At 43.4% G+C, this 56,718-nt stretch overlaps 1 protein-coding gene across 3 annotated transcripts; it reads left to right on the forward strand.

Moving 5' to 3' along the window:
- The first annotated feature begins 17,744 nt into the window (after positions 1–17,744).
- LOC309687444 (uncharacterized protein) lies at positions 17,745–55,959 on the forward strand. Of its 3 annotated transcripts, none has more exons than XM_082502429.1 (4): positions 17,745–17,953; positions 46,592–48,170; positions 50,383–50,907; positions 54,925–55,959. In XM_082502429.1, exons 2-4 carry the CDS (start codon positions 46,805–46,807, stop codon positions 54,945–54,947), a joined length of 1,914 nt encoding a protein of 637 aa, XP_082358555.1. In that variant the 5' UTR covers positions 17,745–17,953; positions 46,592–46,804; the 3' UTR covers positions 54,948–55,959. The 3 variants fall into 3 exon arrangements, with proteins under 3 accessions (XP_082358555.1, XP_082358556.1, XP_082358557.1); XM_082502430.1 differs by lacking the exon at positions 17,745–17,953 and adding an exon at positions 33,395–33,572; XM_082502431.1 differs by lacking the exon at positions 17,745–17,953 and adding an exon at positions 35,408–35,487.
- The last annotated feature ends 759 nt before the right edge of the window (positions 55,960–56,718 follow it).

Below are 56,718 nucleotides of genomic sequence, written 5' to 3' on the forward strand. Positions count from 1 at the left end.
ACTGATTGGTTATCACAGCTGAAAGAATTTGGACTGTTTTTAACTCTCAGGGGAGCCTGGACGTTTGTCTGAGGGAGCGTTTGGACCTGGTAATGGATAATGACGTCAGACTTAACGAGCAGATAGGTAGCGCATTGGTTTGTCATTATCATGTTAGCAAGGTGACATTAGTGTTCGACCCAGTGCAGCTTTGTAGAGCTGTGACTGCGGGCTTGTAGTCTTGTTCCTTGTTTCTATCCACCATGAATAATTAAACTCAGTCCTTCCAGGTTCTGTGTGAACGGGGCTCCAGAGATTTAGCCAGGAAAAAGAGAAGCTGGAGTTTGTCGAAAAGCGGAGGAAAAAGGAAGCGAATGATGCAGAAAGAAAAACAAGAGAAGATACAGAGAGGGAACGAATGAGTAGGAAAGGTAATGGAGTAAAATTAAGAGAGAAGAGGAGGAAATGTAGAGGAAGAAGAAAAGGAAACAGAAGAGGAAGGCCAAGGAAAAAGATAAGAGGAGGAAAGGAGGTAAAACAAGCTTCGAACCTAATTACACAGATTAATGTGGCGTGGAGAGAGCAGTTACCCAAATGGACTAAAAAGACAGAATGAGAGAGAGAGCGGGTGAGAGAGAGAGACTATTAGACTCCATGATGCTCCAGACTCTAATGTTAATAGATGACTTCCCAGCTCGCTCGCTCTCTCCGCTTCCTATACCTTTCACCCTCTCTCGCTCGTTCTCGTTAGACAGCATGTGTCAGCACTATACTTTATAATCTCCCTCACTTTTTCTAATTTCTCCTCTCCCTCTTTGTCACTTCACTTCAATTCGATGGGTTTAGTGAAATAAAGCGCAGTTCAGCGTGTGGCATGGCCGAACAAAATAACACCTCGTGGAAATGACTGAGCCCGTCCCGAGTGGGCAGATTTTCAGTGGCTTTTAAGGACAGATTAACACGTTTCCATTACACCGTTTCTGAAACAAATCACTGACATCACCAAGAATTGGAACTAATGAAATTCGAGATCCAGAGAGTCCCGTTTGATGGATTGATGTGTGAGTTTGAAGGCTGCACAGAAACAGTTTTACAACTCCGGAGAGTTATCACAGCGACGGCTGCTTTATCGTCTGTCTCACTGATTCTGAGGTAAACAGTAAATTTGGGAGGTTTCCGCCTCCACTGCTGCAATTTTCACCATTCTTTTACAATCCCTCAACTTTATGTTTATATAAAGTGCAACATTAAATCATTGCAGAACTTTCTGAAATAACTTTTTCCAGTATTTTCTTATTGTTGACAGACAGCAAACACTGGGGAGGGGCTCCACAGACAGAACAGCTGTTCTTTCAACATCAGTAAACTTACAACGTCTGCACAATATGATCATCTTATTAACCTGTTGGCCTGAACACATCATTTATAGTGCATCAACAGGTTATAGTGCAGAACTGGAAACTGCTTATTTTCTGGCACCTTTCCTAACTATATGGTTAAGGAAAGGTGAAGGCGGTTACCCAGGCAACTTATTTCAGGTAGTACATTTGGACTGGGCTAACACCTCGTAGAAATAGTCCTGAGTGGCCTGATTTATGGACAGATTAACTCACTTCTATTACCCTCTATATTAAACATTTTTTTCTGTTTAAGTTTATTTATATAATGCCAATTTACAACAATATTCACTTTTAAAAAAGGGCTTTATGGTGTGAGGTACAGTAAATGGACTGGTTCTTATATAGCGCTTTTCCACTCTTCTGAGCACTCAAAGCGCTTTACACAACTTGTGCATTCACCCATTCACACAACTGACATTCACACACATTCATACTCCAATGAATGCATCGGAGAGCAATTTCGGGTTAGTATCTTGCCCAAGGATATTTGGCATGCAGGCTAGGGGAAGCCGGGAATCGAACCACCAACCTTCCGATCAGTAGATGACCTGCTCTACCACCTGAGCTACAGCCACCCAATATTGGAGAAAACCTCCTTCCAACATTCAGACAACCCCCTGTGGGCAAGCACTTTTAGATGGTGGGAAGAGAAAACTCCCTTTTAACAGGAAGACACCTCTGATAGCACAAAGCTCAGGAGGGAGGAGCATCCATCTGTCATGACCAGCTGGACGTGAGGGGAAATTACAGACATTAAGAACTGGAACTAAAACCTCCTCGGTTATGTTTAAGTAACAAAACTATTTGATGAGCTTTAGATCAGTGATGGAATATTCCAGATTACTTTGGTTGTGATGATGTGAATTCGTGGTTCTAAAACATCAGGTGGAGTTGTGACCATCATAGCATAAAAAATGTAGCCTGATCTTTTTGAAATCCTATCCGATGAGTCAAAGCCAAACGTCAGGGTGAACCAGAGTGTCCTGGGTAAAACTCTTAACCAATGAGTTTCATTCTTTGTTTGGTGTTACTGTACACTTCCGTCATGGTGTTTTTCACTGTATGGTTGAGTTTAGGCACCAAAGCTGCAGAGTTAGTTTTACAATAGCAAGTGTTTCAAATCCTGGTCAACTAAATCCCAGAAAGATGATTCTGTTTGTCTAGATGGAGAAAAGACTCCGCTGGCTGAAGGGTTACCCAACCCTATGAAAGTACATCTGTATGATGACCTGCAATCCGTTTATAAGTGATGACGTATGAACAGTGTTGGGAAGGTTACTTTTAAAATGTATTCCACTACAGGTAACAGATTACATGCCCCAAAATGTATTTTGTAACGTATTCCGTTACGTTACTCAATGAGAGTAACGTATTCTGAATACTTTGGATTACTTAATATATTATCATGCTTTTTACAACTACATGAATGTGATTTATTACTATTACTGAAGGTCCGCGGCACAGAACCGTACTAAAGGGACCTCTGGCTAATACGTCGGGTTCGTGTTGGCTCGTAGCCGAAAATTAGCTTTACTTTGTTGTCTGGGTCAACTTTGAGACAGAGAGAGGCGTTGAAAGGCTGCTCCAACGGAACTTATTGTTTCAGAGGGAAACACGAACACTGTACAGTCGAGTCTTAATAGCTTACTTACAACTGGGCTCATCAGGCTCTCTTCTTGGCTGCAGTGGTTATTATTATGTTTAGACCTTAGTGCAGCATTCGATACTGTCGACCATAATATCCTATTAGAGCGATTAGAACATGCTGTAGGTATTACAGGTACTGCGCTGCAGTGGTTTGTATCATATCTATCTAATAGACTCCAATTTGTTCATGTAAATGGAGAGTCCTCTTCACACACTGAGGTTAATTATGGAGTTCCACAGGGTTCAGTGCTAGGACCAATTCTGTTTACATTATACATGCTTCCCTTAGGCAGCATCATTAGAAGACATAGCATACATTTACACTGCTATGCAGATGACACCCAGCTCTATCTGTCCATGAAGCCAGATAACACACACCAATGAGTTAAACTGCAGGAATGTCTTAAAGACATAAAGACCTGGATGGCCGCTAACTTTCTGCTTCTTAATTCAGATAAAACTGAGGTTATTGTACTCGGCCCTGAAGAGCCTAGAAATATGGTCTCTAACCAGATTCTTACTCTGGATGGCATTACCTTGGCCTCCAGTAACACTGTGAGGAACCTTGGAGTCATTTTTGACCAGGACATGTGCTTCAACGCACATATTAAAAAAATATGTAAGACTGCTTTCTTCCATTTGTGCAACATCTCTAAAGTTAGAAATATCCTGTCTCAGAGTGACGCTGAAAAACTAGTTCATGCATTTATTACTTCCAGGCTGGACGACTGTAATTCATTATTATCAGGAAGTCCTAAAAACTCCCTGAAAAGCCTTCAGCTAATCCAAAATGCTGCAGCAAGAGTCCTGACAGGGACTAGAAAGAGAGAGCAGATTTCTCCTGTTTTGGCTTCCCTTCATTGGCTTCCTGTTAAATCCAGAATTGAATTCAAAATCCTGCTCCTCACATACAAGGTCTTAAATAATCAGGCCCCATCTTATCTTAATGACCTTGTAGTACCATATCACCCTATTAGAGCACTTCGCTCTCGCTCTGCAGGCCTACTTGTTGTTCCTAGAGTATTTAAAGTAGAATGGGAGGCAGAGCCTTCAGTTTTCAGGCCCCTCTTCTGTGGAACCAGCTTCCAATTTGGATTCAGGAGACAGACACTATCTCTACTTTCAAGATTAGGCTTCAAACTTTCCTTTTTGCTAAAGCATATAGTTAGGGCTGGACCAGGTGACCCTGAACCCTCCCTTAGTTATGCTGCAATAGACGTAGGCTGCCGGGGGATTCCCATGATGCATTGAGTTTTTCCTTTCCAGTCACCTTTCTCGCTCACTATGTATTAACAGACCTCTCTGCATTGAATCATATCTGTTATTAACCTCTGTCTCTCTTCCACAGCATGTCTTTTATCCTGCCTTCCTTCTCTCACCCCAACCGGTCGCAGCAGATGGCCCCGCCCCTCCCTGAGCCTGGTTCTGCCGGAGGTTTCTTCCTGTTAAAAGGGAGTTTTTCCTTCCCACTGTTGCCAAAGTGCTTGCTCATAGGGGGTCATATGATTGTTGGGTTTTTCTCTGTATCTATGAAGCGCCTTGAGGCGACTTATGTTGTGATTTGGCGCTATATAAATAAAATTGAATTGAATTGAATTGAATTTACATGCTTCCAGTTCCCGTTTTTGCTCGATGACAGCTCGTACTTTTCCACTCTCATTTTTCTACCTCCTCGCGCTCACAGACACATAACGGGTATGGCAGTCCATTCTCCCTGCAGCACGGACTACACTGCCCATGAGGCTACATTCTTTAGTGTTATGCCTGTAGCATTCTGCCTATTAGCTTAGCACAACAACAACAACAAAAAGGCGCTCTCTCACCCAGGAAACACACAGTCGCAGTTTGTTCCGTTTACAGCATCCTGCCATACGACTGCATTTGTCCGTAACCATCAGGAACCCTCACGTTAACTTTTATCAAGTGGAAAAAAAGTTCGCGTTCATCCTCCAGCTTCACTGTGTTTATGCTACGCTAACATAGCTGTGTAGCTAGCCACCACATAGCACATCATTATATACCAGCTAGCCCAACTTCAGTAACCCTACAAACATCACTGCTGTTTAGTTTTCTGCTGTTTAGTTTTTCTGTCTTCATTTATGATTTATGATAGCAGAGCTGTACGTTTGAATTTTTCATGAATCCCTCAATCTTTAGATGGAAACTAGCAAGCTAACTTCCTGCTAACTTCTAATGCCGTTAAATTTAATAAATTCTGTTTTCATGGATGCCTGGATGTTAAACTTAATTGTTACACCTGGTAGAGCAGAACGCTGATCATTTTATTAAAGATGAAAGAATTTAGACAGTTTGTAGCTCTCAGACTTTGACTTTGGGACCTAAAGCGGAGTTTGGAACGGAAAACGGCTAATGACATCAGACTTAAAGAGCGGACGGTTGCAGCAATTCCCCAGCTCTCTGTGAATGCAGTCATGGTCATTGATGAGTCTTCACTACAGTTTGCATGTTAATGATCATGAAACTGACCTCACAGCTGAAGGTTACTCAGTGGTGCCAGTTTTGAATCAACTTTTTGAGACTTTCCTTACCTGGATCATTGAGTGTGATCAAAACACAGACCGACTAAACTTATTCCATGTTGTGCCGTGAGATGCGGTAAGTCTTAAGTGATAACTCTATAGTGCACGTTGTGTGGAGCTAACAGTTCAAAAACTGGTTTACTGCACTATCAGCAAAAACACTCACACTTTACATTTAGCACCTACACATTTGTGCACACAATTTCACACACAGTTAATGAAGCCTTGAGAAAAATGGTTTTATTTTTCACGGTTTTACTAATATCACAAGTTCACAAAGCCCTCTCCATCTGCTGTTCCAGCCCCCAGCCTCTCATTCATTTCATTTTGCTGCCATTACCTCACCTCTGTGTGAGCGTGTGTGTGTGATGAGTCATACTTTTATTTTGTGGCGGTCTTTAGTTCCAGCCGATGGCTTGGACCGCTCAGGGTGACAATGACACACACACACAGCCTTTAATTCATGTGAATGGGGGGGTTGTGGGATATTTGGGGGCGGAGGACGCTGACATGCATCAACGCACAGCCACTGAAAGGAGACCAGCTCCTCCTCATTTTCTTCCTTCGTACCCCCTTCTCTTCTACTCCCTTTCCCATGTCCTCCACCTCTTCCCCCTTCCTGCTTCCCTCTTCTTCTCACTGTTATGCTACCAGTCAACATTGATTAGATATTGAAGTTAATCTCGGCTAAACTCCTACACTTACAGCCTGCACGTTTCAACCAGTCAGAGACCAGCTTGCTGCTGACTGGAAATCTAAACTGCATCCGTATTGGTCCGCAACAGCTGCATCCTGCTGCACGTGCGCACCGCATATCTGAAAATAAGCGAGCATGATAAGCGAGCGGGAAATTAATTTGACGGGTAGCACAAAGAGCTTGATGACACACACACACCCCAACCCTCGACGTATACATGAGCTCACTGATGAGTGCACAGACATGTAGCCGAGCGTGAAGAGGCCATAGGTTTATAATGTACGCTCTCACCGACAGCTCGGTCTCACAGCTGAAAACCTGTTTGCTCATCTCCACAAACACAAATTAAGTGTAACAATGTTTCCGTTACTTTTTCTTAGGACGCATCACCACACCAAGCCAGAAAATACAAAGGTCTGAAAAAGTTTCTGTTATATTTTCACCTAAACTGTGATCTCTGTCTATCGCTGAACTTAGTTTTGATTGATTAACCTGACAGGGAAGTTTTTATTGTCTAAAGCTTCTTCTTCTTGTTTCGGCTGCTCCCTTTAGGGTTCACTACAGCGGATCATGCTCCTCCATTTCACCCTATCCTCTTTGGTCACATCGACCCTTTCCGTGTCCTCCTTCACTTTGAGGTCTTCCTCTTTTCCTCCTGCCTGGCAGCCCCTCTCCCTCCTCTGTCCAAACCATCTCAGCCTTGTCCTTCTAACTTTGTCTCCACACCGCTCAGCCTGAGCTGTTCCTCTGGTGTCCTCATCTCTAGTCCTGTCCATCACTCAGGGTAAAGATCTTCAGTTCAGCTTCCTCCCCTTTTGTTGGTTCCTGTTATGGAAATCTGAAATAGTAGTCCACGCATAGAAAATCCAGAAAGGGTCAACCCTCTTGTCTCTCAACGGTGTGAGATTAGAGGCTGGAAAGCCAGCCTTCCAGGACGATCAGTCACCACCATGTAACCTCTCTTCTACCTGCTTCCTGCTCTCACTGGTCAAGCAAATAGTTTATCTGCCTAAACTTAACTAAGTAGTTATTACCTAAAGCTAACCAATAGCTGGTATCTATTAATGCAACAAGAACCAGACTTTCTCATGAGGTCTCTGTGGTCTTCCTCTTAGTCCCAGTGTTTAAAGTTCCTCCTCTCACTTCCACACTCTGGTGTTCCTTCTCTCTCGTTGCCTCCTAACACACCTTCCTCTTCTCCTCTTCCTTTGTCTTTGGTCATCAGCAGCACAGTTTCCACCCTGCTGGCCACCAGTGAACCCGGGCGGGTGGTTCTGGAATGGAAATCTCACTCTTGATGATCCACATCATTGAACTGGCAAAGATTTTATGCATTTCGCCCTCTCTGACCCAATCCTAGGTTCACCTTGCTTCGTGCCCCCTCTTTTAGTTTGGGACGTGGCGTGTCAGTGCACCTTAAATCTTTTAGATAAACATCAGTGAACAAATCTTGAAACCAAATGTCACTGAAATCATGCCAAAGTGCAGAATTATATCCATCAAAAGATTTGAAGGTTTGCAAGATACTGCATAACTGTTGCTTTTTGCCACCAGTTCAGCTCCACCCACATGACGTGTCATCTCAGCTTGTAAACATAAAAAAGCTCTACGCCAGAACAGTGTGGTGGGAGGGGCTTATCCAATTACTTTTCCTAACAGTTTGCCATCCCTAGGACCACTGACCGTCCCTAACACCGTTTATCAAGCCTGTCTGTCTCTGTGTCTGTCTGTCTGTCTCTCTGCTGTATCCATTTCTTTCCTGACATCCCAATGACTGTTATTTATTACCCGGCAGTGTCGGCTTTACCCGAGCATGCCAAAGCTGGTCGCTCTGTCCTCAGGCAAACTCTCTCCCTCTTTCATTACCCATCTTTCTCACTTTATCGATGCCTCCCTCTCTCCCTCTCTCTCGTTTTATGCCACTGTCTGGCACATTCTGCATCTCATTTCTTCTTCCTCTGTCTTGCCGTCTGTCTGTTGTTATTCGCCTGTCGTGCTCCATCCTCTGTTTGTGTTTTTTCCCCCTCCATTGGCATCACTGTTTGCACACATACAGACACAGACTGCTGTCACCAGAGGCAGGAGGCTCTCTCCAGACACCTCTCTGTCTGGTGACATCCAGACGACATTGGATTGTGTGTGTTTGCTACGGGTGTGTGTTCACCCCCCTCTCTTTATTGAGATAGATAGATAGATAGATAGATAGATAGATAGATAGATAGATAGATAGATAGATAGATAGATAGATAGATAGATAGATAGATAGATAGATAGATAGATAGATAGAGATGGTATGTGGTGATGAAGAAATCAAAGAATGGAGTCAGGAGGTGGTGAGTGAGGGGAAGCGAGATGAAGTTCATGAAAGGGGGGATGAATGTGGAGGTGTGTGTAGAGGGGGGGATGAGGGCAAGTAAAAGAGAGAGAGAGAGACTTGAGATGGAATTAAAGATGAAACCATGTTGGCATGTTTGTCAACTTTACCCTAAAGCTGTGTATGAGTGTGTGTACAATTACAGCCACTTACAGCTGTGCAGCCCTAATTAGCCCTCAACACACACTCATTAGTCTACAGTGGAAGACCAAAAGAAGGATAATGTGGGCCAAAGTGGGATGGTCCCCTCACAATCACAAGGTCAAAGTGGGAAAGTCTATTCTCCTCTAGAGGGGAACATCCTAACGAATGTAGCTTCAATTAGGGAGACTTTCAGTTACGGTGTGCCAACCAATCCAGACACATCAAACATCATCCAGAGGCTTCAGGCTTGACCAAAGGGAAGCTGAATTATTAGGATAATAGGACACTTTTTCCTAAAATCATCTGTTACAACACCAAAATCAGACAACTGCTTGAGGATGACATGAAAAGGACCAAAAGCATCAGCCTTTCAGCCAAAAACCAAAAACTGGTTTCAGTCATTATGCAAATGTACTATTTATAAGGTTGAAACCTGCAGTCAGCTGAGACTGAAGACGTCACCTGGATGAGTGAAGAAACGTTTCTCTCACAAAACGCTACGTCCAGATGAACAGAATCAACTTTTGGAAAAACCGCAGTTCCTCTAATGTCCACATGAGGCTCCATAAATGTCATTCATCATTGCAAATATTCACCACAGTTTTAATCTTCGTTTGTAAGTTGTTCTCCTTCCAGCCCACAATAATACAAGCCTCAACAAACCAACTTCATTACAAATACATAAACACCTCGGGGACTTTCTTCGCCCTGAAGTCATTTTCTCAAACACAGTGGAGTGCCAGACTGTGTGTCTCCTCCAGCAAGTTCCAATTTAGCTCTCACCTTATTTACTTTTCTTACCGAACCCCTTTATCGATTGATTTGGCTTCTTGGGAGCCAAAGCATGAAACCACCCAAAAATGTTGATTATTTAAAGTCATTATTTAAGAAATAATCTAATTCTATTTTTTTTCTTTTGCTTTGACATACACTTGAAATCTTCCTGCCGCTACTATAATTGTAAGAACCTTACCTGCGCACCAGTGAGCTTGTTGTGATCATAGACATAATGTACTTTACACAGTAAAGGATTCCCTGTTTTTTTTTGTCTATTTAAACACTAATGGAGACCATAACTGAAAACAAAAACATCATGTTGTATTTAATAGGGCTTTAAAATATACACATACCCATGAAGGAAGTGTTTGCTAATGGAATAAATCAGATGAGTTGTTGGGTAATATTTTTTACAGGCTCCTATACATTTTTTTAAACAAGCAGAGGAGTCACCCCCTATTAAAACTCTTAAGAGTAGTTTTAGTTTACTAGTTTTAATACTTAAACTTAAAACCACAGTAGAACAAAAGGCAAAGTCAAAAACAAGAGCAATTAAAAATTCAAATAAGTAAAAAGAAGTGGTCCAGGTGAGAGCTTGAATTCATGCGATTGTGAATTCTTCCACCCAACTTATCTTTTAGTGCTGACACTTTTAGATTATTGTTGTTCCTCACAATTAAAAATCAGCGATGAAAAGACACAAACGCACTTTTTGAAACCAAAGAAGTCGTCCCCTGCTGACCATTACTGAGAAAGGATGTTAACGGTGCTTCTAGCTTGGCTGCATTTTTCAGACCAGAAGCCATCTTAGCCTTTGTACTCAGAGTTTGCTTTTAATGCATATTTTAATTATGAAGCGATGTTTTTTTAATTTTAGTGTCTAAATGTAACCAGACAGACAGAAAATGAAAAATGGTACGTTATAGCCAAAGGAAGATACGATAAAAGGTCATACAAAAAAGGTGATTAGTGATTAGTTTTACTTTGAAGGTTATGTGACACAACCAGCTCTTAACATGTAGATTTTGTTGTGGCTCACATGAGAAATTAATTAAATTCAATTTAATTTTATTTATATAGTGCCAAATCACAACAACAGTTGCCTCAATGTGCTTTGTATTGTAAGGTAAAGACAAGCTTAAGGCTCTGCCTCCAACTGTACTTTTAAAGACCCCAGGAACCACAAGTAAACCTGCAGTCTGAGAGCAGTGCTCTGTTGGGTGATCTATGAGGACTTTCAGATAAAAATGGCCCTGATTATTCAAGATGTTATGAGAAGGATTTTAAATTTGATTCTTGATTTAACAGGAAGCCAAAACAGGAGAAATCTGCTCTCTCTTTCTAGTCCCTGTCAGGACTCTTGCTGCAGCATTTTGGATCAGCTGAAGGCTTTTCAGTGAGTTTTTTGGACATCCTGATAATAATGAATTACAGTCGTCCAGCCTGGAAGTAATAAATGCATGAACTAGTTTTTCAGCGTCACTCTGAGACAGGATATTTCTAACTTTAGAGATGTTGCACACATGGAAGAAAGCAGTCTTACATATTTGTTTAATATGTGCGTTGAAGCACATGTCCTGGTCAAAAATGACTCCAAGGTTCCTCACAGTGTTACTGGAGGCCAAGGTAATGCCATCCAGAGTAAGAATCTGGTTAGATACCATATTTCTAGGCTCTTCAGGGCCGAGTACAATAACCTCAGTTTGATCTGAATTAAGAAGCAGAAAGTTAGCGGCCATCCAGGTCTTTATGTCTTTAAGACATTCCTGCAGTTTAACTCATTGGTGTGTGTTATCTGGCTTCATGGACAGATAGAGCTGGGTGTCATCAGCATAGCAGTGTAAATGTATGCTATGTCTTCTAATGATGCTGCCTAAGGGAAGTCAAAGGAGCTTGCAAAGAAAAGCGTCTGGACTTCTTTAAGTTGCTTGAAGACGTTTCACCTCTCATCCGAGAAGCTTCTTCAGTTCTAAGGTCAAATGGTGGAGAGTCCCAGATATAAACCTAGTGGGAGTTTCCCCCCACAGAGGGACAAAAGGACCCCCTGATGATCCTCTAATCGCCTGAGCCAAGGTGGGAAACTGGGCGTGGGTCCCAATCAGCCAGAGTTTCGGGTGAGTTCATTGTGAAACCTGGCCCCACCTTATCATGCGAATTCCTGAGGTCAGATGGCCCAGGATGTGAGTGGGCGTTAAGGCGTCTGGGAAGGATCTCAAAACTGGATTATAGATGGCAGAGAGTTGGTGTCGTAAACCCCCGCCTCTGTTCAAAGATGGTCGCTCACAGTGGACATAGATGGCTTCTTTCACTCCTCTTTCAAACCATCTGTCCTCTCTGTCCAAAATGTGAACATTGGCATCCTCGAAAGAGTGACCTTTATCCTTAAGATGCAGATGGACTGCTGAGTCTTGTCCTGTGGAGGTGGCTCTTCCAGACGCTTTTCTTTGCAAGCTCCTTTGACTACGATGACCTGGATGACTGAGAACCTTCACAGACATACTGCCTAAGGGAAGCATGTATAATGTAAACAGAATTGGTCCTAGCACTGAACCCTGTGGAACTCCATAATTAACCTCAGTGTGTGAAGAGGACTCTCCATTTACATGTACAAACTGGAGTCTGTAGCCACTTTTCCATAAGTACCTAGTCACAACACTCGAGTTGGATCGACTGGTTTTCCATTACAATCTGGTACTACCTAACATGTGTGGTTGTCATCATAGCAATGTGTCCAAGCATCATGCAACACGAACGCTACAAAACAGGTGGATGTCGAAGCAAGAATATACCTGCTGCTCGGTCTGTGGCTTTTCATTACACTCGGGGAAAACGGCGTTGTTTCTTGTTCGCCGGGTTTCGAAATGGCCGTTTTAATTTTCATGAATGAGAAACTCTCATGAGTAGTGAAGCTACTGACCAGCCAGTCGGTGGCATGCAGTCTGGCAACATCACATTTTAGTACCTGCTTGGATCGCCTGGAATCCTGGGCGGGTACTAAAAAAGTACCTGGTACCAGGAACTGTGACCTAATGGAAAACTGTGGCCAACTGTGCTGAGTCAATCCGAGTAGGTACTTATGGAAAAGGGGCTTGTTAGACAGATATAATTCTAACCACTGCAGGGCAGTGCCTTTGATACCTACAGGATGTTCAGATCACTGTAATAAAATATTATGGTCTGGTTGCCGTTAGACCGACTGCAGATTTCAGTTGCTTGCTTTGCGTTTTACTTCCCCAAACATAAGACACAAAATCTGTCAGCCCGACACACAGAATCAGACTCTCAGATTTTAAACCAGGTAGACATTTCTGCCATAAACTGTACACGTATAAGTAGGACCTCCACACGTGAAACGAAACGAGCCCATCCCTCTGCTCTGAGGAATCCCACGGAGCAGCTGTGAATGGAATTACACGCTTACCTGAAAGCATCAATGCATATTTATGTGTGTGTCAGTGCTCCTGGTCTCAAAGGCTCATTAGGTGAGCATATGGAGTGATGAGTGAAAAAGGTCTGCCGGTGATGGGGAACAGAAACAAGCCTGACTCAGCACTCCGGCTGCTGAATTACAGCTCGACGGTTTTACCTCTCTGCTTTTAATACACCGCGCTGAGTAGAACACACTAAAACTCGCACGACTTACCTTCGAATATCCGAGATTTGTTTTATTGGTCCGCAGAGATTTTATGCAGTCTTTAAAAAGGTAGAAAATGATTTTAATTTGCCTTTTAACCTTTTTTTTTAATATACAGACAGGAAGTGTCCTCTGAGAGGGACGGACCTGTTACTGCTGTGCAGGAGCAGTCAGGTGAAAATGATTTTTCCTCGGTTCAGTCGGGGATTTCAGCATGCTGTGACCCTGCAGGCAGTCTGAACCACTGGTAATAAAATGGAGACACATTAATTCCTGAAATGTTTCGAGATATCAGAGCGTGCAGTAGAACATCAATATATCATTACCACTTAAATGTCGAGACAGCAGTGTAATTACTGCAGACGAGAAAGCTGCCAGCCTCTATCAGTTCAGGAGATGTTTATATTCCCTCATGAAGATGCAGGATACTGAGAATGTGCTGCACATTTTAACCCCTTAAATCCAGCCACCGCTGATGATACTGAACCTGTTGTAGAGGTTCTGGACTCCAGATTTGATGCAACAAAAAACAACAATATTGCAAACGTTCCAGTCACAGCGGTGTTAGGTGGTAGAGTGTGCCTCACAGATTAGCTTTTTTGTTTCCTGTCAGGCTATTTGACCGGTAAACCAACATCACACTAATGACTTTCTCATCGGTACACACTAATAAGACAGTGTGTCACTTTGACTGCGAGGTTTATTTCTTGTTAGCCGACATATGAGCCAAAGGAAAAGGCAGCTAACATGATGAGTTGGCTAAACTTTAAAAATGTAAACCAAACTTGCCAATGTAGCTGCCATCACCAGTGTGTGAATGTGTGTGTGAATGGGTGGATGACTGAATATGTAAAGCGCTTTGGGGTCCTTAGGGACTAGTAAAGCGCTATATAAATACAGGACATTTACCTTTTTTTTTTTTACCAAACTTGCTACCTCAAAAAAGACTGACTGTGTAGGACTTCAAATGGATACGTTAAATACACTTAATATAATGATAATATAATATAATGAATACAAAACGTTACCTGATGAATCGTGATTTATGCTGAGACATTCAGAATTTGGTGATGTCATGTCAGTATGGACTAAAAAGTTTACTTTGTTAGTCTTTTTCTGAATAATTAAGAACACATCAGATACACTTCATCTCCATCTATCTATCTATCTATCTATCTATCTATCTATCTATCTATCTATCTACCTACCTACCTACCTACCTACCTACCTATCTATCTACCTACCTACCTACCTACCTATCTATCTATCTATCTATCTATCTATCTATCTATCTATCTATCTGTTAACTTATGTAACATTTTTTTAGTAAATAAACTCAGAAATTCAGATGATTAAATGTTTTCTATAAACCTAAGCCTGTGAGTCCACAGTATTTAAATTATGTTCTAACTCTCTATGATCTCACACTTTGCCTCATTCACATGCCCCATAACACCAGTTACAGAAACACTACTTTTAATTAACATTTAATCATTAACCCTGAACACGAGCACTGTTGCTGGTGGCCTGTTGCTGCTCTCGCTCCAAAAAACACTGGAAAGCACTTCTCATCCACTGGAATGACCAGTTAAACACATAAACATGACTAAACTAAGGCAGGTAAATATGAGTATTCTGTACTTTGAAAAACCAAGTACGAGTCACTGACTCAATATGAGTATAAATAAAGTTAAAGGCAGTCCACTGTGTGCATTTACAGTGTGAGGTCGTGTTTGCTCTGCCGGACTTTATATTGCTCACATTATGGCATGTTTGGCATCGTTAAAAAGACTGTCACGTTTTTTATGGTCAGAAGATGTTGTTGTGGGCTGAGACATCTGCAGTCATGTTTTAAGTCTCATTGCTGCCAACGTCCAAAAACTTGGAACATTTTTTAGAACATCTTATCAAAATGGCCAGATGTGCACCCCAGAAAACGGGGCTAGATCAGATTTTATGAGGGATACAATTCATGTGGAAATGTGCAGTCAAATAATACGTCTTCATCTGGTGACTTTTCTTAAACTATGAAAAAACAAGTTTGATTTCATCCACTAGGATCCTCTGTTGAATCTCCTTTGTTCTCTCCTTGGCTCTCCTCCTTTGCCCATCCACTCCTTCCCCATGTCTCCTCTCCTCAGAGGCACAGAGGGGGGATGAGGGCAGAGCAGAGGTAAAGGAGGAGCAGGAGAAAAGGAGGCTGCTGGCTGTCATGTCAAATCATCATCAGCATCAGACTGCAGAGTCAACGGCACGCTGAGTGACACATCCCTTTTCTGCTCGCTCACTCTCTCGTCTTCTTCGTGTCTCTTTTAAGATCCTTTAAGGGGTCGGCGTTGGACCGCGCTGTGTCTGTACGCGACAATTAACCCAGTCCCAGATGCTTTAGGCTTCAGAATAAAACAGCTACATTTCTTCTTTGCTCTTTAATGATCTGCAAACGAATGCACTGCAGTGTTGGGCAGTGGAGCAGACGTTTGTTTTTAAACTGGACTTATTTTTCTCATTTCCAGCTCCTCATTTCAGAGTAGCTTTGCATGATCTTCTGTGGAAAGCAACCCATGTGAAATCTTTTTAGAATGAGCATGAGCGTTTCTGGTGGGTCAATAGAAACTCTAAAAATTCATGCAGGGAAATTAAAAATCTTAACTGACACACAGCAGGGTCACTGAGTTGGGATAAATGGGATCAGTTGTAGTCAGTTCCAGCTCTATATTTTCATGCTCCTGCTAATAGATTTGCTTTGCATGATTCACAGTTCAAAATGATCCTTATTTGAATATACTGGGCCTTGGTGCAGCCCCTCAGTTTATCAGCTGTCTGAAATAAACCGTTTTAGCCCCTCCCACTTTAAGCCAACAGCTTTTTTAATTGGCTGTCCCGCATAAACAACAAGTTTAAACAACAGGTGGGTGGAGCTTTGTGAGATGATCAGATTATGGATGGTCTCACTTTGTGATATCATCCAGAGCTAAGAGCAAAAAAACAAATAAACATAAATCTGTGTTTAGAGCAATGTCCAACAATATTCAGTTATATCTGTTAAGATCCAATGAATGCAGCTTATTGAACAGTTGGCATGGAGTGAATGTTTAGCAGAGACTGTGATTTGGTTTGGTCTGTGCAGAAATTCAGAGTTGTGTTATCAGTTAAGTCTGTGAAGCAGCTTTCTTATGACTCTCCTACATAAAATAAAGCTGGTGTGTCACACTACTGCAGTAGTTACAAGGAGTAAAGTGCAGTTGCTGTTTATTGCTCTACAAACACACTTGAAATGCTGTAAAACCAACCGTATCATCCGTTGCTGCTGGACACTCCCCCAAAATGTCACATCAGGACAGCTTCTTCAGAAGCAGAGCGCAGTTAAAGGATGAAGATTATTAGACTGTGGTTGTGCCAAGTCTGTTCAGGTACATTAAAAACTAGAAATTTCGTGCCCAGAAACAGAAATGTGAATCTTTTGTCCTGTCTTGCTCCCCTAAACCCCAACTGCTGAGGATTCTTCCTGGTAAAGGGGAGTTTTTCCTTCCCACTGTCGCCAAGTTTTTGCTCATGGGGGTCATTTTTCAGTTTTCTACCTTTACTGCTGTTTACTGTAGATGCGATTAACCGCTATCTAAATAAAACTGAACTGCCTTGGATTAGTAAATTAACACTTGTGAATATTTTACAAACTGCTGTGAGACTGTTATTATCATAGTACAGCCAAATATTTTTGACACTGCCCCCTTATGACAGCAGATCCTCTCTGCAGTCCGTAGCTTCCAGCGAGCTACCAATGAGCTGCCTCCACTGAGCTATCATTTCCCCTTAAAGTGGACCTCAGAGCAACTGCAGTTCTGCAGGTTTCCAGTTGTGCTGAAAGAAAAACTGCAGCCATAATGTACACACAGTGAAGATGCAGTGTGGACACAAAAGGAGGAAATCCAGAGAAGATCTGAGCTTTTTGTGCATATTTCAAATTTAGGAGGAAGGGGCCACCTCGCCCTGCACCCTTCTCTCTTTTTCTTCTTTTCTTGCATTGATGCTTTGCCCCCATTGTTCTCCGGCCTACACACACACACACACACACACACACACACACACACACACACACACACACACAAAGATGGAAAACAATGCGTGAAGCGTGAATGGAGCAGCCACCACAGGGAGAGTTGTAAGCTGCTGGCGCACAGAGGAGCGCCGCTGACTATCTCACTCCATCTGCTCCCTTTGTCTCTCACTCATCTCTCTCTCTTTTAATTCAAAGTTTGCACGCGCATCCCTCGCACGAGGGATGGAGAGAAAAATCATTTTCACATTTTCTCAGAAACATTTTTTTTGGGCAGTCTAAGGAGGTGGAGTCGGGTGAAGTGATGGTGGTGAGGGTGGAGATGATGGGGCTCCTGGACAAGGGGCGCAGAAGGGGTGGTTGCTAGGGGCAACCAAATAACGTTGAGAGGTGAACGGTGCGTGTGTGTGTGTGTGTGTGTGTGTGTGAGAGAGAGAGAGAGAGAGAGAGAGAGAAGAACCTGCCAACGTCCCGCTGCTCAACCCCTCGCGCCAATTTCATCTCACACAATTGGCTGAGCGAGAGAGAGAGAGAGCGACGACGCAGGCAGACGCGCGAGCGAGCAACAGAGAGAGAGAGAGAGAGAGAGAGAGAGAGAGGATGGCTGGTAGGATTTAGCCCCGGCAGCGTCTTTTCCCGTCCAACACAACAAGCGTATTACCTTTCTGTCCACGCGCCTGGAAACGGATTTACGCACACGAAAGGAGGTTTGTTTGCCTCTTTTATTTCTGCATTTCTCCACTCTGACCATCACTCTGCCGAGTGGCACATCTCTGGCGTCTTATTCATGTTTTCCTGCTCACCTCTTAATGAGCGGAGGCTTTTATTTCGGCTGCAGTTGGAGGCTACAGGTCGCAGGAGTGTGTTTAATGGCGATTAGCCGGCGGGTAATTAGCCTTTAACGGTCATATTAACCTGGTAGTAGTAGTGGTGGAGGTGGTGGTGGTGGCGTGCGGGGCAGTGAGGGTGTGCTGATCTGGGGTCCTCGTGCGAGGGCTTGTTTTTGTCGGCGGTGACGGTTGCGGAGGGGGACAATGAGCGGGGGCTGTTGTTTGGCGACGTCGCGCGCGCTAGTGCCCAAAAAGCCTTTGATCCAATTGCGTCTGTTTGCAAAGAGACACGTTTATATATATTTATTTCCATAGATTTTTTTTTCTTTAATTGAGTTGGGGGGTGGAACACAGGATGGTTGCCGTGTTTTTGTGACGTTATGGAGCCTCACAGGAGCTGTGTGTGATAGGTGATGATACTCGCGCGGGGCTTGCGGTTGATACTTTGATGTCAGCTGTTAATGTCTCTCCGTGCTTCCACGCGGCTCCAAGGGGCGTTTGACGGACGGTTAGGTCGGTCCCTGTGGCTCTGACATGTGTATCTGTCATCACCTACTTGCGCGCGCGCGCGCGCCTGTGTGTGTTTCTGTTTTGAGCGCGTGCAGTCTGGAGAATATCCTACCACAAAAATAAAATCAGTGAATTAGAACAAATAATAATAATTTAAAAAACAACCCGTCGAGGCGCGTGAGGTTGTTTACGCGCCCGGGCAGCAGCGAGCGCAATAAACACAGAATCTCAGTCTGAATGCGCGCGCAGGAAGAAAAGAGACTGGAAAGGGGGCGGGGAGGGGAGAGGGCGCGTGAGGGTCTTTAAGCCATTTTCGATGAAGCGCGTGTTTAAAAAAAAAATGGTGCGCACATGGCGACAGACAGAATCACATCACAATCAGAGCCCAGCGTGCACGTGAGAAACGTAAACGAGGTCAGCGCGAGGAAAGCGGGAAAACTCGTGTATGTAGTGTCACTATCGGCTGTTTCCCGTCCTGTTGGCCCTGATGTGTCGAGGCTGGGGGTTAAAAGTGAGAAGTATGCCACTCTTTTCTTCCTCCAACAATAGACAACGACGTGCTTGTTGGGAATCTGGCGCTTCACTTGTTTTGCTCAGTGATGGATTCTCTGCGAGCCCCCCTCTCTCTGTTGTTGTTGATCGTAAAGCCATGAACCCCTCACTCATTTGCTGCTTATCTTGATTATGATTAAACTACCAGGTGGTGATTAATCGATCATTTAGCGGTTGTTTTGGGGGCCCATGTGCCGTCCATTGTTCCCTGTATAAAGCTTTTCATAAAGACACATTGAACTGTGTCGAGTTGGAGCTGAATGCGAATGTTTGCGCTGATATTTTTCTGTCCTTCTTGCATCGATGTGAAGTGTGTCTGCAGCAGGTGTAGTAAACACTGAAGTCTGCTGACCTTCTGCATCATCATGTTTTTATCGCTTTGTTCATATTTCTGCAGTGTTTCAGCTCTGATTTGGATTTTTTTACTACATAACTTACAGAATTATCCTTTAAAACTGCAACATGGTGGTAGGATTTTAAGCGTTTTCCCCTCCTTTGGTGTGTTTGGGAGGAAAGACGAAGGGGCACACGATTTAAAAACATGTCGCCATATTAGAAGCTTTTTTTGCCCCCCAAAATGGAGGGGGGAGGAGGCTCAGAGAGGAGCTCATTAGCAATGCAAATTAGTTTTTTTCCCCCTCTTCATCGGGGGCTCGGGCACCTGCTGTCTCGAGCATGCGCGCGGCTGGCTGGCTGGCTGGCTTCCTCCCCTCGTCGTCCTCCTCGGGCCTCGTGTGCGCGCCTCCCTCCCTCCTTCCCTCTGCCTCCTTCTCATTAGACTTATGTTCCATTTTCCACTGCGCGCACACGCTGCAGGAGCTTTGACGGATAAAGAATAAATAAATAAAATAAGAAGGAGGAGGAGAGCTCGTGCACTCCTCTCTCTCTCATGCAGCTTCTAGCAGAACATGGTGGAAATAAACGGAGGAAAAGAGGGGAAATAAAAATGTGGGAGGACGGTTAGGGTTCAAGTTAAACTAGAAAGGGAAGAAGGACACAGAGCTAGGAGAAAGGAAAAAAGGAAGGAAAAGTGAAGAATGAGAGGTCACCTTATTTTAACTCAAATTTCACATTCACACAGGATAAAATATAGATAGTTGTGGTCTAACGCACATGTAGGGTTGTTTTATCTGCTTGGAAAGTCTGACGTCATACATTTACAGGTCCAAACGCTCCTTCAGGTTCTAAAATCAAACCAACCCTGAGACAGCACTCCAAATCCTTTCAGCTCCCTCTGACTGAAAGATGCTAAAAAAGAAGAAATTAAAGCATACAGCTGTGCTACAACAGTATTTTTATGTGATATAACACTGTTGCCTATTGTTACACCCATTTTTATGTATTTTGGGGTGCCATCAGGTGGTCTGGTGCACTGCTCCTTGCTAAATGGCGCTAGGAGAGCCAAGCGTCTCCTCGTTCAGACGGCTCATGTCTGAAATGACTGATTTGTCACCGCAGCAGATTAAATTTAGAGTTTGGTGTTTAGACTCCGGGCTTGCTGTTTTTTAATGATGGATGTAAACATTGGTGCATGATGAGTAAACGTCTGCCTGGAGGCTACAGGTGGATGCTGGGGTGGTGGAGGGGTTGAAACAAGTCAGAGGAAACTTTCAGTGTGAGTGTTTTTGGAGTTGTGATCAAAGTGAAGTGTGTTGTGACACAGGGCAGTATTTTTTATGTATTTTGTACTAAATTTAGCTTCCATAAGTTTATTAAGTACATTCAGTTTTAGTTTAGTTTTTAATAGATTATTAGAATATATATTGGTATTTATCAGGGAAAAAAATGTAGTAGTTACTTTAGTCTGAATATTAGTCATAAACTGAATTCTCACATAGTTTCTCCTGTTTCTGTTATATTTTTCTTTATATTTCTTATTTAATTTAAATTATACTCTTCTTATGACACATTGTTTAGTTTTATTTTGTTCACCTTTAGTTTAGTTTCAGTTAAATAGATTAATCTTCCTCACACAAATGCGTCAGTATATCCGTCCAACATCTATAGATTTATTGATTTTAGCGCCTGATATTTACCTGATGTTGCCTGGATTTTGTGGCTTTATAATATTTGCACATTACATAAAGAAAGAAGTAGAAGTGGAAAAACTAGAAAACCAAAATAAACATTAAAAATAATCAGAACTCAACAGTCAAAGTTAAAATATCAGCATCCAACCCAAACTCACAGTGTTTACATTTTACAAACAGGTTTAGTTTGCTTTTGCCGATGGGAGGAAACTGTTGTACATACCAGTATGAATAAATCTGCAGAATATTTGTATGTTTGCTGATATGGTTAAAGAATAAAACTGATGTCAGAATCTGACATTTATCACATAAATTTTTCATGAGATAAATGTTTAAAGATCTGAAAAAGCTAAAAGGCTGCAGTTTTTACATAACGATCAAAGGGAGGAAAAATGTCGCCATTAGCTTTGGTTGTTTTAAACATCGATGCTGGGGCAGAATTCATAGTAAACACTGATTCATTGACGCACAGAAGATGGAAATCTGGACTAGAGCCCCGTGTTTTGATCGGTATTGGCCTTGTCCACTGACATCGGCACAGAATAAAACGGCATTTACTGAAGTCAGAGCCGATGTCAGTTGCGTTACATAAGTTTTTCACCAAATTAATGGCATTTAGTAAATATTTATGATTAAGATTTCTCTGTTTGTCTGCAGGAAAGGGGGATAAATAATAATCACTAATAGAGAGAGAGAGATGTCAGCTATTGGTCCAGTTGTGATGTCACACCCAGTTCTGATTTTTCTTACAAAAATCTGTGTATAACATGTCGAACGTTTAGTTTGACCTTTGACCCTCATCGTTGCACAGTCAGTATAACGTTTAAAAACATATTTCAAGTTTTGACTCAGTACCAAGACGATATGGTCACCTTCAGCACACACGCAGTCCCAGCTTGTGTCAGAAAGAAGACTAATTAGCTGATAAGCGAAGGTTAATGGGCTGAATGATGAATGGGAGATAAATGAACGAACGCAGGAGACGAGAAGACGGGACGACGAAGATGAACGATAGACAAAAATGACAAATTATTGTTGGGGTTAAAATGGCGAAAGTAAGAAGAGAAATGGGCAGGAAGCAATGACGAGGAGCACAAGGATGGATGATGGCTTATACGTGGAGGAACATGCATAAAGGAAAGGAGAGAGCGATGCAGAGGATGGCACGGCAAATTAAAGAGACAGAAAAAGAAGAAAAGGGTAAGAATGAGGAGAAGAAATGAGGTTAAGAAGGAGAAAGAAGGCACAAAAGGAAACAGGAAGATGTTAACAATGAAAGATGGAGCAGAAGGATATTAGGAGCCAAAGAGACAGTGAGGAAAGGAGTGAAGAAATAAGAGAAGGGTAATAAATGGAAGGAAGGGAGGAATGAGAAGTGGTGAAGGAGGTCTCATTTAGAGGAAGATTAAAGGAGACAAAATAGTTGAGGGTGATAAGGATCAATCAGTGAGTGAAATATAAATGACAGAAGTTTTGTGGGAACCCAGGACGCTGTGTTCAGCATCACGTATCGCAGCTAACCGCGAACAATCAGCGAGGAAAATGGATCTATAGATGCCGAACGCAGCGAGCGCAGAGGAGGGGATTGTTTCCTCTGGTCACGCGTGGATCATGTGGTTGTTTTAAATTCAGTGAAATGCACAACATGTGCAAAGTCTTCGCTTTACTGTCATGCAAGACTACGATGGATCCACGAGTTTCTCCGTATACGCTCATCTTTACCATTAAAAGGTCACCTGTTTAGCATCGATGGGAAATCATTGGGATACGGCTAAACCCTGATTTCTGATTAGCTTAGTCATGCTCATTTTTTAAACTTCTCACCTTACAGCGTATTCTTTTTCAGTATGTTTGATTTATGTAATGCTCTGCATGTCTGCAGCGATGTATCTGCAGCATCGCTCTGGTAGGTCAGGAACAGAGTTTAGGATGTGAAGTGTCTGACCAGCGCTGCGTTTCTGGGTCGGATGCTGATTGATTGATATATTAGCTTATGCATTGCTCATTTTTTGGTATTAGCATTGTGATTGCGAGCTAGTTGGCACATCACATACTCCCCCTGAAAGTGTGACATGATGACAGCTTTCGTCAGACATCACCTGTGGCTTAGCAAAGGTGCCAGCTGACACAGTAGCGTTGGATGCAGGGAGACCTGCAAGGTGCACACTGGAAAGCTGTAGTAGTGGTGAGGAAGTTTTGGCTCTAAAAACTGCCTGGTCAGGTGGAGGAAACAGTACTGGGTTAGATTGTAATGTTGTAGGCTGCATATAAGAATTGGACATAAACATTAGAGGACCTGCATTAGCTTCATTTTTCAGTCAAAAAGGTTGCTGTTTGATTCAGATCTGTCCCTTTGATGAAAAATGATGAGTTTGGAATGACCGCCCTGTCACCTTAACTCCCCAGAACGAGAACGGGCTGGTTAGCAACTTAAGGTGAAGACGCAGCTCGACTCACTGTCGTCTGAGCTGCAGATTCCAGCGTGTGCTGCAGATAAGTTAAAGAGTTAAAAACACTGAAGTGAATGGACGTGGATGTGACAGCGCCATTTCTAAAGCACCCCAGTCATAAGGGTTTTATATTGGCACATACTGGATGACACAGACACTCAGGTGTCTGGATTTGGGCTATAAATAAACTGGATTTTCAAAGCTGAAGAATATATGAGTAAGGAAATATTTAACTTAATTTAACTAAAGTCCAAACACGATGTCTTTAAGGAATGCTCTGCTGCATTTTGTTCACATTGCTCTGAGAATTTAACATTTTAAGAAGAGTTAAAATCTTTTGAAGAGATAACATTAGAAAAGGTGCAGAATTAACCAGAAACTCTCAAACTTTCTTTTAATAATCACCCCCTTGTTTCTTTGAATATTTGTGGTTGTTGAGACTGTTCATCCAACAAAACAAGTGATTTGGGGAAGTTTTGAGATGTTCCAGAACAAACTGGGAATAACTAAAAACAACAGCAACCTGCACCTCCGCAGCAGGTTTTGGCTCGTCGAGGTGGCTGTTTGTGTGTTGATGCTGAATGGCTGATATGAAGAGATTATTTGACCAGAAAATAAAATGTGGCGGAAAAAAAGAAAACCTCTGCTGGAAAGACTTAAGAGATAACATCAAATCGGTATTAAGCTACGCAGACAGATAGCGCTGCCATGGATAAAATATTTAGCTGGATTTCCAAATCAGCCTTTCCCCCCCACATTACTCTGAGAGTGTGTGTGTGTGTGTGTCTCCCCCCAAATCCTACCCAGCATGCCTGCGGAAAACAGGGTCAGGCCGGAGAAAAAAGAGAACGAGAGCGAGCACATGATGGGCAGATAAAGGCTCGTCTGTGTCAGAGGGAGAAGAGAGCAAGGAGGAGGAGGAGGGCAGGATGATGAAGGGGCCTCTCTGTTGAAGGAGGGAGTTCAGGCTCTATAGAAATCTCCCATGGCGGACAGAAACAAGGCATTTAGTCTGTGAGTCGGCCTCTGGAACGCCATAATAGGCTCTTATAATGATGCCACTATGGACAGGGACGAGAAAACACAGAATGTCCCTTTAAACTGAGCTTTTGGTGAGAAATGCCTGTAGTGTGAAGGAGGTGGATGAGCTGTTGGAGGGCCTGCAGTAACATGGACTCTCTGTTAAAGTCGACTTATCTTACTTTTCCTTACTTCATGGGCAAAGTTTTGAATACTGAGGTCAGAGTATGTACACGTAATCCCTGAAACCGAAGGTCAGACTTCTCTCTGCTCCCAGTGCTCAGTGTTTTACTCTTAGATGTCACAGACAGCAGATTTCCTCAATATGGTCATTCACGCAGAGAAGCCACGCCCACCTGCAGTATAGACTTGCTTACGAGGGGCAGCCAATGAAAGGAAAATATGACAGATTTTTCTCCCAGGATTCAAAGTTTAAAAAAATATGTGAGTTATTAATTATGGGTGCCTAATGAATGGGTTTTAAGAATGCATGGTGAGTAAAAAGTGGATTGAAAGAAATTGATTAAAATCCCCAAAGAGGATACAGTCTGAGGAAAAACATAAATCTACCCAGATTAAATTTATCTGTAAGTGTATCAAAGATTAATTTCATGAGTTGTGCTGAAATAACACTGAGCAAAGAAAAGAAAATCTTCCACTGTGACTATTAAATCATTAAATAGACCGAATATGCTTTTCTCTGTGATTTTTGTGAGGCACAGCCAATCAGAAGACAATCGGCTTAAAGGAGGAGGAGCTAAAACAGCTTGTTTTAAATAGAATGAACTGAGTTCCCTCAGAACTGAGAAGGATTATTTTGAGTTGTGAATCATGCAAAGCTACTCTATTAGGACTTCCAAGCATTGTTTGGGGAATTTGGTTAATGCTCACACGTGAGTTCTCGTATATTCACTTAATGAGCAACTGGTCTCTTTGGAAGAGAACTTAATTGGAAGTTAATAAGTGTTAACTGGAAATGTTATAGGTTTGCAAAAATTACATATTAAGTTTGGATTCCTGTGTTGAACCTTGAATATAAATCATTCTGTCGTTAAAGAAGAGAAGCAGGGCTGATGGTTGGAGAAACTTGCCTATTGTTCAGATAATGTGGGAAGTAGTTTCACAGTTGGAATTACAGTGGATGTTTTTCATTGTCCACGATGCATCTGTGCTTCCAGTCGCCCACGCTTCCTTCACGCCAAGCTTCAAACAGAAGATGCTGTCGTTTTGGTCTTTTCTGCAGCTTCGAATTTGAACGTAAAATAAAAGGCTGACTTCTGAGAGAACGTCACATCTGTACAGCCTGGATTTCATTTTGACTTCTATAAAGAAAAACCTTTATTCTTCTCAGACTGTCAACAAATATCTGACCAGATAGAGGAAAATTCCTTCTTCCCAACTAGTGAATGATATGTTTTATTAGGACGAGCAGACAGCAGCTTCAGATCCAGGTATCCATTTAAATGAAGTCAGGAAATATACCGACTTATTATCAGTCACGTATTTCATATGTGAAATATCGTCAACACTTTTCACAGGATTCTACATTAAATGTGTGTTTGTAACATGGTGAAAAGCTGTTTTCCTATTTAATTCAATTCAGTTCGGTTTAATTTACACGGCACCAAATCACAACAACAGTCGCCTCAAGGCACTTTACATTGTGAGGTAGACCCTACAATAACACATACAGAGAAAAACCCAACAATCATATGACCCCCTATGAGCAAGCACTTCCAGGTGTGCCTCAAGATTTTATGACATATTCATTATAATGCATTTTAAAGATAATGATATATGTATAGAAAACATTGTTTAAATCACTTCTGTCAGAGGGAAGTTTGGTCTGTTGGTTCACTGGTGGATGGTGGGAATTATGGGAGGGTAACACACATGCTCTGAACCACAAATAAGGTGCAGATGATCCACTGCCTAAAGAATAGAAAGGAAGTAAGTCCACTAAAGTGGAATATTAATGCTTTGATTGGACATTTGAATGGGATATCAGTCCGATCCTGTCTTAAAAAGTTGGTTCAATTGACATTATTTGATTTCGTCACCTCGGATCAGCTCCACAACGTGTCTGTGAGGAGCAGTAAAGGAAGATAAACTCCGAGTCAGAGGAGGAAAGTCAATAACAGCAGTTTCCTAATGACTCTCAAAGTTGAAATCAAACTATCAAATTTGTTGAATAACATTAAAATATTTTTGTTCCTAGTCTCTGCTTGACAGTCGGGGTTACAGCTTTTTAATTTGACACCATTATTACAGAACCCAGCATGAGCAGATACCAGAAGCAAAGGTATCAGTATTGGACCTGGAAAAAAATTGGATTGGTGCATCCCTAACTTGGACACCAAACACCCTTTCTATTCATAGGAGGGCTGAATCTGAACCAGACACAGGAAGATTGTTAATTAGACTGTGTCAGAGTGTGAGGTGATGCAGGCAAAGAGGAAGGCATCAAATCTGAATTTTGCATATGTGAGTACTGGTGTGATATGGTCAGAAAAGGTTTCACCTTTGTTGTGTTTAAAATATTGACAAATGATTAACAGCAAAGACGGAAAACACCAGGTCCAAATTCCAAGAGGGTCCATGCAGAGTGTTTGAGTCGGCCTTTCAGCTCTCCTGTGAAGGACTTCATCAGCTTCTAAAGCTGAAGATGCCGTTCAGATGAAACTTTTGCAGAGGACATAAGTTTGTCCAGTTTGTCTTGAGTCAAGCATATTAGCCCATCGTGACCTGCATGGACCTACACACATATGTCTACAAGGAGAACCTCACACAGCTCTAACAGATCAATACAAACAATGAGCCGACAGCTCTGTTTCTTTTTGTCTCCCAGATTGTGTGTTCATACTCTCCGGGTGTGGTGCAGATAAAATAAAACTCCTGATTTCAGCTTGTAAGAGAACCAGGAAGTAAAAACAGACCTTAAACTCTGACTTCACTGTGCATGGACAGTTTGGCCTCTGAGACTTCCTCCACTTGGCTAAATTAATGAATAACTTTCTCAAACAGAAACCGTCACTGTAGTTCTTCAGTTAAAATGTAAACCGTGCTGTTAATCAAGCTGCAAGTGAAACAGCAGAGTCCAAAGTTACAGCAGTGCCCCGGAGATATAAATTAATCTTAAATACTGTCCTTACTCCTTGCTTGGCATCAGCCCAAATTAGTCTGGATTAGGACTGCTGTCTCCATCCTTCTTAAGATGGTGTGACAGAGACTTCCCCCTTTTAGGTTTTACTGGCTGTCAGAAGATTTTAGTGAGTTCAGACTCTAATGTCTGTGCCGTCTCCAAAAACTGCATTTTTCTTTTAGTGGGTGCATAACAGTAAAGGTAATTATTCAGTTAGCTTTACTGGTATTCAGTTATTCAATTCCATATTTTTATTCATGTACTGTATCAGAGCAGCTTTGCATTATTCACTGTTCAAAATAATCCTTGTGTGTCTTGTACTCGGTCTAAGTGCAACCACTCAATTCATCTTCTGTCTGACAGAAGTTGTTCTAGTCCCTCCCCCTTTTGGGATAACTTTTTTTCTGATGGGCGGTTCCATTCATATCTACATACCTGCCAGTCCAGACGATAGAGTGGTTGAGCTGATGTATCAGTATGTCCCGACAGCTAACATACAACAAAAAGTCATTATGTCCGCTTTTCTTCATCGAGTTCTTCGCCTTTCTCAACAGAACTCCATCTGGAACTGATTTAAACACAGAATGACTACAAGTTGCAGCTTTTTAACCTCTAGTGTCGAATCACTGCAAAACGTAAACGCAGCACGACACAGATTTCTGTGCCATGGGTCTGAGTCTGGACACTGGTGACATTAGTTTGACTCCACTGTGGCCTTTTCTGCTGCTACCAGGGTCACAGCTGCCACAGAGGACTTCACGTTCGTGTCCTCTGAAAGTTTCTGGCAAAGCGAAAATGATCCATCGAGGTTTTTAAAGATGGTGAAACACGATTAAACAAAAGGCATTTTAGTGTTGTCCGCTTTGAAGATGAGCCCCTTCTCACCAACTTTTAACCAACCTGCAGGCCCGAAAAAGCCAACACTGAAGTGCAGTTTCTCTAATGACCACTAGAGGCTGCCTCCAAATCTTCAAAATGCTACCCTTCAGCCTTCTAGTAGTTGCACCTGTGGTATCAATTGAAAGTCCTTGGTAACCTTAACACAGCTGAAGTGCTAAAGTTCAAAGTAATCCTTATTTACTGTCACATTAAAGGCTTTAATGGACCTTCATGAACTGCTGTGAGAGTTTGTTGGAATGAACCTGCTGCACAAATGTTCAAGAAAGCTGAGCAAGGGTCACATGTCAGATGATTTTCGGATACATTTTGGATCAATTGTGTTTGTTAGACTTGATTTTGATTAAACCAGCAGAAACTGCTGGTTCTGCTGCAAATCCATTTAAACAAGTTTTTATGTCAACACTGAAGATGTGTGAGGGAAGTCCTTCACAGGCAAACCCGTGTGAGGACACTGTGTGGTCTCTGCTGCTCCTGCAGATGGATCTAACATGCTTAAAGCATGTGCCGTGTCATTTGAAACTTTATGGCTCAGCGAAATCGTCCTGTCTCTTGACCCTCTGCACTCTGTGGTCAGAGATGAAGGTTAGTGTCAGAGCCAGACACCTGCCTGGAGTTGAACTGTTTTACCTTCGGCAGACAGGGTGAAGGTGACGGTGGTCCCGCGGCCCCACCGTGCATCAGGGTAGCATTTTAGATCAGAGAGCTTGTTTCATGGTTTTAATTTTAACGGCAATAAGGTCTGCGCTCAGTGGCTGTAAGGCCGGTGGTGGGGTATAAGAATAAGTCTGTCCTTTCTACTTCAGGTTCACCGGAGGCTTTAAAAAAGATGGTGGTCTGGGTTAAAACAAACCCCGTGTCACAAACCAAATCGTCCATCTGTATACGTGTGGTTACACATGTGCAAAACAGCACTAGTGTAGCTTTTTAAGAGCCAGTGTGCTTCATAGACGTTTCAGTTCAGTTTTATTTACATAGCACCAAATCACAGCAGCAGTCACCTCACGGTGCTTTACACTGTAAGGTAAAGAACCTGCGATAATGCAGAGAAAGCCCCAACAATAAAAAAGGGGCTTCCATTGAGCAAGGCGACAGCGGGACAGAAAAACTCCCTTTTAACGGGATACACCTCTGACTGAACCAGGCTCAGGGACTCATCTGCTGCGGGACAAAGGACACTAAACATATTCTCTCATATCTTCATTTTCTTTGGTAAAACGTTGGCTCTGCTGTGCAAAACTGGCCCTGCCTTCCTGGATTTGATTATTTCTCACTGAGAGGCGTTGCTATCAAATCCAACAACCTTGAGTTTCAGGGCAAACTGTTTAACATGTCAGCATTCGGGGGATATTTACCCTCTTTTGTGGGCTCTTTTAAACTGAAGGATGAATCAGGAGGACAGCGGTGTCTTGTCTTTCTCTGCTCTTGTAGTGGTTGAATGGGTTGCTGTGTTGTTATTGCATTTCTGCAGATGTCACGGCCCTGTGGAGACTTAACACTGTACGTGTGATCTGTTTTTAATCCACAGTAGTAATGTGTTTTCCCCCCTCTCTCTCTTTATCTGCCTTGTAGCTACTCTCCTTTTTGCAGCTCTTTGGCAGATTGAGCTGAATTGAAGGGTTTTTGATTCAGCATTGTGCCCTCATTACCATGCAGACCTATATTTTCAAAATACAATTCCCTAATTATCCGTGCTGTCGTAGTTCTGCATCAGGAGCAGGAGGGGTGCTCTGAAAAGGCTTTCATGTGCAGCGCAGTGAGGGTCCCGTTATTCTCAACTCCTTCATCAAAAAAGAAAGAAAGATTTGTGTGTGCTGGTTCAGATGAGAGCGTTTGTTCCTGGTTATTCAGGGAAAGAAAGGGCAGGAAGTCTTGCATTTTTGGGAGGATTGTTGAAGAACTGCAGCTGTTTGGTTTTTTTTAAAGGACCACCTATGAAAGTACAAATGAACAAGGGCCCAGCCAGTGGTGCATTACATGGATGGATGGCACTAAAAATTGATATTTAGGTTCAAACGGTTAACTCATTGGCCAAGCTTCTTCTTCTGTAAATGCAACACCCTGAGAACTTTCTCATTTTCCTGACACAGGTGGATGCAAGGCTAGAAGATGAGCAGCCAACTGTCCTGCATGGTGGTGTGACCCTTTAAAGTTTACCCAGAATGCATTTTTTGAGGTGAAAACAGATTGAATTGGGTGACAATGCTTGTTTCTATTCCTTTGCAGACATTAGGGGCCAGATTTACTAAACGGGGCAAAGTATCACAAAAAGCCCAAATAGTTGTGATTTTATGGGGGATTTAAAGAAATTGTGCCGTTGTCTAAATCCAGGTACTGTTAGTTCACTTCAAAATCAACAAATAAGTATTTAAATCAGTCTGCACACTGGATTTAAATATTCTTCCCCTGATATTTCGCAGCTTGAGAAAGGAAGTCCCAGAAACACACATCCAATAGGGTCAGCTGCAGAAAGCTCTGAATTCTCAGCTCTTACAGTCTTGTAGCTGCGCTGTCTTTGTAAATACAAACTTCTGCTTTTTGTCCTGGCACAGTACGCTAGGAAATCCTAAACATTGTTCTTGTTTAACTGCGTTGTATAGCACTAAATTTTGAAAGACCAAAACCAACAGTGTGCTCCTCTGGTATTCACAGGAGAAAGCCCTGCAGGTTTTCCTGTTGCTTTTCATTCTTGCTGTTGAATTTACAGACAGGACGTCACCACACATATCCTTACAGTCAAATATTCAAAAACAAAGGGGAGATAAAGACATAAATGGAGGCAACTCTCAGACAGCAGCAGAGAGACTGTGTGGTCCCATGGGCTGAATCCAGTTTAAATTGGCTGCTTTCCTCGCTCAGGATTAGACCTGGGCTTAATACCTTTACACTAAAAGGCCTTTTCGTTCTCTCCGAGGGCAATCTGCTGCAGGAACACACCCGGCTTTTAATCCACAACAACAACAACAAGTGCGTGGCTGAAGCTGGCGGAGGCGGATCGCACCACGACGAGCTCAAAGTCTAGTTTAAAAAATAACAGAAATCTGGGAAATTATTAGACAGAGTAAATCGGTTCTTATGCAAACGAGGAAGCGGTTTCTGTTTCTGGCAGCCATCTTTGTTTTGGTCAAGGAAGGTGCAGCTTATGGGGAGCTTTCAAGTTCTTTAACAACAACCGGACACGGGAGACTGGTGCCAATTAGATAAGTTCATTGACACAGATTGAATCAAGAACTGGTCTAAAAGCAGATTATTTCTTCTTCTATGGTTCTTTAATGTGAAGGTGCTGTTTTCCTCGCTGGTAACCGGAGTATCTTTGGATTTTGGTTGGATAAAATGGAGAATCTGAAGACTCCAGTTTGTTTTTATTTGACTTTATGATTGTGTCATGCAAAAACACCACCATGTCCAACTGTAAACCCCCCAAGACACAATCAAGAAGAAACTGCAGCCATGCTATGAATATTACAGAGTACTCACACAACCTGCATGTTTGTAAATCTGATGATTTTATGGGTAAGAGGAAGGATTCCTGTTACAGACCATTATCTTATTAACAGCTTGCCGTAACGTCATGTTCATGGCTGAAGTTTTACTTGATCCAAGTACGTTTGTTATGTTGTTAAAAAATATTTCAACAAGTTCTCTTAAAACAAGTCAATAACTTTATCCTAATTATGTTTCATTTTAAATTATTAACACACTGTAGCAGAGCAGTAATGTTGCTGCGATTCACGCTCAGCTCCCAGGCGACCTGTGAATCCTCCAAAAAAATAAAGACTTGCTGTTTTTAAATGTTCATATTCATACAGTCGTGGGCAGCAGCCTGCAGTTAATTGCATTAGTGACTAGTGACGTGAACTAGCCTTCGAAACATTTCAGAATCGGTACGAAGCAAGCGAGCTCTGCTGAGCTTAAGTCCGAGTACCGGAGGAAGCAGTGCAGTAAAGCTGCAGCAGTGCAAACTGAAATATGACTGAATTTTTATGTTTTCATTTGATAACTCAGAAAATGCATATTTACACTTTTCTGTTTGGTCCTAATTGGCTGTTAAGCCTGTTTGAACATGGGTTGGAAAATGTGTTTGTCTCTTTCTTGTCCATTTATCGCAGAGAATATTGAAGCTGCATTTCACGTTGAGCTTGATCTTCTCCATCTTCAGGCTGTCGTCCGAATCGCAGCAACTGAGCTGGTTTTTTGCTGTCATAATTTTAGTGGTTATGATGTCTGTGAAGCGGGCAGCACTCAGTTATTTTGCAGGTGAGCAAAATGATGTGACGTCCTGCTGTTATGTGAGCGTGCTCAGAGCCTGAGGCCCGGGTTAGCAAAGGAAGCCGATGCTCATGTTTGGGGTGCCGTCATCTCTGACTGGGTTTTAGATTTCAGCAGCAAACCAGTGTTTGAAATTATTACTGAATATATTACCAAAATTATTCAGACTAATTATCATAAACAAATAGTTTCAAATGTATTAAATTAACCAGTAATGCTAATCCAACCAAAGCACCTTCAGACAGCAGAGGCAGGGTTCACTTTCTGTTCAGACTCACAGGAAACACCTCTGAGGAGCCTCCTTACCTGTCCTTAAACCCTCCCACTGTGAAATCAGCTCCTGGCTTTACAATCAATCAAAATGTGCTGCTTTGCGTTTTGCTTTGATCTGATTGGCTCACAGTCTCACAGTATGGTGGCCAGCAGGGACAAACTTTACAACCAGCAAGGAACAAAGAAGTAATTAGTCTCAATCAAGTAATCAAGGCGATCAGAGCAGCTGATTGAATTTAAATTCTTCTGTCATGTGTTGGGACGCTGTGTGGGATTTTTGGGCTCTGATTAATCCACCAAATGCTCTGATGTTACCTGCCGGCACACGAAACGAGGCAAAATGAACTCCTGAGGTAAAGTCCATGTTTTTGTTCAAATAATCCATTCGAGATTTTGGTTTCAGTTTCCCTGGTTCTGTTGAAATATGGCTCAAGTGTTTGGGTGCAACAGTAAGCTGCGTATTTGTGAAGTGTGATACGTTTGCTGCTCTGAAGCCAGAAATGAAATGACCACATGTGTGCCGGAGCCGGTTTTATACACACTGAAGACGGCCGCTGGTTTAAGCCCAGGTAGCTTCGCTCTGTGGTAGCTTTCAGTCGTTGTGGACTACTTCTATATTTTCTCTCTTGTTTAACAAGTGGACAAAACAACACTTTTATTCTGTTTAATATAATAACAATGAAAAACAGTTTTCAGTTCTTTATCTGTGGTGAAAACACAGAACAGTTTCTTTCTTCCACGTGATCCCAGCATCTTCCTCCGTCACACCAACCCTCAGCACGTCCTTCATCACTACATCCATCAGTCTTCTCTGAGGTCTTCCTCTTCCCTCCTGGCTAGCTGGAGTCCAGTATATCCTCTCTCCCTCCTCCGCACATATCCAAGCCATCTCAGCCTCTCCGACTTTGAGCCGTCCCTGTGATGGACTCATTTCTGATCCCGTCCATCGTGGTCATTCCTAATAAAAATCTGGACATCTTCAGCGCTGCCTCCTGTCTTTCTGTCAGCGCCGCCATCTCCAAACCTTCCCTTTCCTTTTCTCGCTGCCAGTCACAAATCACCCGCTCCACCCTGCCTGCATGCTCTTCTTATTTGAATTTAAAAATTCAGTTTTCCATTATTTAATATTTTATCTACAATGAAAACAGAGGAAACTGTCTGGTGTTTGATGGATGCGTGGTTAAAAACGTACACCTTTTTATTTAATGGAATACTAATACCATTAAATCCCACCTTATCCTTGGGTTTTTAATGGTATGCGTGGAGTGAAAATACAAACCTATACATGCCTGTGACGATACGAGGTTTTTGCATGAGGGACAAATCCACAGCCTTTAATTTTGACTTTACATGTTCCCTCTGTAATCTGTCATCCTCAGGCTGTTGATTCAGCAGGCGCCGGAATCTGTTGTCAAATGAGGTTGAATTGGTTTTGTCTGTACAGCGTTCAGCATATTAAAGACAGAGTTTTCTGTTATGTTATCAAGGTTAGTTCCTGATTTTTGCCACTTTCAATGCATCACGCTGTGTAAAGGCTGCTGTCCTGGGAAACCTGATCATCTCTCTGTTGTCGTCGTCCAGCTGTTTGTCTGAAGGCAGTTAAATTGTGAATGCTTTTGCCTTCGTCTCAGCTGCTCGGCCTCCGTCTCAAAGGTCACAGGTTCAATTCCCTCGGCAGCTACTGTGTCCCGGAGGAAGATTTTGGCTCGTTATCGCTGTACTTCTGTCAGCTCTGTAAAGTGGACCTTTTCCTGCAGGCCTGGTTTCATTTAATGGTTTTTATTACAAAGCGCTGCAGACTGCTGGAGTTCAGGGCTCGATATTTCATGAGTGTAACCTCACATCACCTGGAATGTCACCTTCACCGGTACTTTCACACAGTGAAGCTTATCGCTGTTGCATGACTTAACCTGTGAATGTCTGTTTGCTTTGTTATCTGTTATACTGTTACACATCTGGCTCCTCACAAAGTTTCAAGAAATCAAACCGTTTTTTCCCCTGTCCCTGCAACCTGATAACTTAGACAGTGGATTTTACTAATATGGTCATCTGAGACCCAGAAGCCCCGCCCACCTGTTTTCAGACTGGACAGCCAATCAGAAGAAAGCTAGCTTTCACTAAGGGCATGTTTTATAAGAAGCCTCTGCTTTTTTTTTTTATCAGAAAGTTTATTTTTCTACCCCAACACATCCACTGGACAGTAACGAGTCTGCACCACGTGATTCTGAAATGTTTTCCAATGAAGTCACTCTGCTGGCGTCAAACTGAGTAAGCAGAGGTTTTTACTTCTAAGTGTGTGCTAACGTCGCGCTGTCAGACTGGGCTTTTGTCACTTTGGACTGAATAGTGTGGTGTTTGTGAGCAGCAGGAATTGTGGCCTTCAGCTGTTGGAGATGTTTGTGTGTTGGACATTTTGCTTCACATGCAGCTTAAACCAAATTAGAGTAATTTAATTTGCTGTAAAACCAGAAATAAAATGAGGTCGGGGTAAAATCTACTCAATTACTAACGGAATTATGTAAATTAGCAGTGTGACGGGTAAAATGGTGGCACATCTTATTTTTGCTGTTGTTGTGCTTCCCTTTAACAACAACTAACCTCCACAAAAGCTTCCAGGTAAAGCGGCGACTGCTGAGTCAGTTATTGGACAGGAACCTGTGTTTCCATGTCATCTGTGACTTACTAAATAGATTACCCACAAATCCTCTCTGATCAGGCGTTGAGCTGTGGACCATCTTTGTCACCGATAACTAAACAATAACCAGACAAATAAGAGCGCGAGCGACGAGCACCTGTATAAATATATTTAAAAATCAAAGTTAGGTTGTAAAGTCTTCAATGATCAGCATGTTATTTGTTGAGATTATACTTTAGAGATTTCCAACATAATGTCCCAGGGACAGAAAATGAATGAATAAAACATTACTTTATGTTAGGGCTGCAGCCTTCAACTATTACAGTAATTCAGTATTATTTATTCTATCAATGAATGAGAAAGCAATAATAACTATTAAAAAGAGAAACACAAGCCTTTTAACATCAATTAAATAGTTTAACTGCACATAATAGATGTTAAAAGCAACTAAACCTTTTGTTGTTACTTAATATTTTTGAAAGGGAACATTTTCATAAATGCAAAAATAATGACAAATGCAGTAAAATGAAATGGCCATTACTTTGTCTTCTTGGAGAGCTTTCTTACTAATGCAGGAAACCATGATGTAGCTCATCAATGGGCTGTGTGTGTGTGTGTGTGTGTGTGTGTGTGTGTGTGTGTGTGTGTGTGTGTGTGTCATGAATATTTTATATTAATCTAAAAATTGCAAATAATGTTACTAAAGCCTTGAAATGAATCCAGTGCCCCCCGTGCCCCCCTTTAGATGCTCCCCTGATTATTGAAGGTATGACAGCGATGGAAAGTGGGACGGCTGCTGATTTAAACACGTAACAGTTCATCTACATACATGCACTTATATTCTACTGTAGGTTTACTGTAGGTTTACTGTAGAGTTTTCACTGTGTAAAACAAACAGTAACGTGTACACAGACTCAGCCTCGACATTAAACTAGTTACAAGGTGACAACTGAGTCGTTTGCATCAAGTTTTTAAAAAAAATTTTTTAAAATAGCTGAGTAATTCAAGTCACACGACGAGTCATTGGAGCCTTTTTTATATACTCAGCTTTATGTATAACATTACAACATACTGTAGATTTATGTCGCCTGTTTAATCTGTGACACAGCTTTATAATAAATGTGAAGGCTACACCGCGCCCTCTTTAGAGTCCCTGCTGCATGCTGCTGTCTTCTAGAAAAAGAGAGGAAGGACATCTGTATTCTTACGTTTACAAAAAATAAGATCAACTTAAACTAAACCAGCAGTTTATCTGAATAAGCAGAAGTTTAGTTTCAAGTTTTACTTCAGGTTTGCCGTCTCTATAAAAGAAAGCAGTGCTGAATGTGAAGCGGCTCCACCAGAAGCTTCATCTGCACTGCTGCTGTGTTTTCAACCTTTCTGTTGAGCAAAAGAAAGACTGCTTGAATCTTAGGATACGTCCTGGTCACACATGTGCCCCTCAATACATGTAACGGTCCATCTGGTTCAAATGTGAGCGACATGCTGTACGGCCCTGAATCATCAGCATCGGCTTCCTGCTGTGTTTTCTGCTTCACTAAGAACAGTCTCTTTATTTCATTAACCTCAGGCATTTCCTTTAATGTGACAGCAGGAAAAATCTACTTGTTAACAATGAAACTCTACTTAAACTTAACGTTGAATTTTAATTTTATATAGTGCCAAATTAGGACAACAGTCACCTTATATTGTAGTGAAAGGTAAAGACTAGGTTATGCTGACAAATCAAATCATAATCAGCAATCAAACGACTAAACATTTGGCGACAGTGGGAAGGAAAAAACTCCCTTTTAACAGGAAGCAACCTTTGGCAGAACCAGGCACAGTGGGCGGAGCCATCTCCTGCAACAGGGTGGGTGTGGACTGAGATTGCTATGCCTACTTAGGCGTTGCAGGTTGGAAAATGTCTTGAAAGTAAAAGCTGGTTTAGTCTTTGTGGGCAGTATTTGTGTTGTTGATCATGTTCATACAGATCAGAACAGAATCGGAGTGAATAGCAGCTGCAGTGAACCATACTTTTGTCGTTACTGGAAGTAAAAGTATCCACGAGCGCTTCAGTTCCTCAGAAGGTTTAAATGTGGAGCTTGACAGTGAGTGTGAAACCTGCGAAGGGTTAGGTGAGGAAGCTGAGTGCTGTATTTGTGTGTGGATGCAGCACTGAGTGTTTTTATGTGTCCATGTTGGTATCAGGAAGGTGTGAAGAGGAGGGCTATTATCGCAGTGTGAAGTGGAAAACTGTGATTGGCCATTCTGACGCTTCCCCATTGACCCCCATTATAGCTGCATTAACGGGCGTCCTGCAGGATTAGATTGCCATCACAGAGAGTGAAAACACATGCAGCTGGAAATGCACCCGAGAGACGCCGAAGGCCCTCGCATGATGACAAAGTTATCTGCGCCAGCGACGGTTTACCTCCAGAACTTTCAAACTTTCTAATATGAACAGAGTAAATCTCTGCAGACAGGTGAGAAGGGAGACGATGGTGTTCACTGTAGGGCTGCCACAAACGATTATTTTGATAGTCGACTAGTCACCGATTATTTTTGCGATTAGTCGACTAATCAGATCATCATCCATTGGACGTAAAACTACAGCTTATTGCACCAGCAGCATCTGCTCTTATATAACTATCATTAGCTTACAGCTTTAAGTCTTTAAGGTGCTAACTAAAAATAAAGACAAGATGATGGTTTATTAAACTTCACCGAAACAATCTGCAAATTTCATTAAAATTTAATAAACTCCTTGCTATCTAAAATATAACAGGACACTCGAGCATCTCACACTTCTGATGATCAGCTGTCTGCTTGATGTTTATTCAGCTGTGTAAAACCTATAACTTTAATCTCAGCCAAACCGATTTACTCAGGAACAAATAAAACACTGAAAAAAGCCAAACAATAACATTTTAAGTTATCTAAGTGACTCATATATCATGTTTAACCTGAGTAGCGAAAGACGGCGGTGGGTTTGAAAACGATTAGTCGGGAGTCCGGTGTTCTCACGGCTCTAGTGACCTAGCCCCCGGCTCGCTATCGAGCTAGTGGGTAACAGACGTCTCCGAAAACGTCGGAGCGCTTTTGAAAATATGTGGTGTCTTGATAAACTGAGCAGATATTTGAGGTTTACACAGCTACATTCTCGCCTGAAAATATGTTAAACGTTTATTTTGTGACCCAGAAAGAATAATAAGAGTAATATTAAAACTAACTAGCTGCCGCCATTGTTGGAAACTGCGCTGGGCCGCGCTATGAATTCTGGGACACAGCTGCTTCTTCTTCTTCGGGGTTTAACGGCAGCTGGCATCCTTGTACATGCAATGCTGCCATCTTCTGTTTCAGTCCGTTATTACACTCTTAAATCCTGCTACTTATTCCTGCATCTTTTGTGATCTTACAAAGCTTCAAACGACGCGTCGACTATTAAATCAGTCGTCGACGATTTTGATAGTCGACGTAATCGTGACTAGTCGACTAATCGTGGCAGCCCTAATTCACTGGTACATAAATATTAGATTTCTGCTTCAGTTGGCGTAGATGATGGATTAAATGTTCCCTTTCTGTCAGGTAATCTACAAAATGTACATACTGAACATTGACAGAGCCACTGATTAGTAAAGTCCAACCTCTGACTCCTTAACTGAGCATTTTCACAGCCGCCATGTTTGTTTTGTGGTAATCTAAACCAAAATGTGTAAAATGAGGATCATGTTGTTTTAAATAAGACTTGAAACCATAAACCAGGCTTTACATAAACCTTTGGATTATTCATTGATTGGTTAGCGTGAGCGTCTTACTGCTTTCAGTTCGAGTCACATGGTTTTCTCCTTTCCTGCTCTCAGTCTCACTGCGAGCACACCTCCGTGCACAAAGAGTGGAGCAGATTTTAATCACAGTGCAAGAAAAGCTGTTAGCATGTTAGTGTGAAATGCTTTCTAACTGCTGATGCTTTGCTGTTAGCTTCCGTCATGCAGTGTTAGCTCTCCTCTCACCTACAGCATAATCATATAAAGCTACAGAGGCAAAATTGATTCCACTTTTGTGTGGACACGTGTTTAAATGTTGCGTCCGGCTATCTTACCTTAACTGTGCATCGAGTTGGCTCTGAAATAATAAAGATGTTTGTTGCAAGTTGCCAAAGACTGATGGAAAACAAATCAAGTAAATTGCTAGTGAACACTACGCAGCTTTCAGATGTATTCATTAAAATGTTTTCTCATTACGTTGATAAAAATGAATTCATTACATCCTCCCAAACTGTATTTGCTGTTCCAAATTGGTAGTTCATGAATTAGAAATATGCTTCAGCTCGCAGCAGTGTTGCTGTGTTTACAGTTACGATACAAAGAGGTTTCGAGTCTCATGCGTCTCACTCAGTCAGTGTTGTGCTTTGACTCCACATATTACACACGTCCTAAGCTCTGACTGTGCAGCTGTGCTTTTGCTTTCCATTGGAATTGAAGTGCAGTTGTGTGCTTTCGATCTTTTGCATGAAGTTAAACTTTGACTCCCGGCCGTACGGTGCTCACAGACAGACTGCATCATAGTGAGTCTGTACCAGCCCGGCACAGAAGGTGACTCATCCCAGCTGCTTCGTGTGCCTAAAATGTATTATTATCGACAACGCTCAACTTAACTCACAGCTGCACAAACGCAACACATCTTGTTGGTCCTTTGAGTCTTCACTTGACCTTGACAAGCTACACCACATCCACTCCCTTCGTTTAAACCTTTCCAAGATGCCGGCGTCACGATAGCGGTCGTTGCTCATGTTAAACGAAGATGGTCGTTTTCTCGTACCAGTCAGGAGCAGTGTAATCAAAAGAGATTTTATTTTTTCATATTTCCCCAAGACCTCAGAGCAGAACGAGGCAATGACGGCAGATATGATATTTATAAAGTCAGGAACAATATTTTAAAAAGGGAGGCTGGGGTGAGGTGGGCTGCACAGCTGGTTGCAGATGTGACTGTAGGTTAAATTAACATAAATAGATCCCAACTGTAGCAGGTCTGAACCAACACTGTGGTCGATTCCATTCTCTTTACTTCATTAGACCAAATTTTAATTATTTCTTCAAATACTTTCAGGAGACTCGAGCTTCAGGACTTTTCTCAGTTTCCAGAACTTGTGGTGTTGAGTTTTTACGCAGTAGTGTGGTGGTGGATTGCCAAGCGGCTTGCAAATGTAGGTGGTCTTAAACATCTTGGCTCAGTGTCCTTTATGATATTTGCCATTGATATGTCTAGAAGGAAGTCTGCTAAACCACCAGATGATGTGGGCTGAAACCAGATGAGCTGATCTGCCGAGCTTGACTTCATGACCTACCTGAGTGAAGGTTATGCTTGATTGAATCAATTAGATTTTAAATGTTGCTGAAATGTGTGGCTGACTCCTACTTCCTGTGGCAAACATTGAGGACATCAGCATTTAAATGTATCATTTGACTAGTTATGGGGACATGTGCTCTGTTACAATAAATAAAAATGGTGAATTTGGGTCTAACAATCAGAAAGATGAATATAAAGCTGATAAACTGGGAGAGATGAAGACTGACAAACAGGTTGGAGGAAAAAGATCAAGTCAGAGATGGAGAGACATGGGAAGGTGAACGAGAACAAACGTGATACAAAAGATGCCGAAAGAAGAAGCTGGCATCGCAAAAGACATGAAGGCAAAAACGAGACGGTGACGGCAGGAGAGACGGAAAGAGTGAAATAAACAACTGAATGTGGCTGAGAGGAAAAAGGAAGGAGGATGAATTAAAGTGAAAAGGAAGAGACAGAAGAGAACACAGCATGAAAGGAGAGGCAAAAACACCCAAAGACAAAGATTTAATGAGAGGGAGAGAATAAAGACGAGTGCAAGAGAGAGGAAAACAAACGAGAACGAAAGAGACGGACGAGAAAAAACCAGACAGACGGAGGTGAATGGTAAGAGGCAAACGAACAGAAAGAGCGGATTCACAATCAGCCCATGTCTGCGCCACTCCTCCTCCTCCCCTTCCTCGCTCCCTCCCTCCATTTTGTCATCGTCCTCTGTCTGATGCTGTTCCAACACCTCGGGGCTTCAGCCTCACATCCACCATCCAACACGCTAATGCTCCTCTGCTGCAGCGTAATCAGACGCCAGCAAGAAACACAACAAAAACACAATCCATCCAAAATAAAGAGCGACTGAAACAAAGCCCCAGCTCGTCTCGTGTGGGCGAACGTGCCTCAAACATCGAGGTAGAACCCAGCAGAAAGTTGGATCAACTGATGCTATAACGTCTGTTTAAAGCTGCAGTGATGAGGATTTCTATTCTCCTGTGTCGCCGTGCGATTAATCCTTAAATCCCGTTTAATGAATCTGTGGTTGAGATGATCAGTCACCTCTAATTCACAGCAGAGCAACTTTTTCTCACCGGTCCTGTTTTATTTGAAGCACTTGTCCGCTCTCTGACGGCCTTGGCTCAATGCTGATGTTCAGTGTTCTTTGAATCAGTTTATTAAAAATGTAAAGAACGGTCTGTTAGGTTATGTCAGTTTTGAAGCTCAGCGTTACGGCAAATGAGGAGCGTGAGACGAGTTTCAGACTTTGTTAGAAGCTTTAAAGACGGGATTGAAACGGCTTTCAGATGCAGACATGAAGGGTTAGGGTTACCCCTCTCTGGTCTGCTTAAGCAATCAATAAATAACAATTAATGTGTGGCCCAGGTGTGCCCCACATCTGCATTTCTGGTAAGTATTGAGACCTTTGTGCCAGACCTCCCTCACGCAGGTAGATCCTGTAAAGTCCAGCTCCTGACTTTTTAGGGCTTGTTGGACCCTCGTGATACCTGCTGTATTCCAGCTCATGATATCTAGGGCAGTGGTCCCCAACCTTTTTTGCGCCACGCACCGGTTTATGCCCAACAATATTTTCATGAACCGGCTTTTAAGGTGTCGTTGATAAATACAAAATAAAGCTAGTACCGGTACCGAAAAAAAGATTTATTCATAACACACGTGAAAAGACCCAGGAAAACCGAGTAAACGATAACAAAATAACACTAAAAACCGCTAAAACCCCTGAAAACCATACATTTTACACCTGAGCCTCAACTCTCGCAGCCCGGTACCAAACGACTCACGGACCGGTACCGGTCCGAGGCCCGGGGGTTGGGCACGGCTGATCTAGGGTAGGGGTACGTACCATAACCTCATGTCATCCGGTAGCCTAGAACACAAAACCAGTGGCTGACACTACTACTCTTTGTTTAAAGTCCAGTGGATTTGATTCGATCCAAAGAACATCCCTAAAATCCCACAGGTCTGATTCTTTGGTAGGTTTTGTAAGACTCACTTAAATGATTAATAATGATCAATATTAAAGTGAAAACAGCCAAAACAAAGCAGCCTGCAATGGAAAAACAGATGGTGGTGCCAGTGTCCATCAGTCTGTACGACTTGTTGTACTTTGGCATCAATCAGCGGCACATCAATGAAATTATTCTATTTTTCATCCTGTAAAAACGGAACTGAAATGACATATCGAAGTAAACCCGAGTCGACGTTTGCTTGGGAAGTATTTTGATGAAACCAAGCCCATCGGCGTCTGAATTATTGATAAGCAGAATATTTGATCAAGAGCTTCTTAATCTCTGTCCAAACTCAGCTGCTAATGTGATGTTTCCAAACAGTCTGAGCGAACGCGTCGCCAGATGAAGGAAAGAGGCAAACAAACCAATTATTGGAAGAACGGGACCAAGATGGCTGATATTTGACAAACCGTGATGAAGTCCAGTGAGCTGGAGTTAAATCAGTCAGCGCCAGCTGGGGGGGGATAGTATAAAGGTGAATGCATGTGCTGAGCGTCATGTGGCTGCTAGCCTAATTTGTGTTTATTTCGGCTAAATGACGCAGTGATTTTAATATTGTGTGATAGTGGCGGTGTATGTGTTTCTATCCCTAGGCTACAACCTTCAGGGGCTCAGAAACCAGCCACATGGTCACATTTATTTCTGCCAATGCTTTTATTTTGTCTCTTGGATTTTAACTCTAATGTTGCTGCTTTTTCCAGTCACTTCATATAATTTGTGTATATTTTTTGTTTTTATTAAATGCTGCCCTTCTTTAAAACGCACCAAATAAATGAATAACAGCCAGTCAGGCCCATTCGTGTGCTTGACATTGGTAAAGGTGAAAAAATATTCACCATTTGAGCTTCCAGATTCAATAACTCAGACATGAAATGATACGAAACCTCTTTCTGACTGCGGTAAAGTCCAGTACAGCATGAAAAACACGAGTAAGAAGTGACCATTGTGGCTAAGGCAGCCACGGCTATAAAAGTATTTATTCAAATATATTTTTGCATAATTCAGGGCAGTATTTATTGCCCGACTGTACGGCCCACAGCTGCACACACAGTCTGGTTTCAGGTTTCCTAGCTGGATAATTTTGATGTCGATTGTTACAGCTTGGACATCATAGTCAGACTTCCAGGTCTGAGGCTGGAACAAGGCTGATTGCTCCCTCTTGGTTAAGGAGTTGTTGTCCCAAGCAAGGAGCTGAAGTATCCTGAGTTCTTGTTAATGAGTGATGGGAAGGAAGGTGCAAGACTGACGTGCCATCCAACGTTCGCAGTCAGTATATTTGTGGCAACGAGAGAACTGAACTGAGCTCACACGACCACCAGCTGTGGGTCGCGGCCAAAAGAGTATAATCTCAGTTAAGAGTGCAAGAAAGGAGCTTCCTCTGAAGGGCGTGAAGGTGACTCTGATGAAGGAGATGGCGAGAGGAGATCCGGGCATCTCTGCTGAGACTGCTGCAAGCAGCAAAGAAATGATGCATGGATGGAGCACTTCGACGCCGTCCTCTGTCACCACAATCTTTTATTACAACGATTAGTTTAGCAAAAAAAAGGGCTTTTATCACCTGCTCTCACCAAACCTTTGAAGCGTCAACACTGGCAGGCATGAATATATAAATGAGTGAGTCGGTCAGGCCGGGACACAGCAGTTTGGGGCAAAGCCACATAATGTTGGTATCAAATGTCACAGCGAAGGTAGTAAAGATAACACGTCATTTAGATGTGGCACTATGTCGCAGGGAGCTCTTTGCTCTTCCCACAGATTTCCTCCGAGCAATGTCAGCGAGGTCTGTCGCAGGTGTGCAGATGTGCACACATCACTCAGTAACTGCTCTCTGTGATTGCCGTCCATTATATCTGAGAGCCCTCGTGGTTTTTTGCTGCATTGTTTTGTTTCTAGTTATTGTTTCTGCATAATGACGGGGTTTCGCTTTTTGTGTGCGTAGGTATGAAATTGAACTTGATTTGAACTAAAACCAGCAGCAGTTTATGTCATTCACTCCAGAGTAAGATGGTTGTAACGTGCAAAGGTAAAAGCAGTGCTGTAAAATTAGTGATTGGGGTGGCCGGGTAAACCAAGCGTCTAACACAAACGCTTCGTATCGTCCTCACCGGGATTTATTTATGCAAATCCAAATCTTTACTACAGAGGTGTTGAACAACAAATCAGACGGCCCGTAAATCTGCCTCTCGCGCCGCTCAGCCATCACGGGATAATGAGCGCAAATCATCCGTCCCATCAGCAAGCCAGAAAGACAGGCAGTCGACCAGTAAGCCATCCAGTTGGCCGGTCAGTCAGTTGTGGCAACAGCATAGTGTGAGATTATCTGGAGCATGTGATGTATGTGTTTACACCTCGCTCCCTCCGTCTGCCTCTCCTCTGTGTGATTGTCTCTCCACCCGAGTGCCTCTCCATCGGCGTCTGACTCACTCTTTTCACCTTCTCCTCTTGAGAGTGTGCGACTGTGCACACTAAACGTCTGGACTCTCAGAGCTGAAAATTACTCTGCGTCGGCACTCGTGTGTGTGTGTGTGTGTGTGTGTGTGTGTGTGTGTGTGTGTGTGTGTGTGTGTGTGTGTGTGTGTGTGAGTCATTGATCTGCTGATTCATTCATTAAACTGTCAAAATGTGTTACAACCGAGGAATGTTTGGAAGCAGCAGTCTGGTCGTGTTTTATAGTTTTCCTCAATGAAAACAAACCACACCAGCAGCACACTGATCTCACCAGCAGGTGTTTTATGTGCGTCTCTCAGAACAAGACGGACAGTGTCTAATTGGTGCCACGTACCAAACATATAAAATACACGATGATTACCCAAAATGTACTTTTGCTGAGTCAGTGCTTGTGTTCTTATACATCATAAAGAACACAATTGGTGTCAATATATGATTGAAGCTAACATCCCGTCCCACTCTCCTGTGATACTGATGGAGTTGTAAAGAAAAAATAAATCGTGCTGAACGACAACAAGCAAAGCAACAAATGCTTTACAAGATCCTGTGAGCGCGACACCGAGGCCTTCCACTTCTGTGTAGGTTTTGCATTTCATCCTTTTCAAGGTGTGTTGCGTGTATTTATATCTTTGTGTGGACCAAAAATTGCAAGTTTACTGTACTTATAGGGACCAAAATCCAAGTCGCACAAGTTGAAGGAATTTTAGAGACAAAATATGTGGTTTTAGTGTCAGGGTTACAGTTAGGCTATGTTTAGGGTAAGGTTAGTGCGTGTGCGTGTGATTAGGAAACATGCCTGTATTTTGTGTCCTGCTGAGATTCCTTATCATGTTACACTTCATTCCTCATTCGGTGCAGACCAGACCAGACTCATTGAGCGCCTATGGTGTTGCTTCAGACTATTAACCATCTGTCTCTCGCTCTCTCTCCCTTTTTTTTCCTCCTGCAGGAGTTTGGAGGTCTAGTAGGATGCTGAGTATCTTTCCTCCTCGCCACTGCTCTCAACCCTGCTCTCCATGACCTGAGAGTGCCACCACAGCGGGAGGAACGAAACACTAGAGAGAGAGAGAGAGAGGAAGAGGAGGACAGAAGGCCAGGGAAGAAAGGCAGGCCGGAAGGAAGAGACTTTTTTTGTTGTTATTGTTTGGTTTCCCTTTCTGAGATGGCGGCAACGGAGGCCAGCACAGCACCAGTGCTCCAGGAAGATGGAAAAAGCACCGAAAATAAGCCAGCAGAGGTGGAGCAAGCGGCCAAAAACGCCAACACGAGCTCAGAGACTGTCAACGACGAGGCTGTCGATAAAGACGGCACAGCCGTCAACAGCGAGGTTGTCGAAAACAAAGAGACTGTGAATAACGACACAGCGGTGGCGGACACAGTGGGAACTGAGGAGGGGGCAGCCACGGCGGCAGGCGAGGATGCGCCGCCGCCTCAGAGCTGCGAAAACACCACTTCCTCTGAACCCAAGACCTCGTTCCTGGACTCCTTCCTCAACAAGAGTGGCCTGGGAAAGGTGATGGGTGGAAGGAAGAAGAAAGAGCAGAGCGCCCCTGCAGCTGGAGGCGAGGAGGGCGCGGCTGAAGGAGGGGAGAAGGAGGCCGATAAAGGAGGGGAGGAAGCTGCAGCAGCAGCAGCGGAGGGAGGAGCAGAAGAAGGAGGTGCAGAAGGTGAGGCGGCGACAGAGAAGGCTGCGGAAAATGGAGAGAAGGAAGACGAGAAGAAAGCGGAGAAGGGCAAACCAGCGGAGGCGAAATCCACAGTTCGAGATTTGATCAGGAAGCCTGTGGCGAGAATCTTCTCCCATCGCAGCACTGAGAAGAAGGAGGGCGCCGCTGCAGAGCCCCAGAAACCAGTAAAGGTCCGGTCCAAGTCTCTGGACCGGCTGGAAGATCCCGAAGCACTTAACACCACTGCAGACTCCATCATAGAAGAAGGAGGAGCAGCGGGAGGTGCAGAAGGGGAACAGAAAGCCTCGGCCTCTTCAGCAACCACTAAGCACATGAAGCGCTGGCACTCCTTCAAGAAGCTCATGGCTCAGAAGGCACACAAGAAGACTGGAGGAGGTGAGGATGGGAAAGAGGAAGGAGCAGAGGGAGAAGGAGGTGGCGGAGACTCCTCCACACTTGACTCCAAAGAGTCAGGCCAGAAGAGGTGGAAGCTCAAACGCTCCTGGACCTTCCAGGGCTTGAAGAGGGACACCTCCATGTCCGGCATCAGCGGCAAGGCCAAGGGCTCCGACAAAGACTCCGCTGAAAACGCCAAGCCCGAGGAGCCTGCAGGAGGAGCTGAGGGAGGAGAGGAAGCAGCTAAGGCAGAGGGAGGAGCAGAGGAGGGCAAGACAGAGGGAGGGGAGGAGAAGGAGAAAGCAGAGGGAGGTGAGGAGGAGAAGGCGGCGGCAGCAGGTGGAACGGTGACACAACACGCCAACGAGATCTGGACCTCCTTCAAGAAGCGGGTCATCCCCAAGAGCAAACGCACCAACACGGAGTGCCACCCCGGAGGCGAGGAGGAGGCGCCTGCGGCCTCGGGTGAGTCAGCGCAGAGTCGAGCGCGCGAACATAACTGGTCTTTACGAAGTCTTCATCTGACCTCAGTCACCCTGACGTCAGCCAGCCAAAGCAGTTGCAACCGTCTTTATCCAGGCTGTCAGTGAAGCATGTGCAGGTCCAGTGGCTGCAGGTGTGTAACCGCATTCTGCAGGTATGTGGGCGTTAATGTGGGAGGAGCCAAGGCTGATAATGTTAGCCACACTCGGCAGACTCTTGCTTTAATTTAGGCTTGTTTTACTCATAAATGCAGCCTTTTAACGGCTTCAACTCTGCACATCAAGATGTTCTTCTAAAGGACAGGGTGTGGGCATCCGTGCGTGACGAGTGACCGTGTTGGTGTTACGCTCATCAACTCTTGAAACTTTAGAGGTTCCTCTTTAAAATCCCTCCATCCATCCATTCGCTTCTGCTCATCCAGTTTTTAAACTTATAACCAAATGAAACTCATTTAATATCTCACCAGTTATCACATGACCTGCACTGGGGGTTTGGCCTTTAGATTGAGAATCGCTGCACTTTGGGCGTCGTCATTTCCAGGTTTCTGCTTCATGATCTTTTGGAGGAAGTTAAAGCGAGCAGAGATGTATTAAGAGTCTGACTGCAGGTCTTAAGCGTTGCTGTGTTTTTGTCAGCGCCACAGTTGGACACCGTTTAAAAATTCAGCTTCTGAAGCCGGCAGCTTGTTTGCACTCGTTTCAGTCTGTCGCTCTCCACCAAGGACACGCAGGAGTTAAAGGCTTGCTAACTCTGGGGGAGGTAATGTAATTGAACATTGTCCCAAATAAAATATTCAACGGGTGATGTGAAATTCAAATTACAGCATAACTTAGGTCAACAGAAGAGACTAAATTAAGCTTTACTTTCTGCTCTTTCTTCACAAGAACACAGCAGAGTGAAAATGAGAGATTTGTTTCTTTAATGGCTGAGAAAATATTCCACCTTCTTTGGTTCAGAGTTGAAATTTCATGTTTTAATTTTAAAAATAAAAGTTTGTTCTTGTTTTTTTGCTTTAAGATAAGAAAAACTTTATTCATTGGGAAACATGGCAGCTCAAATATTCACCACAACCTGAAAAAAACTTAAATAACATGATGTCATTGTTATCCAAAAGGGCTTATTCCTGTTCCTGCCTTTCACAATAAAAGACCTCAACAGAAACAGTGTAATGATCCTTGGATGATCTGATATCGTCGTGTTTGTGTTCCCAGATCATCATGAAAATGTTGTTCCAGGATCAACATTGCAAGTGACCAATCACATTGTTGTGACGTTATTCTTTTGCGCACCAAGCCATTCGTTCATTTATGAAATTCCAAATTTTGCAAGTACAATATCAGTTCTGCTTACCGTTTACCGTTTATTAAAGGGTTAGGGTCAGGGTCCGTTGATCGGCGGACAGAAGCGGTTTCTCGCAGCTTAAGTACAGTTTTTTGTTTTACGGCAGTTTTTCCCGAAGTCGCAAAAGTATGACGTCACAACATTCTGATTGGTCACTTGCAATGTTGATCCTGGAACAACATTTAATATGATGATCTGGGAACAACACCAACACGACGATATCAGATCGTGCAATGATCCTTAACGTAGAAGAAGGAAAATCTTAAAAAAGAAACCAAACTACAGAAATATGAGAAGCACTTTTTACAAAATAGACTCGACAGCTTGTCTTTGGTTTTACAACTTATCAACTGTTTTCTTAAAAAGGAAATGAACATTTGTCTTTTTGTTTGAAGAACCTGATTGAATGAATTTCATGAATGTTTGCCAAGTGTAAGAAAGGACCACATTAGCAAAATTAATGAAATCATAAAACAAGAAGAAAGAGAAAACAGGGATGTATTTGATAAGACGTGATATGATAAGGACTTACAGTCTTCAGTGTAATTAGATTAAATGTTGGCACCGCGCTGGGTGAGCAGCGGCGTGAATACGATAACGTGAGAATGAGGATTTTTACATTGATGCCATAGGTGGAGCTACTAAAAATATCAGACAAGTTAGAAGCTTAGAGATCTGGACCTCAAGGACGAGGTCAGACTCTAATATTTTTAATCAATAAATTTGTTTTTAGTAATATAAATATTTGCTAACACTTGATGAACACTTCTTCCACTCACCCGCTGTAATCCTGTGCGACTAATTGATGCACACCCTGATGAACTTTAACCTCAAATGCTTTTTTCCACTCCAGGTGAGGAAGGCGCCACAGAGGACGGCAAAGACGGAAAGTCGGCCAAAGCCAAGCGCTCACATTTTGGCCGTGCGGTTTCCCTGAAGAACTTCATCATGCGGAAGGGCAAGTCCACCAGTGTGGACACGGGCGAGGGCGCCAAGGAGGAGGAGGCCACAGAGGGAGGAGAGGCAGCGGCGGTGACAGAGGAGGGAGGTGCTGACGGCGAAGCTGCCGCAGCGATCGCAGAGGCCAACGACAAAGATGCAGCGACGGCAGCTGAGAAGACACCAGCGGAGGAGAGTGGAGCGGAGCCGGAGAAGGAGCCGGAGAAGGAGCCGGAGAAGACGACGGCCGAAGCTCCGGTGACCAACGGGGAGAACGGCTGCTCCAACGGCACAGAGGAGGAGAACGCCACACATAATCACCAGGAGGAGGAGGAGAAGACGACGGGGAGCAGCCCCATGAAGAAGAGCAAGGAGGCGGTAGGGGTGAAAGATGAGGCCAACGCCAAGATCATCAACGCCACGGCGGCCGTGAACAGCGGTGAGTTAGAGCACGCCGACCGGGACTCTGACGAGCCTCAGAACAGCAGCAGCAGCAAAGATGGAGAAGCTAACGGCAAACGGCAAGAAGCGCTAATAAACGATAGCAATAAACGCGCCGCACACAGGGACCGCCAGACGCAGATAGCATTAGCTGTTAGCGGGGAGAAGGGGGAAGGGCAGGGGGTGGCGGAGTCTCCGCAGAATGGAGGTTGTCACGATGCTAAAGATTCACATGACCAGAGAGAGGGTGAGGAGGAGGAAATGAGGAAGAGGGAGCTAAGAGAGGCGGCCGTGGTCATTGTTCAAAACGTGATGTCAGCAGCAACCGACCAATTAGAGAAGGAGCTGTGTGTGGACAATGGGTTAAACGGGTGCTATGATGCTGATGCCAGATACTAGGAACACACGCACGTGATGCAGTGAAATGTGACAATGTAAAGTAACACACACGTTAGCACAGATTAGCACAGACGTGGTGATCATGGAGCTCTGAGGGGAGGAGCCTATCTTTGTGCAACGACTGAAAGCAGGAGGAGGAGCAGTCTCCTCAAATGTCACAAATACAAAAAAATCTGATTCAGAATGAAAACAAATGAAAAGCAGGAAAACAGCTGACGCCTGCAGGCGCTCCAGAGTTTAGCACTGAGATGTAAACTGAACTTTGTCTGCGGCCGAGGTGACTTAACAAACATGCAGTTACTGAATTTGAAACAGGATTTCCTTTGAACTTTGAAATTCAATAAGAAGACACGATTTGAAAGAATTGAATCTAATTTATTTAGTTTAAGTAATACATTTTTTGGTGATTAGACTCAGATGAAGCTCCACAGCAGGTCAGAGTCCTGGTGAAAGATTGGCCTGGAGCAGAGTCATGAAGACTTGGCTGAGTTTAATAGTGTGGTCAGAAGAGACGATGTATAGTCTAGCAGCCCAAACACCTGAGAGCGCAGGTAGATGAGTGAATACAGATGTTTCTTACTGAACCTGTACAATAAGAGGTTAAAGAGCTGAAGGTGGCTGTTTGAAGCCCCAATCCAAGCAGCTGCTGGCCTCCGTGGTGACAGAGACCTGCACCGCAGCCGGGGTAAAATCTAGCTTATGGTCACCGTTTGCGTTACACTCTGATATCACCACAGCCCTGTAACACTGGCGCTCGACTCACTGCAGTCTCCTGCTGAAATACAGGTGCGACGGCAAACTCGAGCTGCTGGGACTGATGGTTCAAAGCTGTTTGAAAGGTTACAGTTTCACCCCGCCTGCATTCAGTCGTTAAGCTAAGCTAGGCTAACCGTGACCAGCTCCATATTCAGCCCACGCACTGACTGACGCTGTTTACTTGTACGTTGAAAGGTGCACGCACAGAACCACGCACTGTATTTATAGGCATGCCAGCTTTTCTGGGCGATCGCTCGGTAAACATAACGCAGTTCTTCCTGAATCCCTTTAAGTAAGTCGTAGAGTAGATGTTTGCTCAGCAGTGAATCACCTGCGAGTGTTCAGCAGAGAGAGAGAGAGTTCATGCACAGATGAGCAGCAAAAAGCCATCAACGGTGACCGGGACTCAGGTGGCGAGCGCGGGAGGAAGCCGGCTGCTCGTGGACTTGTATGAAAATGTAAATATCAGATCATCTGCTCTGCGGCACATCGCGTTAGAGCTAATTTGATGTTGAAGTCGCTTTGGTAGGTTTTGACCCACACACGAGAGGATCGAGGACAGGCACGAGGAAGTGTGACGATGGAGGTGAAATTTAGCATCTCCTGACATTTGGAGCCTTTTCTCTTCTTTACGTGGGGGCGGTCTGCTCCGTGGACTTGCTCTTTTCCTTCCTGTTCCCACCACTTCCCCCGTTCCCACCAGGGAGCCGGCAGGAGCTGCTGGACGCTGATCAGTAGGAGGTGAAGTGCCTGCGAACCAGAAGGTGCTCTGTTTCCTCCTCCATTATTTATCACTTCCAGCCTCCTCTTCATTCAAGCGCTACGTGAGGCTCGGTGTCCAGCGAGCGCCTCGCTTTGATCTCTTGCAGCCCGGCAGATGCTCGCAGAGAGGATCGCAGCTCCTCCTGCTGCTGCTGTGCCGTTCACGGGGAGTCTCTTTGAAGCTCCAAGTCTTTTGCTAAAATGAGCTCGGTTTAACGCCCAGCGTTTAGGACAGTGTGCCGAGCTGTCTGCGACACCAGCAGCTGGGCTCTGCTGAAACGCTCAGTAAAGGGTTTTTATTTGGTGGCACAAAGAACCAGCATGGAAATAAATGCCATACCAAAACAGATGAAAATTTCAGCTCTGATAATTAGTTTAGATTTTTGGATGAAGCATCTAAAATTTCACTCAGCAAAACTGGAGCTCAGACTTCATGGACCGTCTGCTAGCATGAATGACCTCACAGCAGCCGTATTATTGGTCACATGATGCCATTAAAAATACTCCAAAAGGCTCAAACATCACAAACGCAACCCAGAGGTCCAGTTCAGGGACTCCAGTTAGCTGAGGTGAAGCCTAGCAGACCACTAGCACCTACAGCCACCTGTGTCACCGTCCACCTGTCAGTCAAAGAGGCCACGCCCCTAACCCCTAATTGGTGGTGAGACCAGTGTCTGTATCAGGCTGTAAACGTGCTTCTTTCTGATGTAAAGTTGCACATTTTAACACCGACTCTGTTTTTGGCACTTCGGCGTTGTGCTTTCAGTTTCCAGCCCTCTAACTGGCTGCTTGGTTGACATACTGGTGGAGCTTCCAACTGAAAATGCTGCAGCAATTTGGCAGCTTTTTAAGGCTCAGTGTGTGATGAGCAGAGAAGGTGAGAGGTTTGGAAACCAAATAAATGATGTGGCACAGCTCTTAGAGAAAGACTCAGATGTCTTTACATCTGTAGTAACAGAATTACCATGTTTGTGCATTTAAACCTCCTTTCTTCTCCGGCCAGTACAGAGTTGGCTTCTGTTATTTCCCATATGGATGCTGTGCAAGTCCAAACTGCCTTCGATAACGCAGGAAGATTAATTTGTGGAAACTCTCAAGTTCAGTGCATGAAGTGTTATTGTAACCGTCACTGCATTGATAATATAAAAACGCATCTTTTGGGTCTGAAGTGAAGCCAGTGCACAAGTGCCTTAAAGCTGCGTTCTTTCTGCAGGGAGCTGCAGCTCACACTTTGGGAATCAGTGATGCAGAAATGTTTTAAAAGCCTTTTAATGTTGGCAAAATAAAGCAAGGAGTTAATTTAGTAAATTACGGCCATGTTGGACTCAGAAAAGGATGTTAATCCAATGAGCTTGCAGTGTGCTTCAGTTTGTGTGCTCACGCATCACATCCGGTCTCAAAACGCAGAGGTGGCGACGGTGAAAAACGTCTCGAGGCGTTAAACAGGACTTGATGTGCTGAGTCCGTCTTTCGGACGTGTGCTGGATTCGGATCAGATTGGATACCGTGCTGACTCGCGGCTCCATCTTGTGGTTCAAACTGGAATTACGTGAAAACGCAGCTCCGTGATCGCACAAGCTCCTGTGCTTCCTGCTGCTAGTTTTACACGAATCACGTTTAAGGCACCGGTTTTGTCACAGCGCTTCGACCTCTGACCTCGATCCTCAGGTGGCTTCTAGCTCTCACTAGCTGTAGCTGAGACAGCAACGGGAGAGAAAAGCTGGGTCTGGACAGACTCTCCTCCCTCACTCGCTCTCGGAGGGTTTTCTGTGTGAGCGAGGCAAAGACAGGCTGCAGTGGGTGGTCGGGTTTATTTACTAGAGGGCAAATCTCCTCCTCAAGGTCAAGAGCACAAAGAGCACAAGCACAGGTAGAGTAGCTGTCACGTGATCCTCCATGCTGTGACGACTCATTGTTGTCCTCGTCAGCTGTCGTTGTGTTGTGTTGTTCTGCTCTGTGTGCGTCCTGTAAGACCAACCTCCTCGTACTAAACCACTGAACACACGTGCAGCATTTAACCCTTTTATGTGACTGTTGCTTCTTCTTTTTTCCAATTTTTTAATCCTTTTTTTCGATCTCTTCTGTTATCATTTACCAGACAAAAAGGCGGGAAACGTGTGAGGCCACACAAAGAGGATTAGAACTGCCCGGGATTCGCTGAGCAAGGAGCTCTGAGCCCCACCCCCCAACTCCTCCACTTTCTTGTCCTCTTATTTCCTCCCCGTCCTCCTCCTCTCTCCCTTCATCCCTCCCAATAAATGGAGTAATCACGTGTTATCAAACCAACATGAGAGACGGAGAGAAAGATGCAATTCATGTAGATGAGAAGAAAAATGATTACTCGGAAAGCAATAATTCAAGCCCTTCTTTTTGTCCATCCATCCGTCATCCATCCATCCTTCATCCATCCACCCCCTCTGTCCGATACAAACATCCAGTCTTTTTCTTTTCTTAATCCTTTCTTTGCTTGTCTGTGAGATTTTATATTGTCTACGAGAGAAAATGAAGAATAAAAAATGAAAATCGAGACATTCCACTTTCCTCCCCCTTCTCTTCCCGAAGCTCTGCCGACTCCTGATTGGTGGATTACATAAAAAAAAAAAAAAGAGAGAGAGAAAAAGACTGTTAGTTTTATATCGACGGCCATTTTGGTTTGTAGTCCCCCCTCTCCTCCTCCTCTTCCTCCTCCTCTTCTTCTTCCTCCCCATCTTTGCCCCCCGTAGATATTTGACAGTACAGCAGGACCATGTTGCTTCCATATATAAACCGCCCCAAGGACTGCCACTTCCCCACCAACACTGCAATGTCTTCAGCTCTGTGTGTTTAATGTTTTTAGACTGTTATATTGTGTACATGAATTTAAAACAAAGGAAAAAAAAGAAAAAAAGAAAATCCATCATTGAATATTAAAGTCAAACTGTTTCTTTTTGTTTGTTTTGTTCCCGTTTGGTTTCAATTCTTCTTTTGTTTTTATTTTTTAAAAACATCTTCTCACTATTACCGACGATTATGCTGTAATTAAAATAATAATAATAATAATAATGATGTTTTGTTGGTCCAAGTTTTCACATGTCCGCTAGCAAATTGTCAAGAAAAGAAATAGTACAATAAAGACTAAAATCTAACAACTAAACTGCAGGTTTCTATTTTTATCTGCACGCCTGAAGGCTCCTATGGTTTGAGGGGAGGGCGGGGCGATATGCTGAAATATGATTGGGCGCTCGTTAATCTGCATATCGATAATCTCATCCTTTTACGTAACGGGTGGAATAATACGAGATTTCTTTGTATTAAAGTAGATCTGCGTGTATTATCTGGCAGCAGGCGGCTGCTGCTTCCTGCGGACGGTCCAGGACGTCCGTATGCCGGACGCTGGTGTCGCACAGGTGGCTCAAAACTTTATAAAGGACTCGGCGACCTCTGCAACATCTTCATTTTAAATAAAGCATCATGTTTGTGCAAGTAGAGTGAAAGCAGTCCATGCTGTCAGTAGCCATTTAGCATATTCATTTTAGTTCCAGTTAATGAAGTTGGGCAAAGTTTAACTGTCACGTTCCCTCAGTTACACAGAAGGGCCTCATAGTGGCTGAAATCCAGGAACAACACACATCAAAGACGCAGGATGAAGCAAGAATGCAGATCATAAAATAATGTTTGTTCATGAACAACAGAAGCAGAATGAATGTGTTTTATATAAACTCATCAGGTACCTACACAACAGGTGAGGGCTTGCAGGACCTGATACCATCACACAACAGGAAACAGGCTAGTTCATGATCCTATCATTTGGGGCTTGATACCCATTCTCAGGGTGGGGGTGATGGCGTCTCCCCCCTGACCTGCCGTCCTGGCTCCTCCTTGCCGTAGCGTGATGTCCCTCATCAATCTCTAG

This window comes from Aulonocara stuartgranti, assembly GCF_965226115.1.
Source record: "Aulonocara stuartgranti genome assembly, chromosome: 14".
In the NCBI taxonomy this organism is placed as follows: Eukaryota; Metazoa; Chordata; class Actinopteri; order Cichliformes; family Cichlidae; genus Aulonocara; species Aulonocara stuartgranti.

Bases quoted from the DNA above. Each gene is read 5' to 3' on its own strand.
- LOC309687444 (XM_082502429.1), top strand. From the start codon at position 46,805: ATGGCGGCAACGGAGGCCAGCACAGCACCAGTGCTCCAGGAAGATGGA. The intron at 48,171-50,382 runs GTGAGTCAGCGC...TTTCCACTCCAG, and splicing joins GGAGGCGCCTGCGGCCTCGG to GTGAGGAAGGCGCCACAGAG. The intron at 50,908-54,924 runs GTGAGTTAGAGC...ATCATTTACCAG, and splicing joins CACGGCGGCCGTGAACAGCG to ACAAAAAGGCGGGAAACGTG.